This window comes from Pinus tabuliformis, chromosome X (genome assembly GCF_031772625.1).
Source record: "Pinus tabuliformis cultivar Carrire ecotype Pingquan chromosome X, CPIR1, whole genome shotgun sequence".
NCBI classification, from domain to species: domain Eukaryota; kingdom Viridiplantae; phylum Streptophyta; class Pinopsida; order Pinales; family Pinaceae; genus Pinus; species Pinus tabuliformis.
Genome location: NC_142308.1, coordinates 520130408 through 520202496, shown reverse-complemented (window position 1 = coordinate 520202496; position 72089 = coordinate 520130408).

The following is a 72089-nucleotide window of genomic DNA, read 5'->3' as shown; positions in this document are numbered from 1 at the left end:
GATCAAACAAGAAATTAAGAAACACTCACATTAATTATCAATGAGCAGATTCCCAATTTGGAAACTAGAATAAATCACTCGATTAGAATAAGGTAAATGGTGACCTAATGAGATTCAATATTTATCTCAGAACCAAACTAATTTCGAAATTGATCTATAACAATATTTTAGCAATCCTCGAATGGGGTGAATCTTGATATAAATGGGTGGCAGAGGGAAGGGCTATAGCCTCCACACCTAGAGGAAGAATCTGGGGATGTGGAATCTCGTCCCCAATATGCTTAATGATTGTCAATGTCTACAGAACCACTTCACTAAAAAGTCTTAAAATGACTGAACATAATGAAGCAGAATAGTGATGATGGGAATTATGCGAGTTTTTTGAGTTTGTAATTCATATGGAAGATGTTGATAGAAGGTCAACCCCCCATGGCATTCTTCATTAAAAGTATTTGTTCTTGTGGTTTGTGAGTTGCTAGCCTACTGAATCTAGTGGTGGAAGGGAGGAAGTTAACTCGTTCTTTCTTATGTCGCTGAAGGTGCAATAACATTTCTTTGTGTCCGTTTCACATTAGAATAGAGGTTGGCCAATGAGTTATTTAGTATGGAGGGGTATCTTTTACTTGCATTTGTGTGGAAAGTCAACATTCTATTGGTAACTTTCTATAATTTCTTTATTTAGGGTTTGACATATTATGGTTTTTAACTAGAGAATGTAATAGCACCTATAACATGTGAGCAAAGGAAATAATGTTGTTCTTGTTAGGAGATGTGAGGAGGCTCTAGTATCTAAAATGTTGTTTTGATACTGACATTGAAGCTTCAAATCCTTGTGGTCATCTCAATCCTTTTGTTTATAACTTTAACTTGCTTCATGTCTACTTTAGTTCTGGCTTACTGGTTCTAACCAAGAAAGTGAAGTGGCCTTACTTGGTGAAGACTTATTGTAAGGGCCCCTTTAGGATTTGCTAGAAGAATTGGAGGGAACGATGATTCATTTTCTATACTCATTTAATTGTTGTGTCGATTAGGAAAGGCAAATGTGTCATTATTCTATATGGCGATATTTTACTTCCAGTTGTCTGGAGAAGCATTAACTTCAAGGTCAAATTCTATCATTTCATGATTCTAGTTTTGGTATATTATGTTCTTTTACTAGCAAGTCTTCTAGTGCATGTAGCATGTAAGCAAGTGATACAGTATTATAGTTGTTTCAAGATGTGAGGAGGCTTTGATCTCTGGTCTATTGTTTTGATACTAACAATGGAGTCTCAGACCCTTGTAGGAATCTCAGTCCTTATGTTTACAGTTTCTAAATGTTACTCGTCTACTTGAATTTGGGTTTATTGATTTTGTCCTAGAAAGCGAATTGACCTCACTTTGTGAATAATTATTGTAAGACACCTTTTTGGGTTTGCTAGAAGGCTTGGAGGGAATGGTGGTTGCTCTGATATGTCCATTTCCTTATTGTGCCAACTTATTGTTAGGATATTCCGACACATAGGAAATAGTTAAGTTCAACTTGGTCTAGTATAGAGTTAGGTATAGAGTTAGGTAAAGTGTGTTTCTTTACCGTTGTACATTTTGTAACTTACAATCCGACGGTCACGATATGTAGTGATCCGACGGTTCACTCTCTCCTCGGTATTACCGACACTTGATCCGTGGCTTGACACCCGATTGGTCCATGAGTTCTATTTAAAGCGCATGGAGGGTCATTGTTCGGGTAATCTGTGCATGAGAGAAGCTTATGTAAATTTTCATTCTTTGATTAATAAATTGCCTGAAGTGGCCACATTGGCTCAGGCCGTGGACTGTTTCCCTCTTTGAGGGTTTTAAACACGTCAAAAATACTGGTGTATTGATCTGTGATCTGGTTGTGAGCGGTGTCCTTTTGGTGTTCTTTCTGAGGAACTTACCCTGTAAATTCCTACATGGTATCGGAGCTATTTGAGGGCCGCGTTTGTTGGTGATCCAAATCTGAAGCCGGTAGAACTGCATGCGACTGTCGTTTCCTAGATCTACTATTTCTGACTGCTTTCGGGCCAAGAGGACTGCTCTGTTGTGTTCGGAGCATCTGTTCCAGTAAGGAACCCCTTTCGTTTCACGCGAAAAGGTTTCCGGTAGCCCTATCTGCGTCATTTTTAAGATTTGGAGGTATACAGTGTTTATCTGCAGTTTACTGTTATTTTCTCTCTGGTTATTTCGGTTTCTGTTTATTTAGCTTTTTTTTATTACCGGATCTATACCTTTCATTTCTGCGTATGCTCTTTGCCCTGTGACTCTGTGCGATCTGGGCAAATCAGAAACAGAAAGGAAGTTTTTTTTCTCATGCGTATGCTCTTTTCCCTGCACCTTAGTGTGATCTTGGAAAATCAGAAACATTGAGAAAAATATTTAGTTTCCAGCTAAAGCTAACTTCGAGCCGTAAGGTTCGTTTTTCTTTGCATATTCATGTTGGGTTTTGTGTTTTTGTTTTGTAGGAAAAAAAGAGCTTTCTCAAGGCAAGCACGCAACCCAAGGCCCCCCCCCCCTCTCTCTCTCTCTCTCTCTCTCTCTCTCTCTCTCTCTCTCAAATTTTTTGTATAGCTCAATTGGTTCAAAGCTATTTTAAGATAGTAGAGGTCTTGGGTTCAAATCTCCATTTTGTGGGGGCGTTTTTTTTCATTCCCACACATTCGCGCACTTTGCTAGCAACTTCAACAATTTTTTTTCAAAAAGCCATAACTTCTTCATCCGGAAGCCTTTTTCGGAGCCGTTTTTTTAAAAACAGCCTAATTTTTCGAGATCTATCAATTGGAACACTTACTTTCAGCATCTTCAGCTTCAGTTTTTTAAAAAAAATGGAAAGTCCATGCCAAGTCATTCTTGACAGCACTAACTACTTCCAATGGATATCCTACATGGAAGATTTACTTAGAAGTAAAGGTCTCTACAGAATAGCCACAGGCCAAGAGAAGAAACCAAAAGATGAAGACAAGGCTGCAAAATGGGAAAATAGACAAGATCAAGCACGTGGTTTGATAGGGATGTCTATTTCTCCTGATCTTAGATTCCATATTGCAGAACTTGATACTCCTCATGAAGCATTGGAACAAATCACTAAAGTTTTTGGGATTAAAAATGAAATTAGAGCCCATCAACTTGAAAATGAGTTGCTTACATTGGATCCTAATAATTTTTCTTGCATTGAATATTTCTTGTCCAAATTCAAGACCCTTAGATATCTTTTGGAAGGTGTTAAGGTTAAGAAAGAAGATAGTAACCTTATTTATTCCATCCTTACTAAGTTGGGACCAACCTACTCTGTATTTGTTTCCACCTTCCATTCTACAAGGGAAGCTTTCATTTGTCAAGGAAAAGACTACAAGGCCCCTTCCTTTGACTCTTTTTGTGATTCTTTAATAAGAGAACAAGAAAAACTCTTACACCTTGGTCTTCTTAATCTTGGAAACTCTTCCAAGAAAGCGTTAGCCGCCCAGCAGCAACCAAATTCCAAGAATCCTAAGAAGTCATATCCTAAAAAGAATGGTCCTAAACCAAACAAGGGTCCTAAGCAAACTCAGCCTCAAAATGAAAGATCATTTCAGCAAAATGATAAGACCAATAAAAACAAATGGAAGAAGACCGATAGACATTGTAACTTTTGTAATCGAGATGGCCACTTAGAATCTAAATGCTTTAAGAAGATGGAAGCCTTGGAAGCCGCAATGAAGAAACATAACATCCATGTGGAGCATTCTTCAACTTCAACTTCATCTTCATCTTCAGGAATGGCACTTTCTGGATGTCGTTGTCAATCATCTCAGTCTGGTTATGCATTAAATGTATCTTCTTCTTCTCATTCTCATTAGTGGCTCATTGATTCTGGAGCCTCTTATCACATGGCCAAAAACAAAGCCATGTTTTCTTCTTTAAATGATTGTAACACCAAAAATATATATGTTGGTGATGATAGATCTCTTAATGTTGTAGGGACTGGAACTGTTCATCTAGACAATGGTCAGTTTAATGATGTATTATGTGTTCCAACCTTATCCTGCAACCTTCTATCTGTATATCAGATAACTCATTCAGGTGAAGGTAAAATTGTTGAATTTTCACCTCATGATGTTGTAATCAAGGATCTAAGAGATCCTAAATAGATTCTAGTTACTGGTATTGCTGATGATTCCACAAGGTTGTATAAGTTTCACAACTTTGGGTCATCAAATCTTCCCTCAGTATTTGTTGTTCATAATGATGAAGTGAGCAAACTTTGGCATGAGCGATTCGCTCACTTAAACTATCTCTCCCTTCGGCATCTATGTAAAGAAAATATGGTGACAGGTCTTCCTATGGTATCTTGCAGAGATGGTGTTTGTTCCGGATGTGTACTCGGAAAACATCATCGGGACAGTTTTGAAAAACGTGCCTCTTGGCACGCCTCAGCCCCTTTACAGCTTGTGCACAGTGATTTATGTGGTCCACTTCTTGTTGCTTCATTCTCTGGCTACAAGTATTGCTTCATTCTCTGGCGTAGTTCTCAGCCCCGCGTGGAGAGCAAGAGCTACTGGATTTCCATGCTCTCTTCATGGGTTCTGGTTGCAATTTTTTTTATTATTTTGTCTCCCTTTTCCGGGAAGAGCTGAACAGTACGACAGTGTCAAGGCCGTGCCGGCGACGTCGACTCCTCCGCCACTGGTTCCGAATTCTTTGTCAGGATAAATCTAGCAGTGTTACGTGATTGAAAATAAAATAAATTCAAGATTCAACATTCGATGGCAAATCCGTCGATGAACTGAATTTCAATTTGATCTTGCTCGAATTTCTGTATATAGTTTCCAACTGGTAGAAGTTTTCTGAAGGAATTTTGAAATTCATGCTTTCTCTGGTTGATATTAGAACCTGTTTGTATAATGTACAAGAAGATATTGAGTTTTTGCAGCTTGAGACAAAGCTACAACAGGAAGAATTACAGCAGTGGAGTCATCATTCTGAACCTGTTTCTGTTCAGAACAATGAAACAGACTCCCATGAACAGCAAGTCAATAATGTTACAGTTCATTCAAATAAAGCAGCAAGTGTACATGTAGATGCAGAAACTCAGTCTGCACTTCCCAAGCCCATCATGAGACCTTGGGAACAGCTTGTCCACAACAAGCACAAAACCGGTCTTGGATATGACAAGGACTTGTCCTTTCATATCCCAGACTATGCCAAGCCCATTCAGTTTCAGAGTGCTGGATTCATTTATGACAGTTCACCTGCTCCTCATGACAGTTCAGCTCCTCTTCCACAGCAACAACAACAACAACAACAACAGATTGAGAAATGCCAACACTGTGATCGAGTTGGCCATCTGAAAGATCACTGTTTTGATCTTCATCCATGTAAGAACTGTCATAAAACCAGCCATTCTTCACACAGATGCTTCAGAAACAAACGTCCTGCAAGAACAAAGATTCATCTTGGATGGATCGCTTCTTGGCAATGGGCATCAACAGCCAAGAAGATATTCCAAACACATGTTAGAACTTGTTCCAGAGTATTGAACAGTCTTGCAGTTGAGTTTTCTCCATCTTCTTACCTTGTATCTGACAGGGGGGAAAATGATGGTCATCCACAAGCTTCAAAGTCACATCAAGCGAGCCTGAGCCACAACCTGTCACACCAGTTTCAGAGTTGCAGCCAGAGACAAAGATGCCCGTGATCACAGATTAAGAACACTTCCTCTAGCAGAAGACTCCAGCTTCTTGCCAGTTTTGGAAGAGTTCCAGCAGAGTTGTTGGTCATCCTTAAACCATCATAGATTAAGGACACTTCCTCTAGCAGAAGACACCAGCTTCTTGCCAGTTTTGGAAGAGTTCCAGGAATTGCATTAAGCATTCCAGAGTTGTTGGTCATCCTTAAACCATCACAGATTGAGAACACTTCCTCTAGCAGAAAACTTCAGTTTCTTGCCAGTTTTGGAAGAGTTCCGGGAACTGCACTAAGCGTTCCAGTGTTGGTGGTCATCCTTAAACCACCGCCCTTTTTTACCAACATTTCATAGAGCACATTCAGCCTAGTGCTGCCATGCATTTTTGCACATTTTGTATTACAGCTCTCTTCTTGGACTCATACATAACCCTTCGGATTAAGGGGGGGAATGTTGGACACCTAATCCTAAAGGGTTAGTGTGGAAGCCGAAAAGACTAAGTAGTCCAAGAGACCTTGGGATCTGAAACCCAAGAGTCACAACATTGTATTATAAATGTACATCTATTGTTAATAAAAAATGCACTCACTGATTTATCTTTCATATGTTTGAGCTGTCCATGTGTGTTTAACAACTTTCATTGATGATTTCTCCAGACGCACTTGGGTATACTTCTTAAAACTCAAGAGAGAAGTATTTAACACATTTTTGGCCTTCAAAGCCTTTGTTGAAAAACAATATGGACATCAAATTCTTAAGCTAAGAACTGATAATGGTGGAGAATATGTTAAAAACACATTCATCAACTTTTGCACCGAAAATGGAATTCAAATGCAACATACTGTTCCATACACTCCACAACAAAATGGTGTAGCTGAAAGGAAAAATCGCACCTTAAAGGAAATGGCTAATTGTATGCTGCAACCTAAAGGACTCAGTCTTAGTTTTTGGGCCAAAGCAATTAATTGTGCAAATTATATAATAAATCACACTCCTACTAAGGTTCTAAAGAATATCACTCCAGAAGAAGCTTGGAGTTCCATTAAACCAGATGTAAGTCACTTTCGTGTTTTTGGAAGTGAAGCATGGGCCCATATTCCAGATGAAAAGCATAAAGCTTTAGAACCTAAGAGTGAGAAATGTACTTTTGTTGGATATTCTGAAGATGTAAAAGGTTATAGACTTATTCCATTTAAGTCCAAAAATCTTATCATTAGAAGAGATGTAAAATTTGATGAAAATATATCGGCCTGCGAGCCTAGTCCGGCGGATGTGCCACCTCTCCCTATCTCTTCTACCTTTGAAAACATTTCTTATTCAGATGATGAAAGTGAGGATGACAATCCTCCCCCACCTTCTCAGGATCCTCCTTCAGCTTCTCAGCTTCCAAGATGGGTCCGTACTACTCGGGATGCAGCAGGTGATCTTGCCGGTGATCCTACAGATCAGCGACGCACACGTTCTCAGTTTGAAAAAGCCTCTTCTTTACTGGCTCAAGCTCCAGTAAATCATGATCCTGACACTTTTGCAGAAGCTTCAGGCCATCCACATTGGGAAGCAGCTATGAATGAAGAATATCATTCATTATTGGCAAATGATACATGGGATCTTGTTCCTCTACCAAAGGGACGCAAACTTGTTAGATGTAAATGGGTTTACAGAACCAAGTATGGACCAGATGGGAAAGTTGATAAACATAAAGCTCGTCTTGTTGCTAAGGGCTTTTCACAGGTTGAAGGCATTGACTACACTGAAACCTTATCCCCTGTTGCCAAAATGAACTCTATCCACCTTGTTCTTTCCCTTGCTGCCTCTTTAAAATGGGAAGTCCATCAGATGGATGTTAAATCTGCCTTCTTGCATGGGGACTTGCATGAAGAAATCTATATGGAACAACCCATTGGCTTCATCCAAACAGACTCCAGCCTTGTATGTCGACTTAAGAAATCTCTTTATGGTCTCAAGCAAGCTCCTCGGGCTTGGTATGCCAAAATGGATAGCTTTCTTTTAGAATCTGGATTTTCTAGGTGTTATTCTGACAATACTGTCTACACCAAGAAAGTGGGCAACTCTCTTATCATCCTTGTTCTTTATGTTGATGATCTTATTCTTACTGGTAGTGATCCCAACCTTATAAACCATGTGAAGTCCAGCCTTAAAAAGAAATTTGAAATGACAGACTTAGGACACTTACACTATTTTCTCGGTCTTCAAGTCTTGCAATCCAAGGAGGGTATTTCCCTTTCCCAGTACAAGTATGCTTGTGATATTCTTCGTCATTTTCACATGGAAGACTGTAAGCCAGCCCCTTCTCCCTTTCAGTATGGAGTCAAAATTTCAGTCTCTTGTACTTCTCCTGAAGTTGATGCTACCTTATACCGTCAACTTGTAGGAAAACTCTTGTATTTAACCCATACTCGTCCTGACCTTTCCTTTGTTGTTGGCCTTGTTGCTCGTTTTATGCAAAACCCCCGTGAAAGTCATTGGAAAGAAGCTAAAAGAATACTTCGTTATGTTCGAGGTACAGTACAGTTTGGGATTCATTACAGTACCAAAGCAGCTCCTCTATTAGTTGGTTTCACTGATTCTGATTGGGCTGGTGACCCTGATGATCGGAAGTCTACTGCCGGTTATGTCTTCACTCTTGGTTCAGGACCTATTACACGGGCTTGTAAGAAACAGGCTGCCATTTCTCTTTTGTCAGCAGAAGCAGAGTATCGTGGTGCCGTGGAAGCTAGTAAGGAAGCCTTGTGGCTTCGTCAGATCCTATCAGAGTTTGGCTTTGAGCAGCAACATCCAACCACACTTTGGTGTGATAATCAAAGTGCCATTCAGCTATGCAAAGATCCAGTCCAGCATCAGCGCAGCAAACACATTGAACTACATATGCACTTCATCAGAAAGCTCATTCATGACCATGTTCTTGAACTGCAATATTGTTCAACAGATGATCAGGTTGCAGACATCTTCACAAAGGCTCTCACAGAGGCGAAGTTCACTAAACTTCGATATATGCTTGGAGTTCAGGAAGTTGTCACTAAGGGGGGATAGGCTCTAGTGCCTCCTTCCTTCTCCTATTGTGTCATATTTGTAAATCCTTCAATCCTATCCCAAGTTGTTCTTAAGGGGGGATGTTAGGATATTCCGACACATAGGAAATAGTTAAGTTCAACTTGGTCTAGTATAGAGTTAGGTATAGAGTTAGGTAAAGTGTGTTTCTTTACCGTTGTACATTTTGTAACTTACAATCTGATGGTCATGATATGTAGTGATCCGACGGTTCACTCTCTCCTCGGTATTACCGACACTTGATCCGTGGCTTGACACCCGATTGGTCCATGAGTTCTATTTAAAGCGCATGGAGGGTCATTGTTCGGGTAATCCGTGCATGAGAGAAGCTTATGTAAATTTTCATTCTTTGATTAATAAATTGCCTGAAGTGGCCGCGTTGGCTCAGGCTGTGGACTGTTTCCCTCTTTGAGGGTTTTAACCACGTCAAAAATACTGGTGTATTGATCTGTGATCTGGTTATGAGCAGTGTCCTTTTGGTTTTCTTTCTGAGGAACTTACCCTGTAAATTCCTACACTTATTCAAACTATTATTTTGTAGTTTTTAACCCCGTACAGAAATTAACTTCATACGAATTCTAAGACACATAAAATAAAAAAGTGAGAACATAACACATAAAACACATATACACAGAGATTTCCCCTAGATGCCAAAACCAGGACTACCAGCTTGATTTTTCATTATGTCCCTTTCAATGTTACAATACATCTTTATACATGCTGAAGCATCCAATACCATTTACCAAAAACCATCGTGTCCAAAGAACATGTGCGAAAATCATGCACAAAACCATAGGTGGGTCTGCCCAACCTAACATAGGGTCGAAAACAAAAATTTTCTGGGGCGCTACCCCAGACCCCATAAAGTGGGGTTACGGGTACCCCTCAAACCCCCCGTGACCTCTCCCCCTCCAACCCCCTGTTAACTACGTGGGCTAGTCGTGGAAAGAATATAACACAACCCAACATTCTCCCACTTGTTGTTTTCTTTTCATAGGGAGCCAAAGAGAGCTTAGTCATTTATCCAGCCCTACAACACCCATTGTTTCTCTACACCAATAGAACTTCTCAGAGCTCACAGATTTTTTCAATGCATCTATAGTATTCTTCAAAGTGTCCACCTTTACCAGCAACACCTTTTTTTCTTCTATCATATCCTTCACAAAGTGATACTGAACATCAATGTGCTTTGTCCTTGAATGATATGCAAGGTTCTTTGCAAAGAAAATTGCACTTTGGCTGTCACATTCTATCCTTATAGCTTCCTTTAATAACCCCATACTTGAACACAATCTCTGCAACCAAACTGCTTCCTTGCTTGCATGAGTGGCTGCCATGTATTCTACCTCTGTAGTTGATAGTACCACTAAAGATTGTTTCTTACTCACCCAACTGACTGCCCCTCCAAATATGTTAAACACATACCCACTTGTAGATCTTCTCTGATCCAGATCTCCAGCCCAGTCAGCATCAATAAAGCCATGAATATCCAACATTCTGTCCAATCTTGGTCTTCCTTGGTAGCAAAAACCATAATCACTAGTGCCACGCAAATACCTGAAAACCTGCTTCATTGTTGTCCAATGCTCCTTCCCTGGTTTTGACATAAACTTGCTCAATACTCCCAGTGCATGTGCAATGTTTGGTCTAGTATAGACCATTACATACTTCAGGCTACCAACTGCACTTTCATATGGAACATGAGACATGTCCTCTTCCTCTTCTTGTGTCTTGGGACACTGTTTAGCAAATAACCCCACATCTACAGGAATAGGAACCTTCATCAGTTTACTATCCTGCATATTAAACCTTTGCAGTATTGTCTCGACATACTTCCTCTGGTTTAACCAGAGCTTCCTCTGTGCCTGATCTCTTTTAATTTCCATGCCCAAAATATAGTTTGCAACACCAAGATCTTTCATGTCGAATTTGGAGGAATATTGGGTCTACAAATCCTAGATAATTCCTTTGTCATTTCCAACCAGCAACATATCATCCACATATAAGACCAGAGAAATAACACGGTCACCAATTAGTTTAAAATACACACAGTAACCTGCTTTTCTTTTGGTGAAGCCAAGTCCCCATATAAATGTATCAAATTTCTGATACCACATCCTTGGCAACTGTTTTAACCCATATAGAGACTTTTTTAACTTGCATACCAGTTCTTTCTTACCCTTCACCGCAAAGCCTTTAGGTTGCTACATGTAGATTTCCTCTTCAAGATCCCCGTGAAGAAGTTTTGTCTTCACATCCATTTGTTCTACCTCAAAATCAAAAGAAGCAACAACAGATAAAAGTAATCTAATAGAAGTTACCTTGGCAAAAAGATCAAAAATATCACCAAAATCAATTCCCGACACCTGGGAATAACCTTTTTCTACCAACTGAGCTTTGTATTTCTCCACTTTTCTTTCTGCATTTGTCTTCTTTTTGAACACCCATTTGCTGCCAATGGGTTTCCTTCCAGCTGGAAACTCCACCAAATCCCAAGCCTCATTTTTGTGGAAAGATGCCATTTCATCAACCATGGCCTCTTTCCAGAGTTTTCCATCCTTTGAATCCACTACTTCCTTCACAGTTCTGGGATCATCATCAGTAACAGACAAAGAAAAATTTGAATAGAAAGAAGATGGACTATACCTTTTTGGCTGCCTTCTTTCTTGAACTGATCTTCTCACAGCCAGAGTTTGTGGCTCTTCATCTTCTGATTCCTCCTCTACTGTAGAGTCTAATTCTTCCTCCTTTAGCTCAAACTCTATCTTCTGAGGTTCCTTTGGTTGGACTTCATGTTTAATAACATCTTTCACCTCTTTGAACACAACATCTCGGTTGTACACAACCTTCTTTGTTATTGGTTTCCAAAGCTTATAACCCTTTAAACCATCCTTATACCCAATAAAGATGCACTTTTCAGATTTTCTATCCAACTTTGTTTGTTTCTCCTTTGGAACATGTACATATGCATCACATCCAAATACTCTTAGATGTGAAAGAGAGGGTTTCTTACCAGTCCATACCTCTTGTGGAGTCTTATCCTCCAACGCTAATGAAGGTGACTTATTGACCAAGTAACACGCAGTATCCACCGCCTCTGCCCAGAATTCATGTCCTAACTCAGCACCATTGAGCACGCTTCTTGCCCTTTCCTTCAACGTCTTATTCATTCTTTCTACAACTCCATTTTGCTGAGGTGTATATGGAGTAGTATTCTACCATGATATGCCACACTTCTTACATAATTCTTCAAATTCCTTACTGCGAAACTCTCCACCATTATCTATCCTGAGCACCTTTATCTTCTTCTCTATCTAATTTTCTACGAGAGCCTTAAATTCTTTTAAACGTCTCAAAGACTTCAGATTTCTTCTTAAGGAAATATATCCATGTATTCCTTGAGAACTCATCTATAAATGATACATAGTACATAGCCTTACCCAGTGATGGAACCTTCACAGGTCCAAATGCATCACTATGCACAAGCTCTAATATTTGTTTCACCCTATTACTATCAGAGGGGAAACTCACTTGATTCTGCTTCCCATATACACAATTTTCACAGAAATCAAAATCCAAAGAGCTATTACTCATACCTTCTACCATACCTTTACCATGGAGTATTCGAAGGCCCTTCTCTCCAATATGTCCAAGCCTTTGATGCCACAGCATGGTCTTTTCTCCAGAGACCACTAGAGTTTCTGCTCCACTTTCAGGAACCATAGAACTGTTGCACCCATCAATAAAAGTGCTACCTTGTAGCTTGTACGAAGTTCTAATCCAAACTCCCCGCATCAATACCAGTGCTCCCCAAACCATTTTCCAGGTATCCTTCTCGAACACTATTTTTACACCTACATCATCTAGCTTGCTTACAGAAATCAGACTTCTGGCTAATGTAGGAATATGTAGAACAACTCGAAGTGTTCTAGTCCGTCCACCTTGCAACTTCAACTTTACCTTTCCATGACCAATGATTCTAGCCTTCCTGTCATCCCCCAAGAAGATATCACCACCATCATATTTCTCATACTCGCAGAACCACTCTCTATGGGGAGTGAAGTGAAAGGATGCACCTGAGTTAATCAACCATGCCTCATGATCTACATGTGTACTTGAAGAAGCCAAGTACACATAAACACCTTCATCTAAGGTGGTTTTCATCTCTACAGAAGGAGCATCATCAAATCCCTTTCCTTTGTCAGGAACTTTAGATTTACAATCCCTTTTGTAGTTCCATTCCTTTCCACATTTCCAACACACCACCTTTACAGGTTTTCCTGGAGATTTAGGTGTCCCTCTAGATTTAGATCTCCCATTCGATGACTTATTTTTGTTTCTGTTCTGGGACCGTCCTTGTACAGACAAGGCATCACCATTCTGGCACTCCATATTTTTCCGTTTCATCTCCCCCATCAGCAAGGATGAGACTATTTCATCAAACTGCAAGGCAGTTGCATTACTACCTATTGAAATAACCAGACTATACCATGAATTTGGTAGAGAACACAACAAACTGATGCACTTATCTTCATCTGAAATCTTAATATCAACAGATGCTAACTGACTTACCACAGTACTAAATGCATTCAAATGCTCTGTCATTGAGTCTCCATCTTTCATCCTCAGGTTATATAGCTTTTTCTGTAGGAATAGTGTATTCACCAGAGACTTAGATTGGTACAATGTCCCTAACTTGTCCCACAAAGCCTTCGTCGTAGCTTCCCCTGATACATTCAGCAATACTGAATTTGAGACACACAATCGTATTGTGCTCTTTGCCTTCTGATCCAACTTCTTCCATTCTTCATCGGACACTCTCGTTGGTTTAGTACCCAGATCTACTACGATCCACTGATATTTATCCACCAACAGATCCTCCATCTTGACTTTCCACAACTCAAAACTCTGACCATTTAATTTCTCGATCTCTATCTTTCCACTACTCGCCATCTCCTTTCACCAACATAATCGATCTCGTAGATCTCTCACTGAATAGGGTCTACCACAGGCCCGAGCGAAACCCTCAGCAAGAAAGGCATCCCCTTGAAGCCAAAACAACTCTGATACCAAATGTAGGTTTTAACCCCATATAGAAATTACCTGCATACAAATTCTAAAACACATAAAATAAAAATGTGAGAGCATAACACATAAAACACATATACCCAGAGATTTCCCCTGGATCCCAAAACTGGGACTTCTAGCTTGATTTTTCATTATGTTCCTTTCAATGTTATAATAAATATTTATACATGCCAAAACATCCAATACCATGGACCGAAAACCATCGCGTCTAAAACCATGGACGGAAAACCATCGCATCCAAAACCATGGACTGAAAACCATTGCATCCAAAAAACATGTGTGAAAATCATGCACAAAACCATAGGTGGGTCCGCCCAACCTAACATAGGGTCCAAAACCAAAATTTTCTGGGGCGCTACCCCGGACCCCACAAAGTGGGGTTACGGGTACCCCTCAAACCCCCTGTGACCTCCCCCCTCTAACCCCCAGGTAACTACGTGGGCTAGTCGTGGAAAGAATATAACAAAACCCAACATATTTGAGTTTTCCTCCTTCTAGAATTAGTTGTGTGTATGTTTTTAGTGGTAAAGGGAGGGGTGCTTTATTGAGACTTATTAGAGCATGGGTTTTGGGAGAATTAAAAAACACCTTTGCTTACCCTACTTTTTATGAGGGAGTCTCAATCCATAGTTAATGGATATGTTGTTGCACCCCTCCCACTTGTGGTCATCTAGTTATGTTCATTTTTATCTCACTCGTATAGTTCTGCAATCTTTATTCCTTGGGGAATTCATGGCAAGTGTGATTCTCGAGGTTACTATGTTTTCTCGAGGAAGTGGGTTCAGAAAATCAAGACACCATCCTCAACTAATTTTTCTTCGATATAATATTTTATTCATCAACACCTATCTGGAATAGATCAACACTAAGATTTGCATGTGATACTAGCCTCTTGATAATTTAGAGATAAATTGTTATCTTCTCCCCTTCTTTTAGACTATCAAAAAACTATCCCTTGCACCAATGCCACTTCATTGGACACAATTTTGAGGAGGGGGGAGGATACTATCAAAATAAATCCCAAAGGGGGTACACTTAAATTCACCATCATTTGTAGGACTTTAATGGATGATACTAGGAACTAATGCCATGCCCTATTCAGAAATAAATTGTAAAATTTGAAGGAGATGAATCCACACATAGAACCAAACTCATACACACTAAGGTATTGGTAAAATGTTTTGAATGGATCCCTAATAAAGGGAACACCATTGGAAATTTTAACCATGACATGAAAATGATTGACTTGTACTAGAAGATGAAATTTCTATTGTGGTGAATGTTAGTCGACAAATAGGAGCACAAAGAGGATATCCTCAATTCATTAAACTTCCCTCATTGTCACATGCGAGTTTTTTATTTCACATTGGACTATATAGAGTAGTTCCTTTGTATCCCCCCTATGGTGGGAACTACTCACGAAGGCTCAAAGGAGCCTATTCCGATTGTAGTCTCAAATTCAGACCCCTTAGAGTAGTGATCTCATGTCTTTCTTTTGTGTGACTTATGTTATTACTCTTTCAATGTATCTATCGATAGAGCCACTTTTATATTTTGAAATTCATATTTACCTCTCTTTTTTTTGTTACATTGTCTTTTTTTGGAGATTTTTTTCTTGGTTATGTTTGGGTCTCACGAGTGAGATATTTGCAAGGCAAATTCTTCTCCTTTTTTAATCGCAATTTTTTACATGCAATACAAATTTCACCTTACAAATAAAGAAATATATTAGTAAGACATTTTAACATTATATAGTTTGGAAAAAATATTTTTAATATTTGATATGTAGTATGAGGTTGGTTAAAAAATTGGCACTGATCTCAAAGTTGGGACTTGTCTACACAAAATTTATATTAGGATGAAATTGTTTTGGTGCTAGATTCCTATTATGAAATTAACCTAAAATAATTTGGTAGGAGTTCAATGTTTTAACAAAAGATAGAAGTTCAAAAAAAAATTAAAATGTATTATGGAATATCTTACAAAGAGTAGTATTAAAGTTAATGAGTATGAGCCAAAACCCCTTCTTTTTAAGCAATTATAAAAGATATACCAATTGAAATAATCCATAAATATTTATTTTGAAACCAAGTATGGTATAAAATATTAAGTCTAAGTGTAACATATGTTAATCTAAACTTAGTCTCCTCCTTTCCCAACAACCATACTATGAATATCAAGGAGCCACACTCACCTATCATGATAAGTGTCAACTATTTCACCAATTCACAATTTCTTTTTTCAACTAATGGTATAGAAATCAACCATAACCATTTGCATCATATCAATAAAGAAAAAAATAAAACATATCAATAATATATCAAGAGGACATAAGATTTTTTTGTGGAAACCCATACAAGAGAAAACCACAAATTATTATTCTTCTACTTTCTTCAATTTATTACATGGATTAATAAGAAACAATATGTTAGATTCCCTTATCCTCCAAAACATGAAAGAAACTACGTGTAGCACGCTACAAGTTTATTAATGAACCAACCTAAAAAATATGCAAGTAGTCACTCAATGTAGCCTGCAACTTGATTGAGGCACCAACCTTAATGATGAGTGAGCTTCGACTTGCTCTAGGATTTAAACTAATTGACGATCAAACGTTAGTGGGGGAACCCACCTACTTGTTCAACTTCTTGTGGACCTCTTTCAAAAATATTTCAAACCATACCCACTAGCTTTTCATTTAATAATGATCATCCAACTGTTGGTGTCATTTTACTATTAAAAACATGCCCTATCCAAACTTCATTCCAACTTTCTCATGCCCTATCAAAGCCCTGTTACAAATTTCTCATAAATATGGTCAGATGCGACTCATCTCAAAATATGCTTCAATAGCATCACTGTAACCTTCTCATAAGCTTCTAAGCCATACAATAGAGAATATAGTCACCAAACTATACACCAACAAGGCTTCTCACACCTTTATAACAATGCACCTTATTGATGTATAGTTTGGTGACTAGATTCTCTATTGTATGGCTTAGAAGCTTATGAGAAAGTTGCAGTGATGCTATTGAAGCATATTTTGAGATGGGTCGCATATGACCATATTTATGAGAAATTTGTAATAGGGCTTTGATAGTGGCACTCCAAGAATAGGTGACATATCATCATCTAGGCACCACATAGAAGCCCTAGGTTGACCATTTGTTGTTAGTTGAACAATCATAGTTTGTTGGGGCTTGTGTTTAATATGGTATTGGGCTTGTTTAAAAACTATAATAATACACACACACACACACATATACATACATATATTTTTTTTTTTCAAAAAAACAACAATTTTTTTAAGCCCAAAATGGGTGGCCCTCAGATTTCACCATAGGACCCCCCAATCAACATTCTACTAATTTTAATACACCAACCATCTGAGCTAATGGCACATTTTTTAACTCTAACCAAACCAAATTATTTAAGCCTATGACATTCAACCATTGTGTGGGAGGTCTCGCACCTAAGCACACAAGATGCATGACCCATGGAGGAGATGATAGGTGGTAGTGAGAGAGGGCCCATGCATAAAACCCAACTACAGTTTTTTTTCACCCAGAATGGGAATTATTTTTTAGGTAGATAATATTCCAATGAATATTTTTTCTACATTCCATAGTCTACGAGGCATTAGAGCTCAAACAAGTGTTGTGATGAAGGTGGTAGAACCATATGAAGTTTATATTCATTCTTCAAGATTTTTCGAGTCAAGTCCACTAGTATAGAAAAAATATTTATATAAGAAGCATATATGAGGGATCGTGGAAATAAATCGATATGTGTCATTAAATATTGGCATAAATTTTGAGACAGAGGTGCACTTTTCAGAAGTTGGTCATGTTTACAGTCAAAAGTTGTAGAATGATGACAAAACCCGTTGGTGTTGTATTTGTTGTGTTTTGAGCATCTTATGGAGCATTTTGGCATGGAAACCAATGCAAGTCTCAGCTAATGTTTATTTTCCCCTTTCAAGATTTGTAAAAGGGATAACATGTATGAGAACATATATTTAAAATTATGACTAATTCTAAGCAATAGATTCAAAGAGGATCTATGCCACTTTATGTGATAGAATTTCGCAGCTTTCGTGGGAGAACAATTTTTCCACTTTATGTGAGAGTCCAACCCCTTTAACTTGAAGAAAGGGAGAATAGTTTATGCCACATGTTTGTGAGAATTCATTCATTTTTTATTGTAGAAGGAGAATGTCTCTTTGTAGGAGAGACATTGCCACATGAGTGAGAGTTCAACCCTTTTGTCAATGAAGAAGAGCCTTATTGAAGAGTAGCTAATGTAGTATCTACGTAGTTAAAGGAAGCTTAAAGACATAACTCATACATTATGAGTGAACTTCGTTAATAAGTTATTGTGCATCTATCTATATTGTCATTTCTTGATGTGTTTGATTCTTCAAGTGTGTTACACTTATGGTGACTTCATGCTCTTAATGAAACCCATTTTAAATTCATTAAAGTAAAGATCCCGGACCATGTTAGTATTAGAGAAGTCTTCTTTGATGTGAATTATGATGATGGACGCTTACTAGATCGAAGCTCGAAGAGGGTGAAGGGAAACTTAAGTCCTTGAACCTTGAGATTAGATGTGGAACTCAAATAAATAAAATGGAAAATGAAGAAATTCATTGAGATAATGACAAGGCTTTCTACCAGATGGAAGATATGGTAGAAAATTTGTTTGCAAATTATGATAAGAGATTGGAAATCGAGGAAAAGAAGAAAGTCAAATCAGCAGATAATTCTTATGTGAACCAGGGATTTAGAGAAGACCCTCCTAATCTGTGCCTTCATATTCATATTCAAGTTAAATTTATTCTTCTTCTTCAACTCATTCTCATCATTCAAATCATCATCACCATAACATTCAAGCAGAGAATGTTGAATTGATAAGACTGCTACAGGAAGCAGAAGAGGAGAAGTAGAGATTGCAACTTTAGTTGCATGGCATGAAAGAGGCTTTGGTAAAGTAGCACTGTAATGAAGGCTTAGTGAAGCCATCCTTACTTGATATGAAATCATCAAATGAGGTACAAATTGTTACTAATTCCCCAGTTTCATGTTATTTCCATTATGACAATGACTTTGGTGATTTTGAAAAGGAAACTGCATGCATTGGCTTGATGCTCATGAAGAAATGAGATATGAAGGAAAATGCCTTACATTTAATGGACATGACATTATGAATCCCATCGAATTGGTAGATCTACCTCGATATGTAGGATTAGGCTATGGAAAGGAGGAATATGGAGAATTCTCCAAGACGAACGATGAAAGGGACTCCAATTCCATAGAGGTAGGAGAGTCCTCAACAGATGAGATTGAGTTAGTTCAGGATAATAGAACATGATGCCATTATAATGATCATGATTGCAAGTAATCTCCAAATGGAGGTGAGAATTTTAGGGTACAATCTAAGTTATGTTCTCCTCACTAGAGTTTCACCAAATAAAACCATCAGAGGAAGGTTATGTTGACTGGGAAGGAGATACAACATAAATAACCATCTACACATCAAGAGAAATAGAAGGGAAAGAAAGTACGGATGTTGGAAAACCAATGCACCTATTGCAACAAGAGTGGACACTGGACAACTACCTGTTGGAGTATTCATCCAAAGCTATGTCCAAAGAAGGACTAAAACCTTATAAACCACCTATGAAGAGAAACCCTTGTGTAAGAACCAACATATGAGAAAGTGGAGCACATTGTAATCCTCCATGAAGCCACATAGGAAGAAGGATAGCTACAATAAGAGAACCCATTAGCCTGGTTAGGTAAGAGATGGGTATCCTTTTAATTAGTTGAGAGTGGATAACATTGTAAATCACATGTTGCTTCTAAAACCCAATATATGGGAAAAAACTTGTAAAAGTGATGAAATGTATAACATCACATATGAATGAAACATAGTGATATTTTAGGCCTTTGCTAATGATTTGAATTGGATCCTAGAACACTCTCTAAGTTTTCGTGAATTCTTAAAAATCATGCCAAAGTTTCGAAGTCTTATAAAGATCAAGCTTAACAGAGATATCCTCGAAACAGTTGCAATTTCTGAATAGCACGGAGCAATGAGGACCCTTGGTCAAGCACGCAAGTCGTCGACCCATGCTAATGCGCGCTCAGATAAATTAGCAAAACTAGAGGTCAAATTAAGAAACGGGGGTAGTTTCTAATATGTGATTAGCGACAATTCGCTAATTTCATATTTTCGGGGAAAGCCATGAAAGAAGGAAAAGCCCTGAGCGCTCGGACTCGAAAAGTTATAAAATACAACGGATATCATGTCGATTCCGTCAGAGGCGGGGTCCCACAAAAATCGGTAGAATATTGGAAGGGCTTTGAGTGGTAAGTAGTTTCAACCGAGTCCTGCCTAATGCCACACAAGGGATGCCACGCGTCCGGTGGAAGAGAGAGAAAACCGCTCACAATCAGATGGATAAACGTCAGGTTACTTATCTGCCCGATATGAACGATGACTATTGGATCTGGAGGCCCCAGATCAATGGCAGAGATGCATTCTGATGGATGACTGGATTTGACAGCGTCAACAAGCAGGATTGTAAAGGATTTGAAGTCCGATATGGATGATGCATTGGTGGAGATTCATATTTCGCGGGCATTCTTGGAGTTAATGGAAAAAACGATCGCTCAAACATTTCCAGTGAACTTGACACACTCATCCATTATAGAATAGGTGGCCACCTCCCTATGAGGCATTATATAGTAATGATTACGCCAAACAGAGGGATTCAGCCGAAGAGAGGCAAGGAAACCTGAAAGCCAAGAAGCGAAAACGAATAGTCAGAAAGCAGATTGCCTTTAAAGCCATGAACTGACATAGAAAGAAGCAAAGTTAGTTAGACGCGGAAAGCTAAGAGCATAAAGAAGGAGACAAGTTGACCTGCAGAAGTAAAGATAGCATCGAGCCAGATAGAGCCAGAGAGAGATAGAGAGTCTGTGTACTCTAGAGAAGGCTTGAGAGGTTCAAGTGAACTCCTCTATATATGCTTGTCATGTATGAGTCTTAGATTGGGCTCATACTACTGTGACCAATAGAGGTCAAGTTTCAGTAAGTAGAGTCTGTATACTTTGGAGACTTGGGGGGTCCATGTACAATCTTGTTGATTCATATCTGCTGTGTGAGACTCAAATTGAGCTCACTATTGTAAAAGCTCTTCTTTTTGAAAACATAATAGAGAGGCCACCACTTAAGGTTGGACCGAGAGACGTATCCCAAGAGTATTGGGTGAACTCCTTATTAAACTTTTTGTGTTTACATGTTTTCTTGCTATGTTTCTCTAACTACTTCAGTGTCTGTGTATTTCAAAATCTTATCGATCCATTGCATAAAATAACATAGGCACATCCATGCACATGAGTCTGTAATACCTTAATTGTTTGTCTTAGATCAATTTTAGATCAAGTGGTATCAGAGCACTAGGTTGCTAAGGTTAGACAAGCTTGTGCTAGATTTTGTTGTTGAATGCTAACTAGGAAAAAGCTCAAATTAGGAGAAGGAGAATTGGTTGAAGCTAACCTAGAAATTGGAAGACTCTATCCTAAGAGGAAAATGGTAGAAGAAATTCCCTTGGAATCAGACCCTTAATTCATGGATAGTTTCATGACCATGAGAGCCATGGTAGAGGAAATGTATAGAGAATTTAAGAAAGGTAGAGATGAAGATTCATCAAACTCCAAACAAGATAAAGGAGCAGAAGAATCTCTCCTCAATGACCATTCTAAAGGCAAAAGGGAAAGAAGAAAGGTTGCCCACACCTCTTAATAGCCCTGAAAATAAAAAGAAGACATCTTTGATTAAATTAGATGTTCAAATTGATTTACCAATATATGATGGAGAATTGAATGTAGAGAAGCTAGATAATTGGATTAGACAGATTGATGTGTATTGCAAGGTGTAGAACATTGATTCAGATAGTATTAAGATTCAGCTGGCCAGCCTATGCCTTGGAGGCACTGCCTTGGTATGGTGGGAAGGCAGGACACAACTGACATGAAGAAGCATGGTAAAATTATTTCTATCTGGAGTGAATTTGTTTCTACAATTAAAAAACAGGTCTATCCACTAGCTTATATGCAGTAAGCCATGATGAGTTGGAAAACTCTTCGACAATTGAAAGGGCAAAGTGTACAAAGTTACACCCAAGAATTTAGAAAAATAGCTTTGATTCTAGGAATTTCTTTAGACTCACCTAAAACTCTGCTGAAGTATATAGGTGGTCTACACAACTATTTAAAGCACACCATTCTCATGTTTAAGACCAAGCCTTTGTGCACTCACTGCAAGAAGGATGGACATGATGATGAACATTGTTGGATTCTGCATTCAAAGCTGAAACCCAAGAAGTATAATGACAAGAAGAAGAAGACTGCTGCAGCTATTCAAAAAGAATTGGGGTCAAACTCAGGGGATGAAAAAACAAACGCAGCCACAGGTATAAAAGGTAAAAATTCTGAGGCATCTACTAGTAATTCTACACAATCTACTGATAATGAAGAAAATGAGAGGAAAAGACATGAGCTTTTTCATATTCAAGTTATTTCCAAGCATTGAAAGGTTGATACTTTGTTTGATAGTGGCTCACAAGTAAATTTAATTTTTGAAGCGATTGTAAAGAAGTTTGGATTACTAACCACACCTCACAAGAAACCATATCCTTTAGGTTGGTTATGTTATAAAGAAAAGCTACATGTGACTAGACAATGTAAAATTAGGTTTTCTTTTGGGTCAGCATTTGTAGATGAGGTTGAGTTAGATATTGTTCCCTTGGATATATGTGGAATTGTTTTAAGAAGTCCTTACTTCTATGATAGAAAAGATATTTTCTATAGGGCAGGAAACAAGTATTATCTCATTAAAGATGGAATTGAATATATTGTAAGAGCTCATAAACTCAAGGATAATTATACTCTCATAAACTTAGGGTAGATGAAAAGAATTTTAAATTCATGCAAAAAAAATTTACTGATGGTTGTAAAGGAAAAGAAACTTGATAAAACCAATGTATTTGAGGGTTGTAATGTTAAAAGGCAAGCTGATTTAGAAAAAATTGTTTCAGAATATGAGATACTATTTCAAGAACCTAAAGGACTGCCACCCAAAAAGGAAATAGTACATGATATTAATTTGCAGCAATATGCTCCATTGCCTAACCTCATAATGTACAGGTTGTCTGCTTTAGAGAATGCAGAAATCAAGAAGCAGGTACAGGAGCTGCTTGAGAAAGGGTTCATAAGACCTAGCACATCACCATGTGGATTTCCAATTGCCTTGGTGAGAAAGAAAGATGGCTCATGGAGAATGTGCATTGATTACTGAGCACTGAATAAGATAACAATCAAGAATCGTTATCCCCTTTCTCGCATAGATGATCTATTAGATCAGTTGAAAGAAGTTGTTTACTTTTCCAAGTTGGACTTGCATAGTGGCTACCATCTAGTTAGAGTTGTAGAGCAAGATGCATGGAAGACTACTTTCAAGACAAAGCAGGGATTGTATGAGTGGTTAGTTATGCCTTTTGGCTTAACTAATGCTCCTGCTACTTTCATGAGAGTAATAAATGATGTACTCAAGCCTTTTATTGATGATTTTGTCATTGTATATTTAGATGACATTCTTATATTTAGTAAAACATGGGAAAAACACGTGAAGCATGTAAAGCAGACTCTAGATGTTTTTAAAAGAGAAAATCTTTATGTTAAGCTCTCAAACTGTGAATTTGGCAAAACATCTTTGAATTATTTGGGTCCTATTGTAGGGGGTGGTGAATTGAAGATAGATCTCTCTAAGGTTGCAGTCATTGTAAACTAGCCTAAACCAAAATCTTCTACTGAAGTTAGAAGCTTCCTAGGAGCAGCATAGTATTGGAGAAAGTTTATTTCTAACTTTTCCTTGATTGTAGCTCCCTTACATGCTTTAACAGGATTGAACAAGGTGTTTCAGTGTGGAGGAAAACAGCAGAAATCCTTCGACACCTTAAAAGAATAGATTAGTACAACACCAGTACTAGCATTGTCTAATCTTCAAAGACCATTTGAGATTGAAACCAATGCCAGTGACTATGCCATGGGAGTGGTGTTGATGCAGCATGGTAAACCCATATGTTATCATTCTGAGACATTTAATTTTGTAGTAGTTAATTATCCCACATATGATAAGGAATTATATGCATTAGTACAGAGTGTGAAAAGGTGGAAACATTATCTAATGGGCGAAGAAACAGTTATACATACTGATCATCAACCACTTCAATATTTACACTCAAAAACTAAGTTGCAGCAATCGAGACACTATAGGTGGATGGGTTTTCTACAACAGTTTCATCTTGTCATCAGATATAAAAATGGCATACACAATAAAGTTGCAGATATGTTGTCCAGACCAATCATAAATTCATCCACTATACTTAAACATAATTCAGTATTGCATGAAAGCTACATTGAACAATATGCTTAGGATACAGATTTTAAAGATGTATATGCAACTTTAAGTCATCGAAAACAAGTAGAAGAATTGGATTGTCATGTTAAGGAACAACTCTTATATCATTTTGGAAAGTTATGCATTCCTCAAACCGAAAGAGTAAAGATGATTCGAGAAGCAAACACTTCTCTAATATTAGGTCAATTTGGTGTAAGTAAAACAGTTGCACAACTACAAAGATTTTTTTATTGGCCAAAAATGCATGAAACAGTTTCTAGATATGTAAGAGGGTGTACCATGTGTGCTAAAAGAAAGCCCAGCAATAGAAAACTAGGCTTATACACTCCACTACCAGTTCCTTCTCATCCTTGGGAAAGTGTTTCCATGGACTTTGTTGGGGGACTACCAAAGTCTAGAAAAGGTCATGACTATTTATATGTTGTTGTGGATAGGTTTAGAAAAATGTGTATTTTAATACCTTGTAACAAATAGATTACAGCTGAACAAACAGAAAATTTGTTCTCTCAGCATGTATGGGTTCATTTTGGATTACCCACTTCCATTGTATCTAATCGAGATTCCTGATTTGTTGGAAAATTTTGGTCGAGTTTGTGGGAATTGATGGACACCAAACTAAAGAAGAGCACAACCTTTCATCAACAAACAGATGGCCAAACAGAAGTGGTCAACAAGACAGTGATCCAGTTGCTCAAAGGCTATTGCAGCAAGCATCCTAAACTTTGGGATTAACACCTATGTTATGTGCAGCATGCTTACAACCATGCTAAACATTCTTCTACACAAAGATCTCCTTTTGAGACCTGTTTTGGTTTCACACCAAGGTCTCCCTTGGATTTTGTCTTTGGTAAAGACATAGCGGTTGATGGACACAGTGATGTGGACAAGGCAACCAAGTTCATTGAACAAATCCAAGAGATTCACCAGGCAGTACAGGAACAACTGGAAAAGAGCCAAGCCAAGTACAAGGCAAGGCATGATAAGCATCAGATTGAGCATAGTTTCCAAGTTGGTGATCAAGTTTGGTTGTATATCAACAAAGACATAATGTAAGGTGAAGGTAAGAAACTGAAGCCAATAAGGTATGGACCTTTCAGGATACTTGAGAAAATTGGTGAAAATTCTTTTCGCCTTGATTTGCCAGCTTACATGCACATATATTCCATAGCTAATGCAGAATGCTTGAGACTGTTTGAACCTTCATTGATTGAACATCCCGAAGAGCAGAGCCAATTGCCTTCTATTGATGATCTGTTACCTGAATATCTCAATGAATTACAGGAAGATACAATTCTTCACAGGAAGGTAAGGACAACGCATAGAGGGGATGTTGAGTACCTCAAAATTGTACTCAAGGGTTCAAAATCAAGTAGCGTGAAATGGATAGAAATTGGGCAAGCGAGGAATTTGTACCCTCACTTGATTGATGCTTAAAAACCAACTTTTGGTGGTCCAAAATCTTTTTCAGTGGGAAGGTCGTGATCTGAATTGGATCCTAGAACACTCTAATTTTTTGTGAATTCTTAAAAGTCATGCCAAAGTTTCAAAGTCTTATAAAGATCAAGCTTATCAGAGATATGCTCAAAACAGTTGCAATTTGTGAATAGCGCGGAGCAACGAGGACCCTTAGTCAAGTGCACAGACCATCGGCCCATGGTAATGCATGCTACCACAAATTAGCAAAACCAGAGGTCAAATTAAGAAGCAGGGGTAGTTTTTGATATGTGATTAGCGACAAGTCACTAATCACACATCTTCGAGAAAACCCCTCCAAGAAGGAAAATCCCTGAACGCCCAGACCCGAAAAGTTATAAAATGCAATGGATATCGCAACGATTCCATGAGAGGTGGGGTCCCACAAAAAACCGACAAAATATCGGAAGGGCTTCGACCAGTAAGAGGTTTCAACCGAGTCCCGCTCGATGCCACAAAAGGGGTACCATGTGTCCGGCAGAAGAGAGAGAAAACAACTCACATCAGACAGGTAAACATCATGTTACTTATCCGCCTGATATGAACGATGACCATTGGATCTAAAGGCCCCAAATCAACGACGGAGACGCGTTCCGATGGATGACCAGATTTGATAGGGTCAACAACCAGGATTATAAATGATTTGAAGTCTGATATGGATGATGCGTTGGCAAAGATTTATATTTCACAAACATTCTTGGAGTTAACGGACAAAATGGTCATTCAAACATTTCCAGTGAGCCTGACACACACATCCGTTATAGAATAGGTGGCCACCTCCCTATGAGGCGTTATACAGTAATGATTTCACTGAACAGAGGGATTTAGATGGATAGAGGCAGGGAAACCTGAAATCGAGGAAGTGGAAATGAACAATCATAAAGCAGATTGGCTTTAAAGCCATGAACTGATAAAGAAAGAAGAAGAGTTAGTTAGACGTGGAAAGCTAAGAGCAAAAAGAAGGAGCCGAGTTGACCTATAGAAGAAAAGGCAACATCGAGCTAGATAGGGCCATAGAGAGTCAGAGAGTCTGTGTACTTCAGAGAAGGCTTGAGAGATTGAAGCGAACTCCTCTGTATATACCTGTCATGCATGAGTCTCAGATTTGGCTCATATTACTGTGACTAATAGAGGTTGAGTTTAAGTAAGTAGAGTCTGTGTACTCCGGAGACTTGTGGGATCCAAGTACAGTCTTGCTGATTCATATCTCCTGTGTGAGACTCAAATTGAGCTCACTATTGTAAAAACTCTACTTTTTGAAAACATAATAGAGAGGCCACCACTGAAGGCTCGACCGAGAGATGTAGCCAAGGAGTATTGGGTGAACTCCTTATTAAACTTCTTGTGGTTACATGTTTTCCTATTATGTTTCTCTAACTACTTCAGTGTCTATGTATTTCACAATCTTATCGATCCATTGCATAAAATAACATAGGCACATCCATGCACATGAGTCTATAATACCTTAATTGTTTTTCTTAGATCAATTTCAGATCAGCTAAGTAGCGAAGGGTATGGGTTTTGTTAGAAATCATAGAAAACATGTTTGATCATTGTATGAAAAATTTTGGGGACCAAAATTCCTTCTATTAGGAGGATTGACCTAGGGGGATCCAAAAAGACTCAAAATTCGAAGTCATCATATCTTAGTGGAAATGGCACCAAATCTTAGAGCACACCGAGAGATTTCCAACCACGCAAATGAAACCTCAAGAGATGGGTAGCCTTTTTAATTAGTTTAGAGTGGCTACTATTGTAAATCAAATGTTTCTTCTGAAACCCCCTATATGGGAAATAAATTGTGAAGGTGATGAAATGTATAACATCACTTAATATGAATGAAACATAGTGATATGCTAGGCCTTTGCTAAGTAGTGAAGGGTATGGTCCTTTTTGTAAATCATAGAAAACATGTTTGGTCCTTGGATGAAAAATTTTGGGGACCAAAAGTCCTTTTATTGGGAGGATTAATCTGCAAGGCTAACAATCGACTCAAAATTCAAAGTCATCAAATCTCATTGGAAATGGCACCAAGTCTTACAGCAGAACGAGATATTTCTAACCACATGAGAAACACTTGAACTTCGTATGAAAAAATTATTACCTTATGAAGTTGGAACATAATAGGAAAAATATGGGCACTAGAAGTGCCACATGGCACTCCCAGAATAGGCCATATGGCACCATCCATGTGGTGGCATGTGGACCCCATACCCATCCATGAGGGTCATCTTGTTGGTCTAGTTAGCATATAAGAGGACGAATCTAGGTCACTACTTGCAGGCCCTAGTTAATCTGTTGGGTTTAGTTGAATGACTCTAGTTTGTTGGGGTTCATGTTTAATATTGTATTGGGTTTATTATAAAAATACAACTTTATATATATATATATATATATATATATATACATACATACGAAACAAACAATGGTTTTTTTACCCCAAATTGGGTGTCCCGCGAGTTTGTCCATGGAAAACCCCAACCACCACTGTAATAACTTTTATTCACCATCCATGTGATCCAATGGCTCATTTGTTAACTCTTCCTAAACCAAATTATTTATCGTTATGAAATTTGACCATTGTCGGGGAGGACCCCTACCCAACCATAGAGGAGGCATGGCCCATGGATGAGCCAACATGTGAGAGCAAGGAAGGGCCTATAGATAGAAGCTAGGCATGGGTGGTCCATGGTCAGTACATGCACAACATTTTGGGAATAGAATATTCCAAAGAATATATTTCCTGCATGTCATAGTCTACGAGGTAGAGGATATCGAATGTGTCTTACAGTGAAGGTGGCATAACCATATGAAGTCTATAGCCATTCTTCATGATTTCTTGAGACAATTCCACTAATGTTGACAAAATCTAGATTTAAGCAACATATCTGAGGGCTCATGGTAGGAGCCCATATGTGGCATTAATTATTTGCATGAATTGCGAGACAGAGATGCACTTTTAAAAGTTGTTTGTGTTTATAGTTAAAAGTTACATAATGACAAGTTGAACATGATCGTGATGTTTTTGTTGTGTTTTGAGCATCTGATGGAGTGTTTTGGCATGAAAACCAAACTAAGTTTCATTTATTGTTGATTTTCCCATTTCAATATTTGTAAAAGGGAGAAAATTTATTTGCAAATATGCTTTATTATAAGAAGTGAATTCAAAGAAGCCCATGGGGCTTTGGATTGACAATGAATGGGTGCATTGTTAAGGCACTCCTTTTGATAGGTCACTGGTTCAAATCCCCTGTCGGTGCTTACCTACCAAAAAAAAAAGCTGAATTCAAAGAGGACTTATGCCACTTTATGTGACAAATATTAGCCACTCTAAAGTGAGAACAAATTTTCCACTTTATGTGAAACTCCAACCCCTTTAAGTAGAAGAAAGGGATAATATTTTATGCCACTTTTTCATGAGAATTCATTCCTTTTTTATTCTCGAAGGAGAACGTCTCTTTGTAGGAAAGAAATTTCCACATGAGTGAGAGTTCGTTCCTTCTATTGATGTAGAAGAGTCTTATTGAAGAGCAGCTAATCAAACAACTATGTAATTGAGCAGACCCTAGAGACATAGATCACATGTTGTGGTTAAAATTTTTTATCAAGTTCTAGTGCAATTCTCCATATTGTCATTTCTTTATGTGTTTGATTCTTTATGTCTGTTGCACTTATGGCGATTTCACGCTCTTTATGAAATTTGTTTTAAAGCCATTGAAGTTAAGGTCCCTGATGAAGGCCACTCCCATCTATTGTTTGAGATATTTGAAACTTTCTTTTAGAAAAGGCTTAGTAAATATATCATCAATTTGTTCTTTAGATGGAATATATTCCAATCTAATATTTTGATCTATAATTTGTTATCACAAAAAATGATACATGATGTGTATATTTTCTTTTTTTGAGTTCATGAATGTAGTTTTTGAAATATTGATTGCACTCGTATTATCAAACAAGATATAAATAGGTTTCAAATTATGTTCCTGAAGATCCTTCAAAATTTTCTTTATTCATAGTACCTTAGTACAACATGCAGTTATCGCAATGTACTCTACTTTAATGGTTGTGATGTAGGAGCATTAGAGTTTCCAAGCCATCAAACTTTTTGAATAAAATATCCAAAACATATTTCAATATTGTAAAGGAATTCTAATTCCTTAATTGTAAATATTCTCAGTTTATTTTAATTACTATAGAATAGTTTTAGAAAATCTATGGATCAGAGAGATTTTTTCCATAAGGAAAAAGAAAAGTTTCCTTGAAAATGATGAGAGATTTATGTATAAATCATGAGAGCTTTAGTGAATAAATAATGAGAGATTTAGGGAATAAATAATGGAGTGATTTATGGATTTAGTAAAATATAATTTTCTTGTAACTTTGTATTTAATCATTGTAAGCCTTGGAGGAAAACTAATGGCTAATTGAATGGGAAATAATGCTGAGAGAGGAATGAATACTTATGTAATTGTTTTATCATTGTATGTAAATGATTTATTAATGAAAATAATTTTCATTATGTTCACATTTTTTGGTGTATCTATGTGATTGATAATAGTTCTAATTTGTGCATGCTCTAGAATTCACTGTAAGTGAAGTAGGATTTTCATATGAAATACTTCTGTTGAACAATTTAAGTACTTGATGATGAAGTGATTTGTTGTCTGATCTAGAGAAGGTGATTTTGTAGGAAAATTAAATTTTCCTTCTATCATGTGGTATAAGAGCTAGTTATCTATTCCAAGAAAAGAGTCAAAGAAGAGAGAAGAGAGTTGCATAGCATAAGGATATTAGAGAATTGTAGAATTGCAATAGAGAAACTAGAATTTATATTTATGAATTGATTTGTGCAGAGGAATTGATGTTTACAAGTGACAACTCAAGGAGAGTGATAGTGGATCATATCTTGCAAGTTGTGATAAAGAGAACAAGTGAAGAAATAATTGTAGTAGAAGGACCTTGTACTAGAGGAAGAAGGGAACAAGTAGAATTTCTCAAAAGAAGTAAACCAAGTAAGTTGAATAGCCAAAGGAGCAGAGGAGTGCTCAAGAAGGTGTTGTAAAGTGTAACTAGGTTCGTTCTTCATAATGACATGTAATTATGATTTTATGTAAGAGATGTAAAGGAGAAAATTATTATTCTTGCATCATGGTTTTTATGAGTAAGATATTTTACTTTAGTATAGACTCCCATTGAGAGTTCATAGGAATTTTGTCTTCTAATCATAAAAGTATAAAGAGTCATTCTCATGTAATGAAGACATGTTAAATTGTAAAGAGTCACACTTTTCAATGTAAAATTATCCTCTGAGACCTTGTCACTAGCCCTCTTGAAATCAACTTACAAAGGGAAGAATCAATTAAATGACGCCGACCTTTCTCCAAATAAAAGTCAGCCTATTCCTAAGATCATGTCGGCCCAAATGACATGCGAAAATGTGTATATATACAAGTACTCAGCCTCATTTGGAAGCACATCAATTTCAGTCAAGGAAGTCTACAAGGAAGTGTGAATACCATACTCTAAGGAACCCTTATCTTAGCGAAGGAAGAGGAAAGGAAAACAATGTTCGTAGGACTATTTTGGGTAGTATCTCATCCCACGTGCGAATGCAGAAGAATGGAATCTTCCAAAAGTAGGTTGAAGAACTTGCAGCCACATTAGAGAAATCTTGTTTGGGTAAAATATCTTACTAGAAGGAGCCACGTAGCAGTATATTAGGTCTCTCTTTTGAGACCTCAAGGAGACCAAGTTTCTCAAGGAAGTCGAGAAAAAGGAGACCGAGTTTCTCAAGAAATTTGAGAAGAGGAAGAAGAGGAAGCAATGTCAAAAAGAGGCTAGTGACTTGGTCTTGTGAGGACTCTAGTGTCAAGTGTCACTATCATCGTTAAAAGGGGTTGATCAATCATGAACTCAGACAACATTCCCATCACATGAATAGTAGTAGGGTCCTTAGGCTTCTTTCTAGGTTTTTTAACACACAGGTCCCTTACTGTTTTTTCATAAACAGGTGCATCTCTGGTAGCATGTAGTAGGGCAATCTGTATGTGTAAGATTCTCAACCCCTTAAGGAAATTTGATTCCAAGTGTGGATTCATACTAGTTTCTGACTTGTTCACCAAAGTTTGTCATCTATTGACTATTGAACTTTAGGTTTGTGAATTTTTTGTTATTAAGTGTTATGGATATGACCAAATACATATCGGCATGAAGAAATTACATCATTTACTGGGACATAAATCTTTCTATTATTGGAACTTCATTCATTAGCCTATCAACTTTTATTTTGATGTTTGTGTGATCATGAGATTCCAAGATCTAATACCTAATAGAGATATCAGGTTTGATATCCTCTTGGATCCCCACACATGGAAATTAAATTAGAATTGATCCAATATCATAGGCTTCAAAATATGTATAGTGTGTTTGACATATACTAAGTTTGGTTAAAATTGTCGCAGGCCCTGATACCTCCTTATTCACTCCAGTATCTCATTATTAGGATCTGTTAGCCACCTATGATGGAGAATATGGAAATTTAAGTGTTGTAAATTTATTTAATGAACATGAGCATGTTTTCAAAAATTATTTAATGAGCATGAACATGTGATGACAATGGATGAGTGAATAATTTATTTGGAAAATAAAAAATAATTGATAAGAGAAAGCTATCCAAAAATAAGTGACGTTAGAATGAATGAGGATGATGAAGAAGAAGATGACAAGGAAAAGTCATCACAAAATATTTTAGCAGATCTAATGGAAACTATGTTGAAATAAAAACAAAGAGACAAGAAAGAAATCATAGATAAAGAGCATGTACAGTAGGAGGACAGAGAGAAAAACGATGCGTGTTCAAGAAATAAAGAGAGAGATGGTGTAAATTGTAATCAATAGAGTGCGAAGGGACAAATAGATCCAAAGAATAAATGTATAAAAGAGGTAGTAAATTACACATTTTAAGTAGACAAAAAGAAGGGACCAAAAATTTTGGCGGTAATTATTTTCATGATGTTAGCATTGAGGTTATAAAAAAAGTTATGAAAGTTAATGGAAAAAATTATTTCTATGATAAATTCATAAATGTAGAGAGACGTATAATCTTTAGAATTAGAAGCATGCATGCTTTCATAGAAAAGAAAGAAGACTATTTAAGGAAGCTCAGTAATCCACGAATTTATAAACAAAGGTATGAAGAAGAAGGAATAATTCTTCTAACTCCTCCACATCAAAGTATTATAGAAGTAAAGAAACTTGGTATTCATGGATAAAACCATATTTTTGTAAATGATCAATATCTTTAAATAAGTAAGAATGATGCAATGTTGTATTGTATATAATGGAAAAGGATGGGCATGAAAGAGATTTGAAATTTTAATTAAGGTAATTTTGAAAGATAGTCATGTGACAAAAAATAAGTATGTTATGGAAGATAGGGATTATCCTTGGGAAGGACAGGATAATGGGAAACGTGGTGATACAAAAATTTGGAGCAAAGGACGTGATTATGTAGAATGAGGGAAAAGTCATGAAAAATAGAAGTTGACATCTATATAGCTAGAAAACATAGGATTAAAGGTTATCTTAGAAGAAAACAAAGGAATTGAAGGTTTTATTAAAATTAGCATGGGGATAAAAAATAGAGACCAAGATTAACAACTAGATGATCATTATTACATGATCACAAGTTTGAAGGAAAATCAACAAGCATATAAATTATGGGCTGAGATTAAAATTATTACTTATGGGTTGTGTGCTTTCAAGTCGAGCCAAAAGTTTATTGCAATTAAGAAAACTTTTATCAAAGTGATGGAAAAATTGAGAATAGAAATGGCCATATAACACGTGAATGCATAAATGGAGGAACAATTCATCGAGATAGATTGACACAAAGTAAGAGAGCTATGAGATCCTGGAAAAATGAAGATAGTAGTAAATCAACAAAACAATAAGGAAAATGAAGAACAATAACAACATAAAGTTTTGGATTAAGGAAGATGCCAAGAAACAACAAAAAAACAACAAAGAATATAAGGAAATGGACAACAACAAAAAATAAAGTTTAGGAGATACATGACCAAGAGGTCATGGAAATCTTTACCTTGGGACACTAATGTAGTAGCATAGTCTCTCAAAATCAACCTTTTCGACTAGACCTAAGGTACCTTGGAATTTACCAAAGTGAGTTGGTTCTATTAATTGAAATATGTATAAATTAGGATAATTTATGAAAATTATATTACTCATATATTAATATTTATGAGAGATTGTAGATTTATTAAGGAGATTTTGATGAGTTAACAATCTTTTCTATGTAATATTTCTAATTGGGTATATTTTAAAGAGGTGTTGTCATTGTGACAATGACCCTCCAAAAATTTTTCCTATATAAATGTTCGATCCTACTTCAACAGTTGTTTCAAGGTCCTTTGTGTCGTCATGTTGTTTCATTTGATATTCATTTATTTTCTCCTAGTATCACATCCTCCTAAGTCTATGTTTCCTAAGAATCATCACTTAACTATTAGAAGTTCTTGACTTAGCTAGTCCATGGTTAGGTGAACTCATCACTCATCTTGACTTAAAAGCTTACCTTCTCACTATGCACACACTCGAAAAAAACTCAAAATCATAGAAAATAAAACAAAATCAATAAAATGGCTTAGAAAATAAAAAGTGCACTCCATGTTGGTGAATACCTGTGCCTAACTTGAGTGCATTCCTTTGAGCTCAGGAAATGCACCCTCCTTGAGTGCACCCCTTCGAGATGAAGAATTACACCTTCCTTGAGCACACTCCTTCATGCTGAGCAAGTGAACCTGAGTGCACTCCTTCATGCCAAAGACATGCACCCTTCCTTGGTGCCTGCATGAGCCATATTGTTGCATGTGGGAACACTCCTAGAAAATGAGAGACCACTTAACTTCCCTTAACTAATCCTTTCACTCTTCGACAAGTGGAACTCATTCATGAATCAGTTTTTCATGTAAAGTTATTTAAATCAACTCGGTTAATCATTCATTTGCATAATCATGGCATATGAGTTGGGTGAACAATTGGGAATCAAGAGACTCTTCATAAACCAACCTACAAATAAGTTTTCCATGTTGAACTTTTTCATTTCCTTTCATGATTTCATTGTCATTATTACTTTTCTTGCTATTGTTTTTTCATTTTTCAGTTTCTTTTGGCGTTTATGCTTAATTTTCATGCTGCAAGTGTTAACCTCTTATCGCATGCAGAAACTATTCACATTCTCTAACCTTTTCATACTCCACCATGAATGCCACAACAACTATATAACCTTTTAGATATTTATTTTCCTCAATACTATCATAAAATACTCATGTTAATACTTGTGTCTAAGCTTCTAGTAGGTAGAGCATATTTCTGGAACCCGAAGACAGATCAACCTTGAAAAGTGCACCTAACATGATCACTTTTTCCTCTTTAGCACACTTCTTCACCATGAAGAACTGCACCCTACCTTGATCGCATGATGAAGACACAAAGCATCTTCCTTGGACCCTTCAGAGTGTCCTAGTGCGCCCTCCATTCCTTTGACCACATAAGTGCATTGTGAAGGCCTGAATGCTAGTAAACCCATTCCTTCATCCCTTCAGAGTGTGATAATGCGCCCTATTTCTCTCCTTGTGTGCATGAGCACATGGTGAAGAAATGAAGACCCAACGACACACCCCTTTGACCCTTCGGCATGTGCCAATGCACCCTTGATGGATTTCTTCACTTTCTTAAGTGCATGAGCTCACTGCAAAGACGTGGATAACTCCTTACACTCCTTCATGCTTTGAAAGTGTGGCCTCCTAGTTTTCATACCTATTTCTCATGTAGGTAAGTTATTTTGTGTTGTTATTGATAGATTTTCATGTCTAATCACATGTGATGGATCTTTGTACATGATTTACAATTATTGTTACATAATTATGTTTCCTTAAGTTAATGTTTTCATTACGTGTGTGCTACAAAAAATAGTTTTTCATGCTACAACTATTGTCACCCTATCGTCATTTGCTGGAGCCAAGACGCCTTCAAAAGTGGCCTCCAAATATCTCTTAGAAGACAACACCAATGAACCTGTCAAATTTACAAAGCGAAACATTCCCATATATGTAGGCACACAATGCTTTTTTTATAAGACTACATAGGTCACATGGAGCCAGATCTACAACACATTCATGCAGAAAATATTTGTTGAGGACTTAGAATATATTCATGCGTACATCAAAATCTAGAAGTAAAAAATGCATAGGATCACATGCAGATTCCTTGTCATGCCATGTGCGAAGGTGATTGAATGGATCATTACACATACGGATGACTCTCACCTTCTGCTTCACAGTGAGAGTAGCAGTCACCTCGCCACCTATTATGGTGAAGACATGCAGACATATTATAAGATCCTGAAGCCCACTATATGCAACTAAAAACTTGTGCATGATATGGGAACACCTTGACACTAGTGATGTTATGAAATCATGGTGTCTAGAGTTTCACAAGTTTCACCATCGCCCATCCATAGTCTATTCGACAAAAATTCTCAGAGATGTATATTAGTATTTGGTAGCCATGTATTTTCAGTTGTATGTATGAAAGAAAGATAAGTTTTTCAAGGATAATTTGATATATATGCTCAATATGGTCATGACATATGATAGAGATTTCAATTGGGTAGATATATTGTCACATGAGTTGCAGTGTCAAGTGGGGCAAGAAAAAACATCTTTGAGGGAGAACTAGGCACTAGAATTTTATATGTCTACATTTCTCTTATATGGAATCTGTGCACAATACACATTCTTGGGAATGAAATGGAATTAGACCCCTGAGAAGAAGTTCTCGATTTAATTCCATTGTAGAGTGTTATAAAAGTTAAGATTCAGAGGCGTATATGAAAAATAGGATGAGAACTTCTTTGCAATTATCTTTCAGAGGATATTCAAGATCAATCTTCCTTACATGACCATTTTGGTTAAGGAGTTAGTATGAGATATCATGGATTGGTTTACAACTCCCGAGCGTACATACATAAGATTTTTTGGTTTTCAGATATCCCCTAATATCACGATGTGATATGTGACCAACAATGTGTTCACGCAAGAACTATCAAATGAATTGGATAAGGGATTATCAACAATTCTTCATAAAAGGAAGAAAGCCCTTGGCCTATTTTTTCAATAAGGATCAGATTATATGAGTTCAAGAGTCACAAGGCAATAAATTCATAGATACAGGAGTTAAACTGCCTACACTTCAACACTAAATACTAGTGAGCACCAGTATTGCAGCAAGAATGCTACAACTCTTGGGGCTTCCTACTTTACTTTTATCAACCTAGTAATTCGTAACAAACTTGGAAGCGATGGTGCTATATGCACAAGTACTAGCTCTTACTGTACGCTGTCACTTGGTCAGCTGGCGCAAGATCACTAGGAGCTAAAGCCAACTTCTATGAGTTTCTATAAGAATCTTTTAACTGTGATGAAAGAAAGCTAACTCTACAGAGGCTATCCTACTTGCACAAAGAGAAAGAAGATTGGAGTATAAAGCAAACCCTAGCAAACCCTAATTTACCCACTAACCCTACTTTTACAAGAAGAGAGGTGAAAATCTAGGAAGAGAGTGCCATTACCTACTAAGGAAATAAACTACACCTATTGAAGATGTTTCTAGAAGAAAATAAGGAAAAAACATCTCTTTTGGATTTTTTTGTATTTTGTTATGCATGTAATTTAACAGTTTGTGGATGTGGCAGCGATTAGGTGGCAATGGAAGGTGACATTAGAGTTTTCAAAGGTGTAGGAAGCTGTGGAGGGGTCCTAAAAATCCTCTGGTAAGGTTCTGGAGACTTTCTCTACAATCGAACTTCAAAAAGTCACTTTCAAGAAATTCTACAAGAGGCTGCAGGGGATCTACAAGAGGTTCTACAAGAGGATCTACAAGAGGATGCCGAGAGTTGTTTTAGAGGATTTAAAGGTGGAAAAATGGTGGGAAAAGGGATCTGAGGACTAGAGGGATGTGTTTAAGGTGTCTAAAGCTTGTCAAGGGTGATTAGGAAAGAAAATGATGGTTGGATTTGTTCAAGAGGCAAGAGGAAAGCTTAGGAGGAAAATGCAAAAATTATGGTAGATTTCTGAAGGGCTGTGGATGACCTGTGAAAAATGTAGCAAAAGAGATGGTGAAGGCTGATGTATGGATTTATTATGAGCAAAGATGTACTGTAACAGAGCTACAATTCAAAACACTAAAAATGAGCAAGAAAATTGCTCGTTGTACCGAAAATAGAATTGTCTCATGTTAACCTAAATTCTGACCTAGGAACATAAAATGTTGAATAGTGCTATATGGAAAGGAAATCATGTAAGATATTTATTGTAGGAACATAGATGAGTATGACAAACTAGATCTGAAGCAAAGCATTAACCTCTAAATTAAACTAAAACACTAGAAATTGCATGGGGAAAGCAAAACTGTGTTTTTATGGCAGCAAGCAAATCTTGACCTCAATTCATGGTCCCCAAGGGAGGAAAGGAGGTATGGCTCTATTTATGGCCTTTTTGTATCTTTCTCTTATCCCTATTTAACCTACTTCAGCAACTGAAATGGAAACAACTATGTAGACCACCAAAAGCAGTCTAAGGGAAAATGAATCTATCTAACATAAATTAATTTATGAACTGAAGCAAAAAAATATGAGTACAAAGCAAGAGGCCTTGGGTAGCTTGGGTTGGGCCCTAACCCAAGAGCTTCAGCCCTTTGAAATAAATCAGTGCTGGCACAAAAAATATTTCATCTCCATTATCAAAATAATAGTTACATTACATAAAATTGTTCACCGAAGTAAGCTTGAAATGAGCTGATCAAGAACTGCAACAAAAGTGCGAAAATTTGACTAATATCCAACTAAACTACTGAGCACCTAAGCCCTTCTATTTATACAACTAGAGCCTCCAATAGCTCTCCTACAATCTACGAGGTTTGGCTCCCAAGACTAGAGATAGACAACAGTTCTTCTTCACTTGCTCGGTTATCCCTTTGATGTATTGATGTGGCTGCTTGTGCTCCGAGCTTTCTGAAGGAGGATTTGAGGTAGGGGGTCATAAATGGGGGGAAACCCTCCTACAAACCCTCTGCCTTGTTTTCCTCAAATATTGGCTGCCAAATCCTCATTAAACCTTTGACTTTGTCTCAAAATTGGCCAAAAATCTGCATAAAGCACACATTAGACTTCATGGCATAATGTCTAACCCACTTCACTCTATTAGCATAAATATAATAAAAAACATGCAATAAACTAATGAGAATGGTGGATTAAGTTGAGTTAGGAGGCCAAATAATCCCATATAATTACCCATTTATGGGGCTCAGCATCACCCCCCCATTGAATGTGTTGCTCATCCTCTGAGCAACTAGTCCATCTCTTCATCTTTGATGGCCCTGATGGCCCCCCTAACATCCAATGCCTCTGATGTGAGATCCTCTTCCCTATCATGGAATCTAGCCTTTCTGTCCACCTCCTCCCACTGTTGTCTTTCTTCTTCCTCCTTTGTGCCCTCTAGCAGTCCTAGCAGCAGTGGGGGACTCAACTTGAGGCCAATCCAATGGGCCTTCAAACTTTTCATAGAGTGCTTGTATAGTGGCACTCTCCTTAATGCTTCCTTCATCCTATTTGGGGAGTGATACTCCCTGATCTGTAGGTTGTGTGGCAGTGTGTTCCACCTTCTTATACAGGCATGAATGCAGTCATCTCCCAGCAATCTCTCCATGTCCTCAAAGTGTACGATTGCCTGAGCTTGATCATTAGCATATTTAGGGGCACTTTTAGGATTAGTTGCAAGTTGTTGGTGTGTGCTAATGAGAGCCATAGTGTCTAATGGCTCTTCTCTAATCATTAGGGGCTCATTTTGTTCTTTTTCCATCAACTTCTTCATTTGTGTGGCCCTTTTCTTCTCATGACTCATCCAAGATGCCATGGCCATTAGCTGCAAGTCGCCTAACCCAGCATTGGGGTCCCATAGGTTCATATCAGTAAGGGCCAGGTTATGCAAATAAAACTCTACCAACTTTTCCTTGTCCTCTTTTGAACTGTGATCACATAGGTCCATGAACTGTGTATAATCCTGAAAAGGCATGTTTCCCCTCTGTGCCAGGGTCTTGATTTGAAACTGTAGCTACTAGTCTTTGAGGTATACTCCATATGATTTGGCTGGTTTCCTGCACTATAGTGCCTCAATAGACCAGCTGGCCGTGCATTCCAATTGTGTGTCCTTCTCTTGCAGCTGTTTCTTTAACATTTCATTTTCTGCCTCCAAGTGAGATCTTCTGCTTGCTTCTGCATGTCTTACAGTTCTCAGCTCCTTACCCATTTCTCTCAGCTTGTTTCCCATGTGACCAATGCCTTCCACCCCTTTGGACTTGGTGATATGCATCCATCAATGGCTCCTTATCCTTTCTTTTTCCAGTTCAAAGAAAAGTGGGACTACAAATTTCTGTGGAGTAATTTTTCCTCTATCAAGAAGGTTGTAATAAGAGCCTAAACTAGGCTCAGGGTCAGGTTCTGGTATCTCTGCTGCCTCATCCTTCTTCTGGGTCTACTCTTTTTCCTTTTTCTCAAGTTTCTCAGTCTCCTATAGCTTTGTCAAGGTCTCCTATAGAGTGGTCTGTGCCTCCTGTAGGACAGTTTTCGAGTCCTATAGTTTTCCCCTTTCCTTCCAAGTGGAAGATCTAGGGCTTCCTCTTTCATAGGTAATGGGGGTTTTGGATGGAGATTCCTCCTTTTTGGTAGTAGGAGAATCTTCAACGGTGATAGGCTCTTTTGAGGGTGGTTGTGGCTTCCCTATTTTTATCCTGGTGCTTTTTTGAGCCTTGAAGTACATGGATGGTCGCCTTTTCCTCTTCTGTTTGGGTTTAACTGGGGTACTGAGGGTAGCAAGAATAGCTGTTGCTTCCCTTTCTAGTGTCTCAAGAGACACTTCTGTCTTCTTTTCCCCTTTTTCCTCTTCTTTGGTCTTCTCTACCTCTGCTAGATTTGTTTCTTCTATCCCTATTTTAATTTCCTCCTCATCTTGTTTAGTTTCTACCTTCTCTGCTTTAGCCTTGCTCTTCTCAGATTTAGTCTTTTTCCTTTCTGTTTTAGTCTTTTTCTCTTTTGTTCTTGGTTCCTTCTTCTTCCCTACTTTGGTCTCTTCCTCCTCTATTTCATGTTTTTCTTTCTCTGTTTGGGTTTCTTCCTTCCCTGTTTCAGGTTCCTCTTTGTCTTTTTGTGGTTTCTCTTCCTCTTTTTCTGTTTCATCCTCATCTTCCCCTTTTTGTTCTTCTCCCTCACTTTTATATGGAATGAGGTCATATTTGAGGGCTTTTACATCATCTTCCCTTGTCATATTTCTAAAAATTTCCCAGGCTATGGGTATTATGAAGGTGTGGAGGGCCTCTACCACCAGTAGTTTAATTAGCCCATGGTGATCCAATTGGTATAGAACTCCTGCGTTCAATTTACTGCTAGAATCTATTAGGGGCTGGAGGAGAAAATAGGGAATACTGAGTTTTTGGGGTGCAGGAACATCCATGCCATATCTTAACTCATGCAGAAGTCTGAAATGGTACCCATAAACTATGTTGTACCTTCCTTCATAGGAGATGTATTTGATAATCTAATAACTGACCTCATCCCAGGGGTAAGGGATGCTTGTTCTCTTGATGCCACTTTTGTCCTCTACAGGATGCTCATTTGGCTGGAAGAATGTTTTCTTGGCAACTTGACCAAGTGGTTTTTCCTCCTTGCTACAGGGTAGTCCAAGTGGGACACTAGTAACCCTACTGATAAACTCTGGGGTGAATTACATGGTGAGACCCCTGAAAATAACAATGGCTTGGGTTTTTGAGTGAGGTATCAAGGACAAGGCAAACTCCCATGTTACTTCCTCATCATACCCACGAAGTTTTTCAAAGAATGGCATCCAGTTGGCCCTAGTAAAAAGGACTACTACCTCGGGGTGTTCATGTAGCCTGGATAAGTTTAGAGGTTCCTTTCACATAAATCCCCCTTTCATGATGTTTAGAATATTTGGAATGCCCCAGGTGGAGAAGGAGACAACAATTTTCAAAAACCAGGAAATAGAGGAAAAAACTATGTTTTTCTTTAAGAAACAGGTAGACTTTTTAATACAATTTCTCTTTCTTTCAGGCTTAATTCTTCCTACAAGTGCATCACTCCTCATATATGTGAAAACCAGGGTGAAGAAGGAGACAATACTTTAGAAACAGAGAACAGATAAAAACTGTGTTTTTCTTAAGAAGCAGGCAGAATTTTTTGAATGCAATTCCTCTTCCTTTTCAGGCTCAATTCTTCCTTACAATCACATCACCCCTTGTATATATGAAAATCCCATTTTCTCTTCTGCAAGACTACTCACTGGCCCTCCTGTAGAAATGGTTGGAGGTTCTCCTGTAGAACTATTACGGCTCCTGTAGAGCCCGATAATGCTCTTGTAGAACTCGATAAGAGGAAGGTTTCTGAAAATGATAGAGAGTGATGGTTTCGAGGCTCTAGGGGTAGTATGGAGCTCGTTGCAGTCGAGGTAATGATGATAAAACTTGAAACAAAGGTGGTTAATAAGCTCGAGAGAGAATACTTATGCTTACTGGAGAGGTTTCTGGTGACGAGGTGAGGTGGCAGAAAGGGTACGGTACCATTATTCAGACCATTGGTCCCCACTGCAGTGTCATCATGATAATTTATGCTTTCTACCAGTAATAACTTCCCATCATTTGTGTTGGAGTTCAACATCTGCCACTACTTGTCCTTTTGAATTTTCCATGAGTTGACTGGACACACGTGCAATGTGATCTCTGGATGAGCACGGTTGAACTAGACGAGGGTGGCCAATTAACTCGCCACCTTTTGGGTTTAATCTCCAACCATTCGATTTGTTTATGCAGTTTCGAATTATACAGATGCAATTAGAGGAATAGGTTTAGACACTTACCTGCAAATTGAAATGTTCGTGCTACAGTGCTGCCAAGCTTTGTCGCTATTGCATGCTCAGAATTTAGTGTTGCATACCTATATTCCTGCTACCATGTGCTTGTGGCTTCTTGATATGTGGCTTAGTTTCTTTGTACAGGTGCTCCCTAGTTGGATCTCGCTTCGGACATCTTCCGCATACCTGTGGCTACACCTATTCTACTGCTAGAGCTTAATTTTTAAGGGGATCAACTACTACAAGAGTCCTACAAGAGCTCTTGTAGCTTCTTCTCCCTCTAAAATTTTTAGCTAAGGCTTATGTAAGGGCTGTGAGGAGGCGACTTGAAGAATCTGATGGCACTGGAGAAGTATCTGGTAGGCCATAGGTGAGTTGCAGGGGTGCTATTCTTTATTTCCTCGTTTTTTTTTTAAACAAGGCTCTGTGTTTTATTTATAGGGAGGAAAGAAATAATTGGAAATGAGGTGGTGTAGGTGTGGGATGGAGGGTTAGGATGGTGGATGGTTGTAGGATGGTCTATAGGCTCTCTATGAAAATTCCCAGCTCTTCAATCATTTTTTTAGCTTCATTTCAAGCTCTCTATGATTTCTACAGGAGCCTCCAGTAGAAAACATAGGGCAACCTGTAGGATGCACAGTCTTCAGGAAAAAACACCGAGGGGTGGAAAAAGAATCAGAAATGATGGAGAAGAGTATAGAGGATGTGTAATAGGCTTTGTGGCATGTCCCCTTGTTTCATGTGGTCCATCTGTAACCGCCAATGTAAAAAAAAAAACAATTTTCTCCTTTCCTTTTCTCTGTTTTTTTTTTTGAAAAGACAACCAGGGTGCCCTAAGAGGTTTTCACCCTACATGCCTGCCCTGAGCACCTCAAATGGAATTTTTCACCCAGGGATCTTATTCGCTTTCCCTTTTTTCATTTTTTTTCATTACTAGGCCGCCTCCAAAGAGGTTTTCAGCCTGATGATGGGACTCAAGTGCCTCATAGAGGTTTTCACTGGAGTCCTTATTATTTCTTTTTTTTTCTTTTTTTCTTTTATTGAGTGGGTGGAGTGGAGGCAAAGACTTGCTCCACTACCAACACTGTTTTACTTAGATATCCAAGAAATGCTTTCTTGGAGAGGGCTTCTTGTATATTTTCAACCTATTCCCATTGACAAGCATGGGGAAGGCTTCCTCATCAACGGTCCTGATTAGAAGTGAACCATTGTCATTGCATTTTTCTACCATGTAGGGTCCTAGCCATCTTGTCCTCAACTTGCCCTTGAAATATTTATACCTTGAGTCATACAGCAGCACCCAATCTCCTTCTTGGAATTGCTTCTGCTTGATTTTTTTGTCATGCCATATCTTCCTTTGAAGTTGGATTACTTCTGTGTGGAGAAGGGCCTACAATCTCTATTCATCCAATCCATTAAGCTGGAGTAGCCTTTCCTTTTGTGCATGGTTGATATATAGGTCTAGTTGTTCTACCATCATTACTGTATTGTATTCAAATTCTATTGAAAGCAAAGCCTTCTTCCCATAAACCAGTTCATGGGGTGTGAACCTAGTGGTGATCTTCCATGTGGTGTTGTAGGCCCAGGTGGCCTCAACCAATCAATCTGCCTAATATTTCCTACTGCTACTCACTAACTTAGTCAAAATTCCTTCTAAACCTCTGTTGCTAACTTCCACCTGTCCATTGGCTTGTGGATGGTAAGGGGTGGAAATCCTGTGCTTGATTTCATGATGTGTGAGCAGGTCTTCAATCAAATTGGAGGTCAACTAACTTCCTTGATCTGTAACCAGTTCCCTTAGATACCTGAACTTATAGAATATGTTCTCTCTTAAAAACTCAGCTACTTTTTCTTCTGTTGCTACCTTGATTGCCTTTATCTCTGCCCATTTTATCAGATAATCAGTGCACACAATGATGTATTGTTTCTGGTTTGAAGGAGGGTTGATAGGACCCACAAAGTCCATGCCCCACTTCTCAAATGGCTCAAAAGTCACTTGAGGTTGCAGAGGCATCTCATCCTTTGGAGTAGGTTTCCCCATCCTTTGGCACCGATCACATTGGTTGACATATCTCTTCACATATTGATGAAGAGTGGGTCAATAGTAACCTACTTGCAGAATTTTGAAGGCAGTCCTCTTTGCTGCAAAATGTCCTCCACAAGGCTCGTCATGACAGGTCAGGAGAATGTCAAAAACTTCCTCCTCCCTGACACATCTTCTCAAAATATGATCTGGGCCAAGTTTGAAGAGATTTCCCCCAGTCCAAGTGAAAGGGGCACTTTTCCTCATGATCTTGCTCTTCCCTTTGGAGTATAGGTGTGGTGGGAATTGTGTTGAAACCAAGTAATTTTCTATATTAGCAAAGCACGGCAAGAGTACTGAGATAGAAAATAGGTGTTCATCTAGCATTTGATCATCCACCATTCCTTCCTCATCTACAAGCAAATTTACTCTAGACAAAAAGTCAGCAACAACATTTTCCTTACCAGGCTTATCAACAATGGTTAAATCGAACTGCTACAATAAAAGCAACCACCTAATAATGTGAGAATTTACATCTTTTTTGTTCATTAGATACATAATTTCAGCATGATCAGTGTGTACAAAGGTTTGATAGCCTGTAATGTAATGTCTGAATTTATTCAAGGAATGTAGTACAGCTAGGAGTTCCTTCTCGGTTACCATGTAGTTTAATTCTGCCTTTAACAAATTTTTACTTATAAAGTATATGGCTTGAGGTAACTTTTCATCAACTTGCCCTAAGGCTGCGCCTATTGCTTTTTTCAAGGCATCTGTGTGAATGTGGAAAGGTAGGGCCCAATTTGGGCCTCTCAAGATTGGGACAGTCATAAGTTTACTTTTCAAGGTGTCTAGGGCTTCTTGATAGTTGTCATTCCTTATGAACTCAACATCTTTCCCCAAAAGACCAAACAATGGAGAGGCTAACTTACTAAAATATTTAATGAATCTTATGTAATATCCCTCTAGGCCTAGGAAACTTCGGACATCTCTCACCTTTTGAGGAGGTGGGACCCTTTGGATGATGGCAATTTTGTTGGGGTCCACATGTGATCCTTGTTGAGATATTGTATGACCTAGCATGGTCCCTTCAGTCATCAAGAATTCACAGTTTTCTAGACTGAGGGATAGGTTCATTTCAAAACACTTGTCCAAAACTTTCCCTAGGCTAGATAAAGCTTCCTAGAAGTTAGAACCATAAGGAGTAAAATCATCCATATATATTTCCATCGCATCATGAAACAATTCAGAAAATATGCTCAATACGGCTCTTTGGAAAGTGGCGGGAGCATTGCACAACCCAAAAGGAAGGACCCGATATGCAAAGGTAACCCAGGGACAAGTGAAAGTGGTATTATCCTGGTTTTCCGGGCTGATTTGGATTTGATTGTGCCCACTGAACCCATCTAGGAAGGAGAAAAGCTTTTTCCCTGCTAGACCATCTAACACTTGATCTATGAAAGAGAAAGGAAAATGGTCGTTTTTGGTGGCCTTGTTTAGTTCCCGATAATCAACATAGATCCTCCACTTACCATTTTTATTTGGCACTAGCACCAAAGGAGAGACCCATTCACTGTCGGAGATGGGGTAGATGAATCCTGCATCCAGTAACTTTTGCAATTCTTTCTTGACAATGTCTTTAAGGGTTGGATTCATCCTCCTTTGAGGCTACCTGATTGGTTTGGAATCTTCCTTAATGTAAATGTGGTGAGTGTTGATTGAAGGGTGCACTCCCTTCATCTCCTTATAGCTCCAGGCAAAGGCATCTAAATGTTTTCTCAGTAGGCTACACAGTTCCTTCTCCTGGGACATGGATAGGGATGATTTGATTTTCAAGGTTCTTTTAGGGCCGAACTCTATGTTCTTAACACAGAGAGAGGTCGTGTCGGCCACACAGAGATCAACTAAGGGATTGTCTTGGGTTTATTTCACTAAATCTATTAAAATGGAAAAATATTGGGGGGTGGATTCTGAATTAAATGTTCAATGATATCATCCTCATCTTGGGATTTTCCCCCCATGGTAGTTTCTACTGCACACAGTGTGGCAGAATAGAATTCATCCTCATCCTCCTCCTCCAAATAGAGAGGTGGATCATGTTCCAGTGATGGTTGGGCAAGAGGGTATAGGATTAACTATTTGGACATATGCCCATTCTTTATTGTCATGTTCCTAGCTCAACAGCTGATGTAGGCATCTGCAGTAGCCATCTAGGGTCTTCCCAAGATGAGAGGATATCCAGTGAGCTTTGCCTTTGGCTAGAGAATGAGGAAATCAGCAGGGTACTCCCAAGAATCAATGGAGACCATCACATCTTCCACAATCCCTTCAGGGGTCACGGTGGAGTAGTCTGCTAACTATAGTATTGTTTTTGTCTTTCTCAGGGAGTCCTGGAGGTTGAGCTTGAGCATGGTGTCCTTTGTCATCACATTAATGGCAGCTCCTAGATCAATCAAGGTATGTGGGATCATGGTGCCATTGACGTGGACATCAACTACTGGGCTTCCAGGGTCTAGATACTTCGAACAAATTACTTGCCCCAACATTAGGCCGGACAGTTGTCTTATGACATTTATGGTTGGGGTGTCTCTCTTGCACTGGCCTGGATGCCTGAAGCACTTCTCTTTGATCATATTGTTGTATATAGGCACATCCTTTATGGCTTGGAGAAGTGGTATCTTTACACATAATTATTTCAATTCTTCCAGAAGTTTAGCTTCTTTTGGGGTAGGTTGGGTTGTGCCAGATAATCTCTCAGGAAAGGATAGAATTGTTTTAATTTCACTTTCCTCTTTATCTTCCTCCTCCTCCTTAGGGGGGGGCTGGCTATCTAGGAGAACCTTCCCAGATCGTAGGTTAATCTACTAAATTTTCAATAGCATAGCTTGGGTATGATGGTTCCCCACTGTATACTTGTTGAGCCTATTTGTTGTTCGGGTTCGGGTTCGGTTGAGCAGGTATTTGGGGTTGCCTTGGTGGAGTAGGAGGTAATGGTTACGGTTGAGCAAGTGGTGGAGGCAAGAGAGTGGGAGGAGAGTTGTACTGGGGCCTCCACCCCTGATGAGATGCATTACGTTGAGGCAGTGGCTGAGCATTAGAGTGAAATGAATGAGCAGCTGGCTGAGCATGATATTGAGATGGATATGACCAAGGAGGAGGTGTGGACCAGGAAGGGTGAGCAGGGGGACCCCAAGAAGGTATGGAAGTGGCTTGATTGGGGTTGTTGTATGCCTGGGAAGTCCCTTGCATTCCTTGTTGGTAAGGTCTGGGTCCATGCAGTCTCCTTTGGTTCATGAAATAGAGTGGTTCAGTGGCTCCTTCGGCCCCTTGGTATATAGCTTTAAGTCCAGGTAAGGAAGGGCACTTATCTATAGAATGATCTTCTTCATAGACTGAACAAATCTCTATAGTGTTCAATGGACACTCATTCCTAGGATGCCTTCTGGTACACCTAGGGAAAACAATGGCCAGAGCCCTCTCGGCTTCCTCTTGTTTCCTTTTGATATGCAAGGTATCCATTTGCATGGAAAGAGTCTGCAACATCTCACTCTTGAAGTCTTCTAGCATGTTTCCAATTTCACCTTTAAGGGATGAACTAGATGAGGAGGTACTAGCTGTGGGTTGACTCCCCCTACCTCTCTTTCTAGCTGCCCTAGAATGGTTTCTAAAAATAGTCTTTATGTTTTCATAAGGTAGTTGGTAGATACCCCCCCTAGCCAGAAAGTGGAGGGTGTCTAGAAGGTCTTCCGGAATTCCCCTGAGCAGGACCAACTTCGGAGATTCGAGGTGAAGTGTGCACTTGGCCCTCTTATAACTGAGCTAGAACCTCTCTTCATAATCTTCCAAGGATTCATCACTTCCCATGGTCATTCGAAAGATTTCTTCCTTGGTATATTTTTATCTACAGTAGTCCTGGTATTTGTGACTAAAGGCTTGCTGCATCTGAGCCCAAGTTGTGATGTTGTTGCCAGGTAACCCCATGAACCAGTGCAATGCTGCATCCTTGATGGTAGAAGGGAACAATTTCAAATTCTGCTCATCTTCTGCATAGTCAAAGGTTCGACAGAAAACAACAAACTCAAATAGGAAGGTGTCAGGATCCTCTGTAGTCAATCCATGGAAGTGAGGTAGGGCTGAAGGGCTTATGTTCTTCATTTTAGTGTCCCCATTGGTCTCTCAGATGGGAAAATTTCCCTCTACTCTTTCTTCATTCCCCCTAACATTTTTGTTTTCAGCCATTGTCTCAGGAGGGATGTTTTCTTCTGCTTCTTCTCCTATAGGTTCTTCAAATATCTCAGGTTGTTCTTCTAAAGCTTCTTCTAGATCACTGCCACCGAAGAAGAGAGAAGGGTGACTTTGTGATGTGGTGGGGGTGTTGGGTAGGAATTTTCCTAAATTATCTCTGTTCCTAGAAGGCATGAAAGGAAATCTCATTTTGGGTGATTTTTTGTTTTTTCTGCTTGTACCTGTAAAACTGAAATTGATTGAACAACCAAATTGCAACTAACTGAAATAAAATTGTTGAAATGGAAATTGCAGAATTGAAATGAAAGCAAGGAAATGACTAATCTACTTTGCTGAAATGGAAATTGCAGAATTGAAATGAAAGTAAGGAAATGACTAATCTACTTTACTGAAATGGAAATTACATAATTGAAATGAAAGCAAGGAAATGACTAATCTACTTTGCTGAAATGGAAATTGCAGAATTTAAATGAAAGCAAGGAAATGACTAATCTACTTTGCTGAAATGGAAATTGCGGAATTGAAATGAAAGCAAGGAAATGACTAATATACTGTTGCTGGAATGGAAATTGCAGAATTGAAATGGAAGCAAGGAAATGACTAATCTACTTTGCTGAAATGGAAATTGTGGAATTGAAATGAAGACAAGGAAATGAATAATCTATTTTTGTTGGAATAGAAATTGCAGTATTGAAATGAAAGCAAGGAAATGGCTAATCTACTTTGCTGAAATAAACTACTTAGCAGAATGTTGCAAGAAGAAATAGAAGAAAGTAGTAATCACAAAATACTCTGACGTTTCCCCGGTAATGGCACCAAAAAGTGGTGAGCACCAGTATTGCAGCAAGAACAATGCAACTCCTAGGGCTTCCTACTTTACTTTTATCAACCCGGTAGTTCGTAACAAACTTGGAAGAGATGGTACTGTATGCACAAGTACTAGCTCTTACTACAGGCTATCACTTGATCAGCTGGCACAAGATCACTAGGAGCTCAAGCCAAATTCTATGAGTTTCTAGAAGAAGCTTTTAACTGTGATGAAAGAAAGCTAACTCTACAAAGGCTATCCTACTTGCAGAAAGAGAAAGAAGATTGGAGTATAAAGCAAACCCTAGCAAACCCTAATTTACCCACTAACCCTACTTTTGCAAGAAGAGAGGTGAAAATCTAGGAAAAGAGTGCCATTACCTACTGAGGAAATAAACTACACCTATTCAAGTTGTTTCTAGAAGGAAATAAGGAAAAAACATCTCTTTTGGATTTTTGTGTATTTTGTTATGCATGTAATTTAACTGTTTGTGGATGTGGCAGCGATTAGGTGGCGATGGAAGGTGACCTTAGAGTTTGCAAAGGTGTAGGAAGGTGTGGAGGGGTCCTAAGAAGCCTCTGGTAACCTTCTGGAGACTTTCTCTGCAATCGGACTTCAAAAAGTCACTTTCAGGAAATTCTATAGGAGGGTGCAGGGGATCTACAAGAGGTTCTACAGGAGGATCTACAGGACGATGCCGAGAGCTATTTTAGAGGGTTTAAAGGTGGAAAAACGGTGGGAAAAGGGAGCTGAGGACTAGAGGGATGTGTTTAAGGTGTCTGAAGCTTATCAAGGGTGATTAGGAAAGAAGATGATGGTTGGATTTGTTCAAGAGGCAAGAGGAAAGCTTATGAGGAAAATGCAAAAATTAGGGCAGATTTCTGAAGGGCTATGGATGACCTGTGAAACATGTAGCAAAAGAGATGGTGAAGGTTGATGTATGGATTTATTATGAGAAAAGATGTACTGTAACAGAGCTGTAAGTCAAAGCATTGAAACTGAGAAAGAAAAGAGCTAGTTGTACCGAAAACAGAATTGTCTCATGTTAACCTAAATTCTGACCTAGGAACATAAAATGATGAACAATGCTATATGGAAAGGAAAGCATGTAAAGAGATTTATTGTAGAAACATAGATGAGTATGAAAAACTAGATCTGAAGCAAATCATTAACCTCTAAATCAAACTAAAACACTAGAAATTGCATGGGGAAAGCAAAAGTATGTTTTTATGGCAGCAAGCAGATCTTGACCTCAATTCATGGTCCCCAAGGGAGGAATGGAACTCAGGCTCTATTGATGGCCTTTTTGTATCTTTCTCTTACCATTATTTAACCTACTTTAGTAAATGAAATGGAAACAACTATGTAGACCACCAAAAGCAACCTATTCTACTAAGGGAAAATGAATCTATCTAACAGAAATTAATTTATGAACTGAAGAAAATCATATGAGTACAAAGCAAGAGGTGTTGGGTATATTGGGTTTGGCCCTAACCCAAGAGCTTTAGCCCTTTGGAAGAAATCAGTGTTGGCTCAGAAAATATTTCATCTCCATTATCAAAATAATAGTCACATTACATAAAATTGTTCACTGATGTAAGATCGAAATGAGCTGAGCAAGAACTACAACAAAAGTGTGAAAATTTGACTAACATCCAACTAAAATACTGAGCACCTAAGCCCTTCTATTTATACAACTGAAGCCTCCAACAGCTCTCCTACAATCAAGGAGGCTTGGCTCCCAAGACTAGAGATAGACAACAGTTCTTCTTCACTTGCTCGGTTGTCCCTTTGATGCATTGATGTGGCAGCTTGTGCTCCGAGATTTCTGAAGGACGATTCAAGGTAGGGGGTCATAAATGAGGGGGAAACCCTCCTACAAACCCTCTCCCTTGTTTTCCTCGAATATTGGCTACCAAATGCTCATTAAACCTTTGACTTTGTCTGAAAATTGGCCAAAAATTTGCATAAAGCACACATTAGACTTCATGGCATAATGACTAACCCAATTCACTCTATTAGCATAATATAATTAAAAACATGCAATAAACTAATGAGAATGGTGGATTAAGCTTGTTAGAGTCGGCCTAGTAGCCCTCCATCAGCGATCAAAGCTCTTTGCATTTGCATAGGTAGGTGTCTCATCAGTGTCATTCTTTGCATTCCGTTAGGCATGTCATAACCCTGATGGAGGAGCTGGTGTCTTTGTCCCCCTCTGGGCACTACTGGATCAGTTTGTTTCAGTCATTAAACTTTGTCAAGGTTACTTGTCTATTGTCTTGAGATCAAATTTTTAGGTCTAGGGTTTTTGGTCAAGTTTGTCTTCAAGCTCATGTCTCTGAAGGTCAATAAGTACCCAGCAAGCCAGAGGGATGATTTTTAAAGTGTTTTTTCAAAAGATTCTATCTTGTACAGTTAATTTTCACCTTGGATTTAAAAATCCTGTTTTTAAAGCCAAAGTCATTTTTGAAAAATTTTGTGAAAATTGTAAAAAATTCAAAATGATTCAAAGGACAGCATGTAACCCTGGCTCCCTTTTCAAGATCCCTCAGATGTTATCCCTGCAAAAATTATCAAAGAAAAGCATCAAATCAATCAGTTTCAGGACAAAAGGAAACCAAAAAGTCAAGTTTATAAAGTGTCATGGAAAAAACATTATAAAGTGGGTTATGATATGAAATTAATTCAAAAAAGGCTATAAAAGCCCTAATCTCCCTCTATCAAGCCTCATTATGCATCCAAGTGATAGAGCAACTGATTGCAAGAGAGTTTGAGTGAAATTTGTGAGTTGGGAAGGCGCGCGACCCGTCAAACCAGGCGTGCGACCCGTCAGAGGCGCGTGACCCGTCAGGCACCCTCCGCCAGTGTTAATTTACAATGCGCGCGACCCGTCAGAGGCGCGCAACCCGTTGGGTGAGGCGCGCGACCCATCAACGCTCTCTCTGCAAAACCGCCAACAAATTTGCCAAGGAGCCACAAATTGCTAAATTGTGAAAGGTAGGCCCTCCATCATAAAAAATTATTTCTTGTTACAGTTCAAGAAGGCCATGATTATATTTGTAAAGGTCTCCATTTGCAAGTAGAAGTCTCTATTATGCTTTGGCTTGAAGTTGTAAAAATTGCTAGGGTTTATTATGTTGTTTTGAGGTATCCCATTGTTCTCATTTTTTCCACCTCCCATCACATTTTCCTTATCATTTTATGTAAAATTCCCTTCCAAATTTGTTAAAGAGCCCTAAACCCTACCCTTCTTCCTAAGAAATCAAAAGAAAAATTAAACCCTAACCCTTCCTCCCATATCATTATTGTAAATAAATTTGGAAAATAATGTATATGCAATAATCCTTTCCCTAAACTCCCTGTTTCATTATTATTCCCAGTTTCCCTTTAAAATATCCCTTCCCTAACATTTCCCTTGTGCTCCTTGTCCCCTTGAAACAACATTTTAATCAGCAGTTTTGAAAGCAGAAACAGCAGTACATTTCAGCCACTTTGCTCTTGAAACCATGTCAGAAACCGAAACCGACCATGAGAAAAGTGATGACCGTGAGCTTCTCCAGGTCAATGCTCATTTGGAGAGGTTGCTGGCCAAGGCCAACCAAGATAAGGACTTGCTCGGGAATATGAATAATCACTATTGGGCACGGATGCACGTGTGTAAGGCGAAGATGAAAGTGCTCCAAAGGCGGTTGGCCAAAGCACAAAAATGAAGAAAAAGGTCTGACCCCCTCCACATCTTGGTCGAGGCTTCCTTGAAGGAGCATGGCACTAAATAGCTCAACCCCAGCAAAAATTCCAAGAAATTTTGAGCATTTTGGGTGATTTTTGGTTTTTAAGGCAAAAAACATGTTTTTCCGCTTGACGAGTCTCACCCCCCGCGCGACCCTTTCACATGGCAACTCTATTTTCAAAAAACTCAGAATTTCTAGATTTGGCATGAAAAGTTACACATGCTCACCCATTGCCAAGAGATTTTATGAAGTTTTGGGCCTCCTGAAAGTCAAAAAACAAGCAAAAAATGACTTTCTGCCACATTTTTGACACACAGAAAGCAGTCTTGGGAGATTGCAATTTTGGAGGGGCAAATGACAACCAAATTTATAAATTCTAGTTGGGTTGGAAATTAGACTCACATACCTTTCCAACAAGCCTACTCTTGCCTCATTTGGACACCTGAAAGTGCCCCAAAAGAGCTCTCAAAGGCGCGCGACCCGTCAGGATTTGGTGCGCGACTCGTCAGGCAAATTGCTCAGGATTTCAGCCTACAGCTCAGTAAAACGCAGTTTTGACTGTGTTTGACTTTTTGGAGTTGATTTTTATCCTTCTTGTTGTAAATGATGTAAATTTATGACACTTTTACACTTATGTATCTCTTCTGGAAGATTCATTCATGAGATAGGTGAAAATTAAATGAACGAATTGGTTTCCTAGTTTATAGAGGCAAGTTGTTTTGACTGCCTAGTTTTCAGTGCTTAGTTTAGAATTGGTTGAAACAGCTCCTAGGATAGTGAGCTCGACCCCTAGAGGCAGGGAAAGATGTTAGATGATCTATATTATGTACTTTCTTTCTCATTTTCATGGTTGGACTCTTGAGGGAGAAGATCTTATTGTATTATTCACTGTATCTCTGCAATTTTTGGCAAAGGAAGACCAGGGTTTTGCAGTCCTTTTGGGATTCTTGTGGTCACATGTATTGATGGTGTGTTTCTCTTTGTACTTGTAAGTGTGTTATGTGAATCATTTCCTTACTTTTCCTTCTGCAAATTAGGCAAATGAAGTGTTAAAGTAGAATTCATGACTGTCATGCTCTGCTTTTAAGTTTGCTTGATATCAATGTTTTCAACTGTTTAAGGGGAATTCAAGGTTATTTCTTGCTCTCCTTAACTCCTCACCAGTCATTCTCATCCATCCATCTCTATCAAAGGCATCAATATTGTTTCCTACCTCGCCCCAAAGAACTCCCTACGAAAACTGTGTCCAATCCCCGCACCTAAAATTGCCATTTCCCCAATTTTCTACCAAAAACCCTAAAAATCCCAAATCAACCCTTTTGATCAGTTTACTAGCATAAAATCAGTGTTACCCTATTGGTTATCTTGCCCATTGAAGATCTTTATCGAGATAGACCGGAGAGAGCCCTCTCCTACCTCGTAGGGCTAGCTACGAGGCTAAGTGGTTTGATGTTGCCTTGAGGTTTACCTTTCTCAGCCTGAGGGGAAATTTCAAGCGCTAACAAAGCTGATTTAGGAGGCCTAATGAGCCCATATAATTACCCATTTATAGGGATCATCAAATACTTTCATGGATATCATCCTATATGGGTGGTTATGCAACACTGTGAAAGGATTGGTCACAATATGGGGGACTCATCAAATGCCCATAACAGAATATGAGAAGATAAATAACTACTACAATACAAACATGAAGGCACATCCAGGGATGAAGACCAATTCACCCCATGATCCACCAGCTCAATACTTGCAAGTACAAGAAGAGGAAGAGATAACCCCTCAAGTAAGGAAAGTAGCTCCTAAGAAAAAATTAGGTATGACTTGATAACTGAGAGAAGAAAGAAATGGAAAGATGATCCTTTAAACACATGGGCTATTTAAGAATAGCAGGAGAGGAGATAAGCATAAGAAGAAGAGGATAAGAGGAAGCTAGATGATTTTATCCATAAGAAATAATTAGAAGAAGAAGAATAAGAAGAAGAAGAATATTAGAGGCAGTCCCAGGAGGAGGAAGCAACATAGAGACTCGGAGAAAAAGAAGTGACTCAAGATATTGAAGTAGAATCATTGGAGGAAGAAGACACCATTCAAACTATTGATGATGACCAAGACACTCTAGAGGAACCTCCCCTTATAGGTGGTCATCTTCCATTTGGGGAAATGGGAATCACACCTCCACTAGTAAATAGAGTCATGGATGTATGTAGTGTAACGTTTGATCAACTTAAGAAGAGGATCATGTAGCAGAGGCATAAATACCTTGCCAAGGATCCTCAAAATGCAATCTTAATTTCTAGAGAGAAGGCAATAACCTTGTAGTGGCCAATCTAGGGTGCTAGATTAGACTAGATTTATTATCAACCAGGGTAGGTAAACTTAGAGGCACATGTCTAAATTCTATAGACTTAAAAAGGATCTCATCTACCTAACTAAGTGTTCACTGTGACAGGTTGCAGCACTCCTTCACAGGAGGTTAAAATATGTTTCCTCTCACACTTTAGCACTCAGATCATCTAATTTATCTAACTGTCCTAAAGATACAACGTATTGCTAGACTGAGCTTTCAACCCTCTTACAAGGATGTTATGCACAAAAGCTCTTTATAGCTAACACACTAACCATTCATGAAAATCAAAAGCACACTGAATTTTAAATGCATGGAAACAGAGTCTACGGAGATGCTTTGAAATCTAATGATCAATCAAATCTTTTACAAGATATTGTTCAATGATCTAACAATCATATCTTCGAGCTATCACCATGAATATCATTTGCAAGAATTCATAATCAAATCGGTAAACTCACAGACATGGAAATAATATTAAACACTATGCACACTATTCAAATTCAAAACGCTATGGAAATGAAATTAACAGTATACCAATTCCACGTAGGGCCCATCCACGTTTCACTAGCACACTGAAGAAACCTCAAGCAATGAGAATATTAAAGAATAAGCACTGTTGGAGTAAAACGGTGACTGTAATTAAGTTCTGAAGATTGAAATCACATACAAGAGTAGCTTTCTGGAATAATACACAGAGATAATAATAATCGTTTTTGAAACAATACAATATGTAGTCTTTATCTGCCTGTCTCCTATCTAAATCGAATGTACATACATTAAGCAGATGTTTCTGCTTTTACAAAAGAGTGATTTTTGTCCTTTCTAATCTAAACCAATTTCCAAAATCAAAACGAAATCAGTTTGGGAAACCATGGATTTTTGTTGCCTTTGTGACCAAAAGGGCTGGGTTTGACCAGCATTGAACGCATATCCAGGAGCGTTAGATTTGTTGTTGAATCGATTTTTCACCATGCATGTACATTCCAGATCACGTTCCCATCTATTGCTTTGACTTTCTTGTCATGACACGTGTCACATCATAAACCATTTACAGGAAGTTATGACATCCTGTAATCTTTTTGTTGAAAATTCCTAATTTTTAACATAAAAATTCACAAATTAATTTTAATGTAAACTAACAACTATAATGCTATTGATTAATCAATTTCAATGGATATGAGGGTTTATGGAAGAAAAAGATAGACAAATGATGGTGTTTCTAGAAGAAAAGGATGGCAATGAAATGGTACCAACATCTCCCCCAAGCTCAATGATTTAGCATGTCCTCATGCTAATCCTGATGTACTTCCTATATACTCTATTCCTACCTATGCCTCTGCTTCTTGTAACAATGCATCTCTATTCTTCTAAGCTTGGGCATCCTTTTGAATCTGGAGCTTATGTTTCAAATTCTTGTATTTCTCTTTGAGAGCTTTCTTTTGAGTATACCATTTGGTTGCCCACTTGCAAATGTCGGTTTGTTCAGCCTCGAGTTCTTTGATTTGCTCCTTCAGCTTCTCATTTCTCTGCTGAGTCTCCTTGCTCTGAGCTCTCAACATTTCATTCTCTTTCTTGATGACCTTCTCTAGCATGTTGGCCTCCATCAGTTCTTCTTTTAACTTTTCAATTTGCTTTTCTATCTTCCTTTGTCTCTTGTTTGCAGGTGGTGACTCTTTCCCTTGTTTGTTGTTGATCTGAACTTCCATTTCAGCTTCCGATCCAGGTTGTGAATGAGCATTGCTCTCAATGTCCATCAATACATGTGCATTTGACTCTCGTTGATCTTCTTGTGTCTGGGTCTTTTGTCTTCTCCTTGATCTTCTTGTACATGTAGTGAAAATCTTGTCTTGTTCAATTTTCTGGGCAGCTTCTTGCCTCATCTTTCTCTTCCTTACACTACTGCTGGGTGGAGGGACATTGCTTGTCTTGCACACAGGGATTTCCTCATCAATGTCAAGCATAAATCCTTAGTGCTCTTGCTGTTCCTGTTCATCTTCTCCATCTTTTATTTGATTGGCAACCAGAAATTCCTTCCATGTTTTTCCCCTCCTCTGTACTTCAAATTCAATTAGAATTTTAATTAACCCAAAATGACATAAACTTTTATCTTCATTACCCTTTTTCTTTTGAATAGTTTTTGACATCTTAGTCAAGCTCTGTAAGAGGAAGTAAGGTAAACTGATGGTGCATTGCCCTTTTAGGTGCAACAGGAATTTGATGTGATATAAATAGACTATGTTATAACGACCCTCACACGTAACAAATTTCTGAATAATATACACCATTTCATCCCATGGGTGCATCTGCCATCTCCTAGGGACACCCTTTTTCTAGTTAACAGATGAAACCCTCGACCTACACATGAATTGGGTCCATGATTTTTCCTTGAATTGTTTTGTTTTGAAGTATTTTTCTCCATCTGGGCTGATCCCCAAGGATTGTGCTATGGTTTCTTCTGAAATCCTAAAAGAGAAGTTGCCTATCAATGCTTTCTCTCCATTAAATGTAAAGGAAAACTACTTAGTTACTTCTTCATTGTTCCCATTAAACTTCTCCAAGAAGGGTAGCCATTGCTTTTCCCTTAAAATTGTAATACAATCATCATGATACTGGGAACTATCAAATGTGTTAGGCTCTACTCTATTAGTCATTTTGACAAAGAAACTCATGTTCTAACCCTCCTTGGTGCATTGCCCTTTTAGATGGAATAGGAGTTTGATGTGATATAAATAGACTATGATGTAACGACCCTCACACGTAACAAATTTATGAATAATATACACCATTTCACCCCATGGGTGCATCAGCCAGCTCCTAGGGACACCCTTTTTCCAGTTAACAGATGAAACCCTTGACCTAGACATCAATTGGGTACATGATTTTTCCTTGAATTGTTTTGTTTTGAATTATTTTTCTCCTTCTGGGCTGATCCCCAAGGATTTTGCTATGGTGTCTTCTGAAATCCTAAAAGAGAAGTTGCCTATCAATGCTTTCTCTCCATTAAATGTAAAGGAAAACTACTTAGTTACTTCTTCATTGTTCCCATTAAACTTCTCCAAGAAGGGTAGCCATTGCTTTTCCCTTAAAATTGTAATACAGTCATCATGATACTGGGAACTATCAAATGTATTAGGCTCTACTCTATTAGTCATTTTGACAAAGAAACTCCTGTTCTAACCCTCCTTGTTTATGCTTAATAATTCAACAAGGGTCTCTTGATTTATTACCTCTGTTTTTCGCTCCACTCAACCGACCTGGTAGCGCCCTCTGTTCTCGGGGTCAGCTTTTTCAATGGCTTAGGCCGCGACTGGATGAATGTCCTTGGATTATGGCGGAGGTGGAAACCTGTGAGCCCAATTACTATGCTCTCCCTTTGTAGCACCTGCTATTCTCGGCCTTCTTTGAAATCACAGCGTTTGAATTACTAGTATGGAATGCCCTTTTTACAAACTGAGAATGAAATGGAACTTTAACAACTGACTTGACCCAATTCACTATAATAATAATGACAGAGCATATTCATATTACAAAAACAGAGGAGTAGTTGTCCTGGGTTGTATAGGTACCATCATGAGAACGTCGTAAGCATATATGGAGTGCTGGAGTGATGATAATGGATAGTTGTTTGCATGAGTCGACTTGGGTTGAATGATCATGTTATAACTTGGCTGATTCAAAAAACAATGAATGAAATCGTTGAACACTTGGCTCTCCAATGATTCACCACCTGTCCCTTGCTCATTGGTACTTGGTCGATTAGGAGAATGTTGGACCGATAATAAGGTTGGATGGTCGATTCAAGAATAAGGAGTTAATAACAAGGTTTGAAGGGTGGTGTAGGAGAAGATTTAAAAATCGTAGGAGTATGGTGATAGGCTAGAGTGTGTTGGGAAATGATAGTAGTTAGGAATATGAAAAGGGTGATAGGTATAGAGGTGTTTTTGAAATTGATCATAAGCGATCATAGTCATCACATTTAACACTAAAACAATCCAAGAATTTAAATGTTAAAAATAAAAATTACAACAATACATTACACTTTATTGGTTGATCAAGATTTGAGTTGGCATGCATAGGTAGGATTGATTTGTATTTTTCAGATATGACTAATCTTCACTGTCCATAACAGGTCCCTTCTGAGATGAATTTGGATACAACAGGTCCCTCCGGGATCTGGAGAATGTTTGTGCAGCTTCTCTGAAATCTGGAAAAGAACTATGTGTGTGCAGCTTCTCTGAAATCTGGAAAAGAACTATGTGTGTGCAGCTTTCTTGATCTTTGGTGTTGATGGAGCCTCGGTGATAAGCAACCTTTGAAATTCTGTTGAAACCTTGTTGAAGCTTTGCTGAAGTAGCTTGAGATAGCAGTCTTCAATAGGTCCCTTTGATGTTTGTTGAACAGGTCCCTCTAATATTAGTGCTGGTAGCATAATCTTCTGAACAGGCCCCACTACATTTACACTTTGGACAGGTCCCTCTGATTATAACAAAGACAAAAACAACTTCTTTATTGAAATACTGAAGTGCTGAAACAGAATCTTTGGAAATTTACAATGAGGAGATGGGATAAGGAAGACAAAAATGCTGACGCTTCTCCCCCACTAAAGCTTTGACTTGTCCTCAAGTCATTATTGAATCTATGAATCAAACAGGAAACAAATAAAACAAGGAATTCTTACCAACCAAAGAATTGGTTTTCAAGTAAGAATTCTGGGTTAAAGTGTGCCAGAGTCTGGTTTTCACATCTAAACCATTATTATTTTTTTTATATTTTAATTTTTATTTTTTTTTATATTGTTTTTTTTTTTTAATAATTTTTATTTTAATTGAAATGAAATGAACTAAGGTAGAGATATCACAGCTGAAGGCTACAACATCTCAACCTCCCTTTGCTGAGATACAGTTTGAGAAAATCTTCCTTGCGGATGGGCTTATGGTAAAGTTTCAACCGATGGCCATTGACAAGAAAGGGGTGGCCTTCTCCATCAATGGTTATAAGCTTGACTTATCCATTTTCATAAACTTGAACTATTTCGTATGGACCCATCTAATGTATGGTAAATTTGGTTTTATGATCCCTGAATTTAGAGTCAAAGAGTAAAGCCCAGTCTCCTTCTTTAAACTGTTTCTTCTTGATGTGTGCATCATGCCACTACTTCCTTTGTTTCTGCATTAGGAGTGTTGTCTCCTCTGCTTGCTGCCTCATTTCATCCAGCTGGTTCAAGTGCTGAATTCTTTCCTTTTGGGCTTCATTAAGATCAATTCCTAAATCTACAGCCATCTTATAAGAGTGTATTTGAAATTCAATAGGAAGCATTACCTCTTTGACATACACCAACTGATATGGTGTAAATCTTGTAGTGTTCTTCCACGTGATTCTATAAGCCCAGAGTGCATCTTTGAGCTTCTCTTCTCAATTATTTCTATTCATTGCTACGGTATTAGTGATAATTCCTTCAAAAGTTTTATTTGTGGATTCCACTTGGCCATTGGCCTGTGGATGGTAAGGTGTACTTTTTCTGTGCTTGATTTGATATTTTTCTGTGATGTATTTAACTAGCTTTGAAGTAAACTGAGTACCTTGATTAGTCAATATCTCCCTTGGTACTCCATACCTTACAAAAATCTCTTCAAAAAGGAAGTTTACCACTGTTTGCTCAATTGCTCAGACTAGTGCTTTGGCTTCAGCCCATTTTGTTACATAATCAGTACATATTAAGATGTACTTTTTACCTTTAGAAGTTGGATTGATGGGTCCTATGAAGTCTAGAGCCCATTTTTCAAATGGCTCTAAGTGTACTTGAGGCTGAAGTGGCATTTCATCTATAGCTGTTGGCCCACCCATTCTTTGACATCTATCACAACTCTTCACATATTGGAATCCTTAAAAATAGATGGCCAATAGTATCCAAGACTAAGAATCTTGAATGTTGTTCTTTTAGCTGCAAAATGCCCACCACACGGTTCATCATGGCAAGATTTTAAAATATCAATTATTTCATCATTTCTTACACATCATCTAATAATCATTTCATAACCAATGTAAAATAAATCTCCATTAACCCATGAGTATCGAGCACTTTGTTTGATTAGCCTCTTCTTTTCCTTGGGAGTAAAATATGGAGGTGTTCTTCCTGTGGACAAATAGTTGGCCAAGTTAGCATACCAAGGATTCACTATTGAAATTGCAAATAAATTTTCATCTGGAAAAGAATCTTCAACCAGAACAACCTCACCTAAATTTTGTAGTCTAGAAAGGAAATCTGCCACCTCATTCTCTTTACCTGGTCTATCTAACACTGTGATATTAAATTCCTGTAATAATAACAACCATCTGGTAACTCTGCCATTAGTTACTAGTTTATTCATTAAATAATTAATGGCAGAATGGTCAGTATGTACAAAAACCTCATAACCAGTTATATAATGTCGAATTTATTCACATCATGTATGATTGCAAGCATTTCTTTTTCAGTGACTGTCTAGTTTAGTTCTGCAGGTGTTAGATTTTTACTAATGAAATAGATGGCATAATGAAAAGACTCCTCTTTTTGGCCTAGTGAGGCACCTACTGCAGTATCAGAGGCATCTGTAAAGATGTGAAATGGTAGGTTCCAGTTATGTCCTTTTAAGACTGGTGTGGTTGATAACTTTTCTTTGAGTGTTTCAAATGCTTGCTGACAATTCTCATTCCAGTTGAAAGGTGTATCTTTTGCTAGAAGTTTAAACAAAGGTGAAGCTATTTTACTAAAATGTTCAATAAACCTTCTGTAATAGCTTTCATACCCAAGGAAACTTCTTACCTCTTTTTGAGTCTTCGGAATTGGCAAATTGACAATGATCTAGATTTTTGATGGATCAACTTTAATGCCTTGAAAAGAAATATAGTGGCCTAATACTATCCCCTCATTTAACATCATAAAACACTTTTCATTGCTCAGGGACAGATTAGCTTCAATACATCTCTTCAAAAAAATTTCAAGATTCTCTAATGCATGCTCAAATGAATTACCATACACTGAAAAATCATCCATGTAAACTTCAACACAATCATGAACTAAATCAACAAAAATAGCTAATACAGCTCTCTTAAATGTAGCTGGAGCATTGCAAAGTCCAAATGGTAAAACATTATAAGCATAAGTGCCCCAAGGACAAGTAAAAGTGGTTTTTTCCTGGTCCTCTAAGGCTATCCTGATCTGGTTGTATCCACTGAAACCATCAAGAAAATAGAATGATGATTTCCCAGCTAATGTGTCTAGCACTTGGTCAATAAATGGTAGTGGGAAATAATCTTTGAGGGTTGCTTTGTTTAATTGTCTGTAATCAACACAAATCCTCCACTTACCATTTTTCTTAGGCACTACTACCAATGGGGATACCCACTGACTGTCAGAGATAGGATAGATAAAATTGACTTTCAACAGTTTTTGTAATTCCTCTCTAACAATATCTTGAAGCATGGGATTCATTCATCTCTGTGGTTGCCTCACTGGTTTGATATTACTATCCGTATAAATATGGTGAGTGCATGTTTGAGGGTGAATTCTGTGCATATCGGTGTAGTCCCAAACAAATGCTTTCTAGTATTTTCTCAATAATTGAATCAATTTTTCCTTTTGAGATGAGTCTAGGTGAGTGCCAATATTCAAAGTTTTTCCTGGACTAATCTCTATGGTCTTGCTCTGTGTGTTTGTGATAGATTGGATAGGAAAAATGTTCTGAAATGTTGTTTGCAAGGAATGAATGGTGCATGTTTCCTGAAAATTTTGTGCCAAAATTTCATCTGCAACATGATATTGGTCATTTCTAAAATCTTCGGAAACATCAGGTTGAGAAAGGAACAATTCTACCAAATCATCATTATTATGTTCTTGAAAATCATAGATTTGGTTGATGCTGAAAACAGATTGAACTTCTTCCTTGTCATTGTATTTATCATCAAGCCATAAATTGTGTGCTACTACTGGTGATTGTGCTGATGGGTAAAGAGTGAGTTGTTTTCTTTCAGTTCCTCGTGAAATGATCATATTACTTGATCGACATCCTATGAATGCATCAACGGTTGCTAACCATGGTCTACCAAGGATGATAGGGTGTCCTCCTAAATTGGATTTTGGCTGAAGAACTAAAAAGTCCACTGGTACTCCCAAGAGTCCAGTGAAACAATTATTTCCTCCAAAATTCCTTCAGGAATCACTTTAGACCTATCAGCGAGTTCTAGAACAATTGTTGTGTGATGCAAGTTTGTGAGCTGGAGTGTTTTCATGGTTTCAAGAGTCATCACATTTATTGCGGCCCCAAGGTCAATTAAGGTGTTTGGAATATGTATGTTGTTAATGATTGTAGTGACTCTGGGAATACCAGGATCAACATAATTTTCCATTGAAATAGTGTTTGTCATAAGGCCAGCTAAATGTCTAATAACATGAATGGTTTGTGGATCAACTATTTTCCTAGTAGGCTTTTTAAGGCCCAGTTCTTTGATGGCTTTAGTATATATGGGAATGTATTTTATGGCTTGTAGTAGTGGAATTTTTTTATAGACATTCTTTAGCTCATCTAAAACATCAAACTATGGTATAGACATGGGAAGTTTTGTTTGGACCAATCTGTCTGGAAAAGGTGGTGATGCAACGGTTGCATTTGTTTATTTTTGATGTCATCATTTTTTTTCCCTTGAATTGGAGTTTCATTTTCATTTTCTTCGTTTTCTTCTTGTTTATCAGCTGCTGGAGACTCTTTGTGAAGTATCTTACCAGACCTCAAATTGATATTTTGCAAGGGTAATGTGGGATATGAGGGTCCCTCATCTACATTGTAAGCTGGTCTCTCTGCTCTATTATTTGGATTTGGTACAGGTTGAGAAGGATTTGAGTAGGTCTAGGAGGTTGTGGGTTAGATGGAAGTTGTAATTGTGGTGGATTTATTGGTGGAGGAGCAGGTAATTCTTGTTGAATTGGTTGGGGTTGATGTGGGTAAACAACTTTCTCCTGAGGATATTGCTGATATGGTTGAGGATATGGTGAATATGGCTGATGATATTGTTGATATGGCTGCGAATATGGTTGGTATGGTTGAGGATATGATTGATATTGTTGAGAGTATTGCTGACATGGTCTCCATTATTGTTGTGGGTAATTTTGGTGCTGCCATGGCATGGGTACATTCCACGAATTCTAAGCATACATTTGATCATGTGTAGGAAACTGTAAATTCTGGTTTGGGAACATACCTTGAGGTGCAGGTTTTGGCTGCCATGGTCTCTTTGTGCCCATGAAATACACATTTTCCATATTTGCGTTAGCTGCCACATTACAATTCTGCAAAACCTTGACTTTAGAGCAATGAAATCTATCATGATTTTCAGTACAAAAGGCACAAACTTGAATGTTTTCTAATGGGCAGTCTTTTAAGGCATGTTTCTTCCGACATTTTGGACAAAAGATAGCCATCATTTGATCTTCCTCTTCTTGTATTTTCTTAGCTTTGAGAGTTTCAATTTGAGTTCCTAAGGTACTCAATAGATCTGTTTTGAATTCCTCTAACAGGTTTCATATTTCAGCTCTTGTGACACTTGCTGAAGCAGATTTTGTGGCTTTGGATGATATGGTTCTTTTTCCAATTTTGGCTTTGCTCCTAGAATACTTTTCACATAACTCAGCAATTTCTTCAAAAGGTAAAGTGGAAATATCACCGTTGCCCATCAAATTAAGATCATCTAAGTATTCCTCCCGAATGCCCTTCAAAAATATTGTTCGAATCAGATCAAGAGGCATGGTTCAGTGTTTTGATTTTTGTAAATTGTAGACAAACCACTCTAAGTACTCCTCTAAATTTTTATCCTCTTGTTGGTTCATCCTAAAGATATCATCTTTGGAATCTTTCGATCTACAATAAGGTTGGTATTTCTTTAGGAATATTCTTCTCATGCCATCCCAATCAGTTATCACATGTTCACCAAGCCCCATGAACCATCTTAATGTTGATGCTTTTAATGTTGCTGGGAAGAGTCTAAGCCTATGGGCATCATCTGTGTAACCATATGTCCGACATACAATGTCAAACTCAAACAAGAATGAATCTGAATCTTCTAAAGCCATGCCATAAAAGCTTGGTAGCACAGATGGAGGTATGTTTTTCATTTTTATTTCGTCATCCCCTTCTGGTTCTTGGATAGGAAATTTAAAGGTTGACTCTTCCTCTTGACCTTGATTTGGTGGTCCTCTTTCTGATCCATGTCCTTCTTTAGCCATTTTTATAGGTTCCTCTGTTGATTTAATTTCTTGTTCAGTGTCACTTGTTTCAAAGAGAAGTTCAAGGAAAGATTGTTGAGTTACTGTGCTACTTTCTCCTTTTATAGAGGATTCTGGGAAATGTTTCTTCTATGATTTGTGTGCTAATAGAATTTGCCTCTCGATGAGTGTGAGTCTTTGCCCTAATTTCTGTTTATCCTCTAATTTTTGTATGGTGACTTCCTCAGCTGATGTTGTGTGTTCAACTTTTCCTAAAGGGTCTTCTCCTGATGGTAGGTTAGTTTTTGGATGAGGGGTTTTTATGAATCTACCTTTATTATCTCTAGATCTAGGCATAAGTAAACATGACTTCTAAAATGAGGCATTAAAATTAAACCTATGTTTTTGCTTGCTTTTGTTTATTTTATTTTGTTTTTAGAAATCCTCTAGTTGCGCCTCCCCGGCAACAGCGCCAAAATGTAGTGGCCAATCTAGGGTGCTAGATTAGACTAGATTTATTATCAACTAGGGTAGGTAAACTTAGAGGCATGTGTCTAAAGTCTATAGACCTAAAAAGGATCTCATCTACCTAACTAAGTGTTTACTGTGACAGGTTGCAACACTCCTTTACAGGAGGTTAAAATATGTTTCCTCTCACACTTTAGCACTCAGATTATCTAATTTATCTAATTGTCCTAAAGATACAGCGTATTGCTAGACTGAGCTTTCAACCCTCTTACATGGATGTTATGAACAAAAGCTCTTTATAGCTAACACACTAAAGCATTCATGAAAATCAAAAGCACACTGAATTTTAAATGCATGGAAACGGGGTCTACGGAGATGCTTTGAAATCTAATGATCGCTCAAATATTTTACAAGATATTGTTCAATGATCTAATAATCAGATCTTCGAGCTATCACCATGAATATCATTTGCAAGAATTCCTAATCAAATCGATAAACTCACAGACATGGAAATAACATTAAACACTATGCACACTATTCAAATTCAAAATGCTATGGAAATGAAATTAACAGTATACCAATTCCACGTAGGGCCCATCCATGTTTCACTGGCACACTAAAGAAACCTCAAGCGATGAGAATATTAACGCATAAGCACTGTTGGAGTAAAATGGTGACTGTAATTAAGTTCTAAAGATTGAAATCACATACAAGAGCAGCGTTATGGAATAATACACAGAGATAATAATAATTGTTTTTGAAGCAATACAATACGCAGTCTTTATCTGTCTGTCTCCTGTCTAAATCGAATGTACATACATTAAGCAGATGTTTCTGCTTTTACAAAAGAGTGATTTTTGTCCTTTCTAGCCTAAACCGATTTCCAAAAGCAAAATGAAATCAGTTTGGGAAACCATGTCTTTTTTCTGCCTTTGTGACCCAAAGGGTTGGGTTTGACCAGCATTGAACGCATATCCAGGAGCGTTAGATTTGCTGTTGAATCAATTTTTCACCATGCATGTACATTCCAGATCACGTTCCCATCCATTGCTTTGACTTGCCTATCATGCCACTTGTCACATCATAAACCATTTACAGGAAGTTATGACATCCTGTAATGTTTTTGTTGAAAATTCCTAATTTTTAACATAAAAATTCACAAATTAATTTTAATGTAAACTAACAACTATAATGCTATTGATTAATCAATTTCGATGGATATGAGGGTTTATGGAAGAAAAATATAGACAACTGATGGTGTTTCTAGAAGAAAAGGATGGCAATGAAATGGTACCAACAAATCTCCAACACCAGAAGGAATCCAAGAGCTATTACTGCAATAAATGTTCCATTTGCCATAGCGGTAGATGATAATTCTAAGTACTTGTTGAATGAGAATGTCAGGCTAAGAAGAGAACATGTTTCGATGAAGCAATATGAGGAACATCTTGTGGTAGAGAATCAACGATTGTCATGAAAAAGCTTCAACACCACTAAATGGAAATCAACCATGAAGAAAGAATTAGGGCAAATTGAGGAAACCACAGAGCAATTATACGATGATACTATTCTTCTACTACAAGCAATGTCTCCTCTTACTCGTTATAGAACAAGGAAAAGGAAGTGGTGAAACTCTTGAATGTAGAAAATAGAGAAATCAATCATCTTTAGGAGTGGGCTTACAAGTATCTTGATGCTCTGCAACATTTGGAGAAGAAAGACATTATTGCCATAGAGATGGATAGATTTTAGTTGAGACTCCACCACAAAAGCTACATGCATCTCGGAGAACAATAAACTAGTACCATTGTTGTATATAAGTGACTTCACAATGGTTTCAAGTCTCTAACACACAACCATGGGATGACTTCAATATGAACACTTGAAGAAATAAAATTCAGGGAGATCATCTTTCTAGAGGTTAGGGAATACATTGAGCAGATCAAATAGGAAACATAATAGGGAGGCTTGGAGGTAATCATAGACATTATTTTGTAGTACACCATTGCACGAGTTAAAGATCATATGAAACTTTCATGGCTATGGAATAATGTACAGACAACCTCTAAGAACATATTGATGAAGGCACTGGAGGTAAAGATGTGCTACATTGGCAACTTTCCAATTCGAGTCAAAAACATCTCAATGAAGTTCAGAGCATGGCACAATTACATTATGAATGAGCTCCATGTAGAAGAAAATGATGTATCAATTTGATTATACTTTGTCCCGTTATCAATTTTTTCTTATATAGTCGTTGTCTCATTTTTAATTTGTCTTATGTAATAAATGATATGTAATGAAGTCCACGGGTCACATGTGGAATGTGAATAGCAACACATTGGAATGTAATGAGCCATGTATAGAATATGAACATTCATAGATTTCAAAGAGTCATAAGGAAGTTCAAAGGCCATTGTCACTTTTTATAAATGGATCATGATAACTCAAGCAAAGGGCTTGGATTATAGAGGTCTTGCCTTGTCTTCTCTTGTAAGACATAAGAGATAGATCATTCTTTAGAGAAGCAAGTTGTGGCTTCGTGTTCCACTATTGGACATAGTGTTTCATATATCTGACAATGTACTTGTAATCTTGCACTTTTAATTAGAATCTCAATGACCTAGCACTTCTTCATACATATATCGTAGATGTAGTTGGATTATTCTAGTTATGTTTATGGTATATGTTACTTTAATTACATACTAAGTTAATGAACTAATCCATTGCTTGGATATGGCTATTATTCAATAAGCTTTGTTATAATTTAACGATTGTTGTTTATTATGTGGAATAATTTGTAGGTATTCATAAAGTCTTCCTCTTACCTCCTTGGTGCCCCTTTAGAATAGTACTATTACTTTTCTAACTAGTGGCTTGTTTCCCTCATTATCCATCGATGTCTCCCCCATACACCTTACATCGAGCATCTCACAAAGTTTACATTCTTGCTGCCCTAAATTGATGTTGTGTTCTCTTGTGTTGGATTGTAACCAAGGAATATATTTAAAACCTTTTTGACAGTGGTCGTACCATATGACCAAATGGGACTCCTACACCAAACTGTGTGAGGTCTAATTGGGACATCACATCGGGGAGATCCCCTTAAAATGTTGGTAGCATCCTGCACCATCAACACATTTGACACTAGAAGGAGGTCCACATGACAAGTTGGGCTTCTGAAGTTTGTTTGAGAATATTACCTTTAATGACTTCACCCCATATCATAATCCCAAGGTGTTTTCCTGAAGCTTTAGATCTTTCAATCCCTGCATACCTTTTACATAACTTGTCACATCTTAAATTTGATGGCAAGGGTAAAACAACCATCCTTTATTACGTAATTGAATTCATTCAATTATGTTTTCCAAGTGGCATTGGATGATCATGCAAAGCAATGGTGCTATTCTCTACCCACTGCTTCTATTTCGTCTTTCAAGCAATTGGTTAAAAGACTTCATCGTGTTTTAAACAAATATGAATATCAAGATGTTCTTCATGAAATCAATCAAGTTAGAATTGAATTGAATGAATCTATTTAACATCTCACTGATCGATTCCTTCATCTCTATTATGAATATCCAGATGAGGATGTGGAATACCAATTCTTGGATGAGAATTTCAATTTGTTGGTTCGGATGTCAAGGAAATATTTTGAATCTAATTCATTATGTCCTCCCGATAAAAAACATTCAACATCCTGAGCAAGAATTGGACCTGCATTTTGTCCCATGTCATCCTCCTTTTGATATTCTGTGTTTTGAACCTTATCCAATCATTAAATTACAATACCAATTCATCGATGAAGAATTGGTTTTTCTCTCACATATTTCCCCTAATGATGATTCATTTGGTCTTATCAACAAACCATCTTCTAATCTTGATATTCCAATAGTAAACCTTTCACTTATTGATCAAATTGAACCCTTAGATAATCATGACCCTGATAATTTCCTTTGCTCCAAATTATACAATGATGATTGTTCAAGTTATATGGATGAATATTTTTTTTCTACATGAAGATTTGTATGTGCAACAAGTTCAAATGGAGTTAATGCGATTATCGAATATTTTCTTTTAGCTATACCGCCTTTTGATCAAGAAAATGACATGCTTATCACTCAATATTTTTGTAGTAATATTGAAAATCTATCTTCTTTTGAATCTCATGATAAGTAGTTGACCATGTTTTTCAAAACTCAAAGTTAAGTCATGTGAGTAGGACACTTTATCATATGTTGATGGTTATGTCAGGTTCTTGTCACCATGATGACATTTGTGATTTCAGTTAGTTCATGTTTGTTTTGCACAATTTCATCATTAATGTCATCGCATGGGATGTTCACTCTCTCTCGAGGGATGATTATTTTCTTCATGTAAAATTATTCAACCCCCAAGGGAGGAAATTTAATTTGATTATTGAACTTCTGCCGCTACATCCCATCTCAAGCAAATACCTGATTTGTAGTGTAGAAATAAGGAAGGATCTCAAGGAATCTTTTTCATCATCCATCAAACAATCTCATGTGCATGAAAACATGGATTGTGGTCAACCTGTCAATATCACTTATGACATGGATTTTTCTTTGTTTAGTCTTTCTTGTTTAGGTTTCCCAAAAGGTTGTTTCCATGATCCTATTGTGGATTCATTAGAAGACACTTTCCAATCCAGAACCATGCCCTGGGACCTATATGTGCATGGACTTTGTCAATTCTAGTATGGCCATAGGCCAGATGGTTATGGATGTTGTAAAGTTTTTCATTTGAAAAATAAGTTGAGTGTAATACACCATTGTGGTTTCACTTCTTGTTTCCATTTGTTAGTGCAGATGCTTGCATGATTTCTTTTGTTCACCACACTTTTGTTTATTTTTCTTCTACAGGATCACATCGTTTGGTATAAAGGACGGGAACAACTTTTATGGCTGCATTGGAAATTCCATTTTGCATGACCCAACCTTCTCTTGTTTAGGGTATGATAGGATAATATAGATTGCATGTAGTTAGATCACTACATTCTTGTTGTGTGTTTTCATCTTTCATAATATTATGATTTTATTCTTTTAGTTTTCTTTATCTTTGAATAAAGTCTATTTTGAGCTTTCAAATTATGTGGCTAATATTTTTTAATGGCAAGTTGTAGTAACACACAACCCTTGGCTTATTTTTTAACCTCTTCCTTGATTTGGTTTATCACTTTCAAGTAAACTATTTTTTGATGGAAAATACGATCCTTCAGCCGAGAAGCTATAATAAAACCATGATGCCAAAATTTGCTTACGATTTTCATTCCCGCACACAGTCCTATTTATGAATAGTGTATTCTTGCTTATCTATATGCGTAGAGTAAGATAAGGGGAAAAATTTTAGTGAGAAAAGCATCAAAGCTCTAAAACCTGTATCTAAAGGAACAACCTCATCTCCTCTCAATAAGTCAGCAT